The sequence below is a fragment of the Coregonus clupeaformis genome, chromosome 11, assembly GCF_020615455.1.
Source record: "Coregonus clupeaformis isolate EN_2021a chromosome 11, ASM2061545v1, whole genome shotgun sequence".
Lineage (NCBI taxonomy): Eukaryota > Metazoa > Chordata > Actinopteri > Salmoniformes > Salmonidae > Coregonus > Coregonus clupeaformis.
In genome coordinates this window covers 20,693,116-20,765,204 of record NC_059202.1, presented here as the reverse complement: position 1 = coordinate 20,765,204, position 72,089 = coordinate 20,693,116, and the positions used below count along the sequence as shown (strand labels likewise).

Below are 72,089 nucleotides of genomic sequence, written 5' to 3'. Positions count from 1 at the left end.
ATGGTTCCATTTCTATATTTCTATATACGTATTTATTTTGGTGCTGAAATAGGCCTAATCTTTCATACATACATATTGAAAATGCAATCACACAAAGTCCCATAAAAAGTATTCTATCTGTGATCAAAAGGACAGTACGGAAGCATTCACAAAAATAGACTGGTCATTCAAATCTAGAATAATGCAAAAAAAGCTGATTCTTTCTTGTGGAGATAAAAAATACCTTGTGATGCAACGCCACAGGAGAGGACAAGCTAAGGGCACAAAAAATAACCAGGAATTGAAGTTGACTGAGAGCAGGAATTCATATTTGAACATCACAACTCTAAGTTTCTCTTAGTCTCTATGCAAAGTAATTTCTTGTGACAAGTAGGGTCTTGGGACAGTTGTATAAAGGGACATGCCAGTTTTCCTTCTTGTACTTGCTGGATGTTAATTGCCTTGTCAGCCGATCTTGTAGCCTAAATGTGTGTCTCTAGAAAATGTGAGATCGACAATATCAAGCACCTCCAATTGTTGTTGTCAGAGAGGAAGAGGCTAAGCGAGAGATTTCACTCTCGACAGAATCTGTCCAAAATAACCCCAATGTATTTTTACAGGCTTATTTTGGACATAAGCTTGTCGCCTGCCTTCCTGCCTTTGGGACAACGACTCCCATTGTTTGGGGAGGAGACATGAGCATGTCGTCATTATATACAGATCTCTGTTGTTGTGTAAAATCAAAATGGCATTTTCCTTATGCAACGCAGGCTGGCACACTTGACCATTTATTTTCACAAGAGGCAGTTCAAAGGGGATTCATGTAAGCAGCTGCATCTGGACTGCTCAGACTAGGTCATCATATCTGATTACATTTAAACATCCCATGCATTTGCATATTGTTTTCTTCAGCTTTGCCCTCTGCCACTAAATCTCTTGAGGATAGCTGTTTTGGATTGGACATTTTACATTTTAGTCATTTAGCAGACGCTCTTATCCAGAGCGACTTACAGGAGCAATTAGGGTTTAGTGCCTTGCTCAAGGGCACATCGACAGATTTTTCACCTAGTCGGCTCGGGGATTAGAACCAGCAACGTTTCGGTTACTGACACAACGCTTTTAACCACTAAGCTACCTGCCGACATCAACGTCATTTTGTCACTTACAAGTATATGTCTAATGTGCTGTGCGATCCAAACAGCTATGACATTGGTGCAGACATTTTGGAAGGTAAATGGAACTTGGTAAGCATATATCAATTTACAGAGTTCTGTAGTGACAAATACTCCTTTCTCTTATTGACCTTTTCAAATGCATTGGTCACCCATCAACTCTGATCATATCAAATCAATTACTGCCTTAAAGGCACAATATATAGTGCATTCGGAAAGTATTCAGACCCCTTGATTTGTTCCACATTTTGTTACGTTACAGCCTTATTCTAAAATTTATTTTTTTATTTTTTTATCCTCAGCAATCTACACACAATACCCCATAATGACTAAATCAAAACAGGTTTTTAGATTTTTTTGCAAATGTATTTATAAAAATAACAGAAATACCTTATTTACATAAGTATTCAGACCCTTTGCTATGAGACTTGAAATTGAGCTCAGGTGCATCCTGTTTCCATTGATCATCCTTGAGATGTTTCTACAACTTGATTGGAGTCCACCTGTGGTAAATTCAATTGATTGGACATGATTTGGAAAGGCACACACCTGTCTATATAAGGTCCCACAGCTGAGACAGTGCATGTCAGAGCAAAAAGCAAGCCATGAGGTCGAAGGAGTTGTCCGTAGAGCGCAGAGACAGGATTGAAAAGTCCCGAAGAACACAGTGGCCTCCATCGTTCTTAAATGGAAGAAGTTAGGAACCACCAAGACTCTTCCTAGAGCTGGCCGCCTGGCCAAACTGAGTAATCAGGGAGAAGGGCCTTGGCCAGGGAGGTGACCAAGAACCTGATGGTCACTCTGACAGAGCTCTAGAGTTCCTCTGTGAAGATGGGAGAACCTTCCAGAAGGACAACCATCTCTGCAGCACTCCACCAATCAGGCCGTTATGGTAGAGTGGCCAGACGGAAGCAACTCCTCAGTAAAAGGCACATGACAGCCCGCTTGGAGTTTGCCAAAAGGCACCTAAAGACTCTCAGACCATGAGAAACGAGATTCTCTGGTCTGATGAAACCAAGATTGAACTCTTTAGCCTGAATGTCAAGCGTCAGGTCTGGAGGAAACCTGGCACCATCCCTACGGTGAAGCACGGTGGTGGCAGCATGCTATGGGAATGTTTTTCACCTGCTCCAGAGCGCTCAGGACCTCAGACTGGGGTGAAGGTTCACGTTCCAACAGGACAACAACTCTAAGCACACAGCCAAAACAACGCAGGAGTGGCTTCGGGACAAGTCTCTGAATGGCCCGGACTTGAACCTGATCGAACATCTCTGGAGAGACCTGAAAAAAGCTGTACAGCAACACTCCCCATCCAACCTGACAGAGCTTGAGAGGATCTGCAGAGAAGAATGGGAGAACCTCCCAAAATACAAGTGTACCAAGCTTGTAGCATCATACCCAAGAAGATTTGAGGCTGTAATCGCTGCCAAAGGTGCTTCAACAAAGTACTGAGTAAAGGGTCTGAATACTTATGTAAATGTTATATTTAGTTATATTTATTTGTATAAATTAGCAAATGATTTCGGAAAAAATGTTTTTGCTTTGTCATTATGGGGTATTGTGTGTAGATTGATGAGGGGGGAAAACAATTCAATCAATTTTAGAATAAGGCTTTAACGTAACAAAATGTGGAAAAAGTAAAGGGGTCTGAATACTTTCTGAAGGCACTGTAATTAGACAGACACTTTTTACATCATGCAGGTTTCTCAGATCAAATAGCCTGACCTAAATGGTGCCCAATCAAATAAAAAATGCTCTGTCATGTTAACAAACAACATATCCTAAAAACAGGACAGCTCAAAGTAAAATGGACAATATGGAACGGACAATCACAACTGTTGTCCAGGAGTTTCACCCCGTTGTCATGATCAGTGGTTTCAAGTTTGTATCCATCAATTTTTTGACAAGGTGATCATAGCAAAAAAGAAAATACTTCTGCATTTCCCGCTGTGTAAACACATTGCAAATAGGCTGACGATAAATCCTGATAAAGTTGGGTGGCTGATATTCAGAGCTTAAATAGCTAATTGATTAGTAACAGGAATCAGGACTAATAAAGTCAATGCAACGGCCTGTTTTGCAAATGGTGGGTCTACTACATGGATGGGCATTCATAAAATTCCATTGCGGCTGACATGGTAGGCTACAACCAAGTAAGTACGTTATTTTACCACTACATCACTGAAGACATTGTAAAGGCTTGTACAAGGAGAATCTGTCCGGAGAACCTGTTGGTTAGGATTCTTGTTTCAGTTCCAGCCCAGCTAGCACATTCGGTTCATTGGAAGTTGCGGGAACGTAAATTTTTGGACTCCCATTGGTTCTGGGAACGAAGCCATAAGTTTCCTGACCGGTAAAATGAAATGTTTTTTTTTAACGTTCTGAGAACGGAAGTGAACATTTTGCCTGTTCTGGGAACGTTCATTTCTAGGTTGCAGGGAGGTTCTGAGAATGTTTTACTATGCTTCCCTGAAAGTTTTCCTGGGAGGTTTTATTAACATTCTGAGAACGGAAAAAGGTTATTTGAAGGTAATTAAATAATGTTCTGAGAACATGTTTCAATAAGACTTTTAAAAACACTGTTAACTGTTTTGAACTCCAAGCACAGATAGGACACTGGAAATTAATTTGTTTAGGTAGTAATCATGCAAACACATTTCTTTTTTTATTGTGGCACAGTGTCAGTGAGATTAGAACCTATGATCTTCTGTTCTTTATCCATGGAATTAGTCCAATGCCCTACCTGGATGGAGCTAGACATTTTTTTTTACTCATAAAAAGCTGTTCACTTTAGTCTATTCAAACATACCACATTTCAAAGGAAACAAGCACTCATTAAGATCAGTTGTGGCCAATTTGTGGCCGCAGCCAACACCACTGAACACACTTAACAAGGGAGTATAGAAAGAGTTTTGTTGACGCTGAGAATGGAATATATATGTTTTTTAAAAAACAGTCTTAGTAACTTTGAGTGTTAATAATGCTTTCTTATGGTTTTTATGGAAAGTTTTCTTAATGTTCTGAGAACATTACTTTTAATAGAACCATGAGGAAAACGTTATGCTGAAGCACTGAAATTCCCACAGAAGAACGTTGTTTCTTAACGTTCTCTGAACATTTGAGAACATTACTGTTACGCGGAGTGGAACAGGGGAACCCAAGAGCAGACTCAGACGAGGAGACTGGGATGAAGTAACCAAGGTATTTATTGAAACACAGGGGGAAGATGGAGTGCAGGTCAGAGGAAACTGCTAGAAACCAGGTGCGGAGGCTGAGGCTGGAGCGAGGGGGGTTGAGACAGGGTGAGCAGGTCCGGAGGGGAATCCAAGGGAGTAGTAGAGTGGGGAATCCAGGACAGAGTAGCAGGATGACGAGACGTGGGACTGGAGACAGGGACCAGAGTCGGAGTGGGCAGAACTGTAGCGGAGATGAAAACAGCGTCAGGCGAGGAAAACAGGCACAACAGGATAACAGGATCTGAATAGTAACACACGGCTAGAACCGTAGACTGACTGAGCAGAGATTACGATCTGGCAGTGTGGAAGTGGCAGGACTGAGTATTTGTAGAGGTCTTGATTATGGAACAGGTTGCAACTGGTGGGGATCTGCTCTGACTCCAGCATACCTGTCTCCGCCCACACAATCACACACACACAGTGAGCGAGAGAGAGAGAGAGAGAGAGAGAGAGAGGGAGAGGGAGAGAGTACTGGGGGAGTGGCGGCAGGTCAAGGAGACACAGGATGAGCAGTAGAGGGTGTTGCAGGAGCAGATGTGACAATTACTTTAAATAGAACCTTGAGTAAATCTGTAGGAAACGTTATGTTGAAGTACTGAAATTCTCACCTAAGAAACATATGGTTATGAACGTTATGTGTTAGCTGGGTATCCTGCGCCAATTCCCAGAACATTCTGTGAAGGTTGTGAGCGAAATAACCACAGGACAACCACGCTCTCACCAAGCTCTAAGAAACATAGGGTTCTCAGAACGTTATGTGCTAACTGGGAGGCTGCATGGTTCAGGTACTGCATTCTTATATACACATTTGATTGTTGTATGTATATCAGCGCAACCTCCAAAAGGATCACATGCAAATACATGTTATACCCTTTTAATATAGCATGTCAAAGTTGCGTTATGTAATTTTTTGGCCGACCCGACCAAATTCACATAGAAATGTGAGTTATAGATCTGTCATTCTCATTGAAAGCAATTCTAAGAAGCGGTAAAGCTGTTCTATGTGCACTATTTCTATGCTTCCCGTCTTAAATTTCGTTTTATTTATTTTTATTTATGGTTTTGTACACCAGCTTCAAACAGAAGAAAATACAAAAAAATGTGTTATGGAATTATATTTCACAGCGGTTGAGATGGTACAATGATTCTCTTCACTATACCTGCTTGTTTTGTAACATAAACTGAAATTAGGCGAACTATTAGAATTTTAGCAACCAGGAAATTGTGGAGCAATTTCTGCATAGTGCACATTTAAAGGAGCACCTCAGCTAGCACATTTGGTTCCCTGGGAGTTGTGGGAACTTAAGTTTTTGGTTTACCATTGGTTCTGGGAACGAAGTCATAAGTTTCCTGACCGATAAAACTGAATGTTTTTTTAAGCCTTCTGAGAACGGAAGTGAACATTTCGCCTGTTCTGTGAATGTACATTTTTAGGTTGCAGGGAGGTTCTGAGAACTTTTTAATCTGGTTCCCTAAAAGTTTTCCTGGTAGTTTTCATTTGATGTAAAATGCATCATGCCAGCTGAATTGCAAAACAGGAATACAAAACACATTCATTGAAAACAAACACATTCTTCAATAAAAACTAACTGAAACTAAACTGAATTTCAGATAACAATGGAAGAATGAATAGACAGTACCAGGCGTCTGCCTGTCCCTCCCTCGCCTGGGGCAGCTCCTCTTCCCTGGCCTTGGTCTCTCTCTCCTCTTGCCCGCACTCCTCATCGGACCTTCTTTCCTCCTCTGCCCCTATCTCCCCTCACCTTGTCATGCTCACCTCTCCTGGCAGAGTGAGTACCACGACAGGCAGGCAGGTAGACAGACAGACAGACACCAGCCGCTACCCATACCCAAATGACCCTGTTGTGCTTGGGACTAATTTTCAGTAGCAGCTGGCAATTATTTAGATTGTCTCTACATTTCTAATTCATTTACATTTTAGTCATTTAGCAGACGCTCTTATCCAGAGCGACTTACAGGAGCAATTAGGGTTAAGTGCCTTGCTCAAGGGCACATCGACAGATTTCTCACCTAGTCAGCTCGGGGATTAGAACCAGCGACCTTTCGGTTACTGGCACAACACTCTTAACCACTAAGCTACCTGCTGCCCTGATTCGACAGCTCTGCAAATTCTGCAGTCAATGTTGATAGCTGATTAGGTAGGTTTAAGGGCATATCTTATAGCCTTGCTGAAGGTTTGCGCATAGACAGGTGAGATATGTCTCACTGCTCCTCATGAGATTGTAGGTTAACTGTTGAAAGTTATCAGGCTCGTTCACCTGTAAAATGCAGGTTTCTTAAATAGTCTTTGAATAAGTTTAAATCTAGTTTAGTTTAAATTACTCTTTTGTTCCTTTTTGTTTACAAGAGGTATGCAGTGCTCTGGTAGAACGGGTTGGTGCGGAAATTTGACAGGAACAAAACAAAACAACTTGATAGTGTTGAATATCAGAGACATTTACATTTAAGTCATTTAGCAGACGCTCTTATCCAGAGCGACTTACAAATTGGTGCTTTCAACTTAGGATAGCCAGTGGGACAACCACATCTTGATCACAGTAAGTACACTTCTTTAAACAAGCAGCTGTGAGCAAAGTCAGTGCAATCAGGGACAACTACATCTCGATCACAGGACAAACATAAATGTGCATCACATTGCTTCCTTTTTGCATTTTACAGATCGCTTCTAGCCTAAAGCATTGCAGAGTTATGCATCGCTATACAGTACATAGGTTTATACAATCGCAAATATCTACAAAAAAATCAAGGAAGTTTACGCGACCCCCCCACTGTGCCAATGGTTGGGAATCCTGATCTAAAATAAAAGTTACTAATTTTGACGGAAATGTAACTTGGCCCCATGCACGCACACCCACGCTACTATCTGCCTGCATAATATCCTACTGATGTTCAAAAGGCCTCTCTTTACACATTTACCAGGATATATAGAAAAGTAGTTCTATAGATTCTCCGTTAGATCTACCAATAAGATGGGGAATGTATAGATTTGTTGTTAATTCTATTTGATTTATTGTTTTTACACATTTACAGTAGCACATACATCACAATATATTTATTGTATTTCAGTTCTTGAAGCAAATAAGTGATAATGCCCTTCGACCTCTGAAGATAACAGTGAAACGTGTGACAAAATGTAGCGGCGCCCAGTGTGGAGACCAGCAACAACCCTCCACTAGCCCTGAACCCACCACACTCACCACACTCCGCACCTCCCCTCCAGTCGCCTATCCAGTTTCATAATCATGACTGATTCATCAGACGTCTGTATAGCCTACTTGTTGACTGTTAACTTGTTAATTTTAAGGCAGTGAGGTAACTTAAAATGGAGGTACATAAATATATGTCATACAAGTTTGTACTCTAATTTTAAAGGAATAGCTATGATTTTTAAAAGTGAGTGACATTGGTAACACTTCACATGGAGGTATCCTTTAAGTGAGTTGTAAAGGGTTTATAAATACTTTATAAACAGTTAGTTAGTAGTGAACATGGAGTTCATAAATAATTAATCAACTGTATTAGCTGGAATTAGGTTATGTTCTGGTAAAGTACTTCGCTGTATGACAGGGACTGGTAGATAGTGTACTCAACCAGTTTAAAGCAGAACTGCACCTGCTGATTTGGCCTCGTTTTTTGGCTTGCTCCTCAAGAAATGCTGGCAGCCATGACAGAAGCCAAACATGAGTTGGCTTGGGGGTGTGGTTTGGTGTGGATGTTTCTTGGGTGTGTCCTCGTCACCACCAAGACACACCCATCTGTCAGAACCAGCTGTTTCCCCCCACTCAATCACAACAAACAAACCTCCTGCAGGTTGAGTTCAATAACTACAGGCAGATGTATGGTGAGATGCTGGAGGAAGCTTTGAATAGGTCTGTAGCCTACAGAGCAATATGAGAATAATACTATTGCTGAATTTATGTAGATATTCTAAACTGTGTGGTTTGATACATTTTTACATTTTAGTCATTTAGCAGACGCTCTTATCCAGAGCGACTTACAGTTAGTGAGTGCATACATTTTCATACTGGCCCCCCGTGGGAAACGAACCCACAACCATGGCGTTGCAAGTGCAATGCTCTACCAACTGAGCTACATAACTTTCAAATGTAGAATCCATGTAGAATAAACAACCCTTTACATAATACCACGGAAGCAGTGTTCTTCTAATATAACAATGTACACCTTTCATTTTTCATTCCCAGCCGATACAGATACTGTGTCTATTGGCATTCTGTCTGGTGGTAATGGGGTTACCTTGGTAACATGTCAGAGTGGTCATACCTTCCTGTGTGGTGGTAATGGGGTTACCTTGGTAACATGTCAGAGTGGTCATACCTTCCTGTGTGGTGGTAATGGGGTTACCTTGGAAACATGTCAGAGTGGTCCTACCTTCCTGTGTGGTGTCCCGTATACAACAGGAGTTCCCTGATCCTGGTGCAGAATACACAGGGTTTCACCCTCCCCATATTGACTGATACCATTCAATTCAATAATTTAAAAAGACAATACAAGTAAAAGTTGTGTCTAGTAAAATTGTTATGCAGAGTGCCAGGTCTCTCTCCATTCAGAGACATCAGTATCAAGCCCGTCTGTCAGAGTGCCAGGTCTCTCTCCATTCAGAGACATCAGTATCAAGCCTGTCTGTCAGTCTGGACTTCATCATATCATCTTGCAAGTCTCCATGTGCTGGCTCCATATATGTTTCTGTGAACACATACACACATAGTCACTGTTCTATTACCAATGGCAGTTAGGATAGGTGATATCTGACACACAAACAGGTGCTATGTTCAAGTTTGAAAAGGTCAGATAAAAGCTACCCAATTATGGTCTGCCCATCAAACGACTGAGGCTGCCGTCTGGCAAAAGCATCTCCAGTCCATCTGTAGAAAGAGGCAGAGTTGATCAGTGACACATGGAATGAAAAGGGTGTTGCTATTACTGGACATCTGTTCTGTACCGTATTAATAGTTATCATCTCATTGTGGATGTGTTGAGTGGATGTGTTGAGTGGATGTGTTGAGTGGATGTGTTGAGTGGATGTGTTGAGTGGATGTGTTGAGTGGATGTGTTGAGTGGATGTGTTGAGTGGACGTGTTGAGTAGACGTGTTGAGTGGATGTGTTGAGTGGATGTGTTGAGTGGATGTGTTGAGTGGATGTGTTGAGTGGATGTGTTGAGTGGCTGTGTTGAGTGGATGTGTTGAGTGGATGTGTTGAGTGGATGTGTTGAGTGGATGTGTTGAGTGGATGTGTTGAGTGGATGTGTTGAGTGGATGTGTTGAGTGGATGTGTTGAGTGGACGTGTTGAGTGGACGTGTTGAGTAGATGTGTTGAGTGGATGTGTTGAGTGGATGTGTTGAGTGGATGTGTTGAGTGGATGTGTTGAGTGGATGTGTTGAGTGGCTGTGTTGAGTGGATGTGTTGAGTGGATGTGTTGAGTGGATGTGTTGAGTGGATGTGTTGAGTGGATGTGTTGAGAGGATGTGTTGAGTGGATGTGTTGAGTGGATGTGTTGAGTGGATGTGTTGAGTGGATGTGTTGAGTGGATGTGTTGAGTGGATGTGTTGAGTGGCTGTGTTGAGTGGATGTGTTGAGTGGATGTGTTGAGTGGATGTGTTGAGAGGATGTGTTGAGTGGATGTGTTGAGTGGATGTGTTGAGTGGATGTGTTGAGTGGATGTGTTGAGAGGATGTGTTGAGTGGATGTGTTGAGTGGATGTGTTGAGTGGATGTGTTGAGTGGATGTGTTGAGTGGATGTGTTGAGTGGATGTGTTGAGTGGATGTGTTGAGTGGATGTGTTGAGTGGATGTGTTGAGTGGCTGTGTTGAGTGGATGTGTTGAGAGGATGTGTTGAGTGGATGTGTTGAGTGGATGTGTTGAGTGGATGTGTTGAGAGGATGTGTTGAGTGGATGTGTTGAGTGGATGTGTTGAGTGGATGTGTTGAGTGGATGTGTTGAGTGGATGTGTTGAGAGGATGTGTTGAGTGGATGTGTTGAGTGGATGTGTTGAGTAGATGTGTTGAGTGGATGTGTTGAGAGGATGTGTTGAGTGGATGTGTTGAGTGGATGTGTTGAGTAGATGTGTTGAGTGGATGTGTTGAGTGGATGTGTTGAGTGGATGTGTTGAGTAGATGTGTTGAGTGGATGTGTTGAGTGGATGTGTTGAGTGGATGTGTTGAGTGGCTGTGTTGAGTGGATGTGTTGAGTGGCTGTGTTGAGTGGATGTGTTGAGAGGATGTGTTGAGCGGATGTGTTGAGTGGATGTGTTGAGTGGATGTGTTGAGTAGATGTGTTGAGTGGATGTGTTGAGTGGATGTGTTGAGAGGATGTGTTGAGTGGATGTGTTGAGTGGATGTGTTGAGTAGATGTGTTGAGTGGATGTGTTGAGTGGATGTGTTGAGTAGATGTGTTGAGTGGATGTGTTGAGTGGATGTGTTGAGTGGATGTGTTGAGTGGATGTGTTGAGTGGATGTGTTGAGTGGATGTGTTGAGTGGATGTGTTGAGTGGATGTGTTGAGTGGATGTGTTGAGTGGACGTGTTGAGTGGACGTGTTGAGTGGATGTGTTGAGTGGATGTGTTGAGTGGATGTGTTGAGTGGATGTGTTGAGTGGATGTGTTGAGTGGATGTGTTGAGTGGATGTGTTGAGTGGATGTGTTGAGTGGATGTGTTGAGTGGATGTGTTGAGTGGATGTGTTGAGTGGACGTGTTGAGTGGACGTGTTGAGTAGATGTGTTGAGTGGATGTGTTGAGTGGATGTGTTGAGTGGATGTGTTGAGTGGATGTGTTGAGTGGATGTGTTGAGTGGATGTGTTGAGTGGATGTGTTGAGTGGATGTGTTGAGTGGATGTGTTGAGTGGATGTGTTGAGTGGATGTGTTGAGTGGATGTGTTGAGTGGACGTGTTGAGTGGATGTGTTGAGTGGATGTGTTGAGTGGATGTGTTGAGTAGATGTGTTGAGTGGATGTGTTGAGTGGATGTGTTGAGTGGATGTGTTGAGTGGCTGTGTTGAGTGGATGTGTTGAGTGGATGTGTTGAGTGGATGTGTTGAGAGGATGTGTTGAGTGGATGTGTTGAGTGGATGTGTTGAGTGGATGTGTTGAGTGGATGTGTTGAGTGGATGTGTTGAGTGGATGTGTTGAGTGGATGTGTTGAGTGGATGTGTTGAGTGGATGTGTTGAGTGGCTGTGTTGAGTGCCAGGTCTCGCTGCATCTCATGTATCTGTGAACACACACACACAGTCACTGTTCTATTACCAATGGCAGCTAGTGATATGTGATATCTGACACACAAACATATATTATGTTGAAGGTCAGACTAAACCTACCTGATTCTGTTCTCCCCATCGACAACCGTTGGTGAGCAGGCAAGAGGTGAGGCTGGAGGTGAGGTCTTTACCAGAGCCCCATTGATGGTTATAGCAGAGCAGGCAATAGGTGAGGCTGGAGGTGGGGTCTTTGCCAGAGCCCCAATGATGGGCATAGCAGAGCAGGCAAGAGGTGAGGCTGGAGGTGAGGTCTTTGCGTGGTCCTCTGTAGCTCAGCTGGTAGAGCACGGCGCTTGTAACGCCAAGGTAGTGGGTTCGATCCCCGGGACCACCCATACACAAAAAAATAAAAAATTTATGCACGCATGACTGTAAGTCGCTTTGGATAAAAGCGTCTGCTAAATGGCATATTATTATTATTTGCCAGAGCCCCATTGATGGGCATAGCAGAGCAGGCAAGAGGTGAGGTTGGAGGTGAGGTCTTTGCCAGAGCCCCATTGATGGGCATAGCAGCGTAGATCAGCTTCTGGCCCTTAATCAAAGATATTGGTCGGTCACACACCAACACACACATACACACAGAGCACTGGCTACATTATAAATGGTGGTTATGATTAGCCTGATGGAACCAGCCTGATCACTGCATTCACCTTTCTATTTCACTTCAGATATAAAAATGATTTGATTTGATTTGATTTGAAATGTGAAATGAAATAGCATGGTGAACACAGCAATCAGGCTGGTTCTACCAGGCTAGGTTATGCTCTGGACATTATATGGGAACACAGTGATCAGGCTGGTTCCACCAGGCTAGGTTATGCTCTGGACATTATATGGGAACACAGTGATCAGGCTGGTTCCACCAGGCTAGGTTATGCTCTGGACATTATATGGTAACACAGTGATCAGGCTGGTTCCACCAGGCTAGGTTATACCCTGGACATTATATAGGAACACAGTGATCAGGCTGGTTCCACCAGGCTAGGTTATGCTCTGGACATTATATGGTAACACAGTGATCAGGCTGGTTCCACCAGGCTAGGTTATACCCTGGACATTATATAGGAACACAGTGATCAGGCTGGTTCCACCAGGCTAGGTTATGCCCTGGACATTATATGGTAACACAGTGATCAGGCTGGTTCAACCAGGCTAGGTTATACCCTGGACATTATATAGGAACACAGTGATCAGGCTGGTTCCACCAGGCTAGGTTATACCCTGGACATTATATGGGAACACAGTGATCAGGCTGGTTCTACCAGGCTAGGTTATGCTCTGGACATTATATGGGAACACATTGATCAGTCTGGTTCCACCAGGCTAGGTTATGCCCTGGACATTATATGGTAACACAGTGATCAGGCTGGTTCTACCAGGCTAGGTTATACCCTGGACATTATATAGGAACACAGTGATCAGGCTGGTTCTACCAGGTTATACCCTGGACATTATATAGGAACACAGTGATCAGGCTGGTTCCACCAGGCTAGGTTATGCCCTGGACATTATATTTATCTAAGAAGTAGAAAATAAGCAACAGATAATTTTACATAAATTATGTTTCACAATTGGGTTATCACATGTATCAAAGTAATGAAGTGGATTACCTCAATATAATAGCCATATCTTGAAAAAATAAAGTTCCAAAGACTAGACATAAAATTGTGTAAAAGTGATCATACAAGAGGTTTTGCAATGATTCCTATGTCGAAGATGTGAAAAATATTTGTTGGTCTGATGTGTGTAATATGGAACAACCTGACGCCTCACTTGAAGCATTTCTTAAACTGGCTACTCCGGTTACTGATAGGCATGCGCCCATCAAGAAACTGACTGCCAAATCCCCATGGGTAGATGATGAACTGAAACACTGTGTGGCTGAGAGGGATGAGGCAAAGGGAATAGCAAATAAGTCTGACAACACAGAAGACTGGAAAACATACAGTAAATATAGAAATCGCATAACTAAACTGAATAAAAAGAAGAAGAAACAATACTATGGAACAAAGAATGATAGTAAAAAGGCTCTGTAGTACTTTAAATGAAATTCTAGGCAAAAAAGCGAACTTGGCTCCATCCTTCAGATGGCTTGTTCACAACAAAACCCTTTGATATTGCCAACCACTTTACAGTTTTTCCCAATCGTGTACACACTAAAACTGGCCCATGAGGCACAATGACCCAAATCTGTAACTCATTTAGCAGAACCAGACACCAAATCTGCAATACTACTGGCCCACGTTTTGCTTTACACTCAGATTGCAATTCTATAACAAACATTTGGCAAAACACAACACACCGTTCTCTACCTTTGGCAGAACCTTCACAACTAAAATATCTTGTGTGTGAATTAAAAGCAACACTGTTCAACAAGCTAAGCTCAATTACCAATTGATCATTTTCACTCGTCACATGTGCAAACACTAATTGCATAAATGTTCACTTTGCAATCAGACCTTTGATATGGATAAAAAAGGCCACAGGTGAGTACTCCTGTGTTTGGAGAACAATGGAAGCAAATTTGGCAGAGAGAGGTAGGGTAGAGGTAAAGGTGGAGGTGGGGATTGAGGTTGAGGTAGGGGGTAGAGGTGGGGGGTGGGGGGTGGGGGGGTGGAGGTGGGGGTGGGGTGGGAGTGGAGGTGGAGGTGGGGGGTGGAGGGGGAGGTGGGGGGTGGAGGGGAGGTGGGGGGTGGAGGGGGAGGTGGGGGGTGGGGGTGGGGGGGTGGAGGGGGAGGTGGGGGGGTGGAGGGGGGAGGTAGAGATGGGGGTGGAGGGGGAGGTGGAGGTGGGGGGTAGAGGTGGAGGTGAGGTAGAGGTTGAGGAAGGGGTTGAGGTGGAGGTGGAGGTGGGGGTGGAGGTGGAGGTGGAGGTGGAGGTGGAGGTGGAGGTGGAGGTGGAGGTGGGGGTGGAGGTGGGGGTGGGGGTGGGGTGGAGGTGGAGGAGAACCAAGAACAAGGAGAGTAATCTTTTTTTTTTATGTAGACGTTCCAAAGGCAAGCATCAGCGGCTTGTATGCGGCTTGTATGTGTGGAGGCCTGGAGATGCTAAATATGTTTATGTTCATTAACGGTCAATTACCGTCAGACCGGCATTCTTTTGCATGACAATAACCAGCTGACAAAATTTCACAACCGCCACAGCCCTAGGCATGGGCCCTCGGATCCTCAAAAAGTTCTACAGCTGCACCATCGAGGGCATCTTGACTGGCTGGATCACCGCTTGGTATGGCAAATGCACCGCCTTTAACCACTAAGCGCTACAGAGGGTGATGCGGACAGCCCAGTACATCACTGGGGCCGAGCTCCCTGCCATCCAGGACCTCTATACCAGGCGATGTCAGAGGAAGGCCCGAAAAATTGCCAAAGACTTCAGCCACCCAAGCCATAGACTGACTGTTCACTCTACTACTGTCCGGCAAACGGTACCGGAGCATCGACTCTCGGACCAACAGGCTCCGAGACAGGTTCTACCCCTAGGCCATAAGACTGTTACATAGCCAGACTGCTAAATACTAAATCAATGGTACCCAAACTATCTGCTCTGACTCTATCTGGCACGGATCCTACGCACGCTCACTAGATTATATGCAGTGCCTTCAGTCAGTATTCACACCTATTGACTTTTTCCACATTTTCTAGTGTTACAAAGTGGGATTAAAATGGATTTAATTGTCATTTTTTGTCAAACGATCTACACAAAATACTCTGTAATGTCAAAGTGGATGGAAAATAAAACACTAATATATTTTGATTAGATAAGTATTCAACCCCCTGAGTCAATACATGTTAGAATCACCTTAGGTAGCGATTACAGTTGTTAGTCTCTCTGGGTAAGTCTCTAAGAGCTTTGCAAACCTGGATTGTACAATATTTGCCCATTATTCTTTAAAAATTCTTCAAGCTCGGTCAAGTTGGTTGTTGATCATATAGACAGCCATTTTCAAGTTTTAACATTGATTTTCAAGCCGATATAAGTCAAAACTGTAATTAGTCCACTCAGGAACATTCAATGTCTTCTTGGTAAGTAACTGAAGTGTATAATTGGTCTTGAATTTTATGTTATTGTCCTGCTGAAAGGTGGATTTTTTTGTTGTTGTTGGAAAGCAGACTAAACCATGTTTTCCTCTAGGACTTTGCCTGTGCTTAGCTATATTCCTTTTCTTTTTATCCTAAAAAACTCCCTTGCCGATGACAATCATACCCATAACATGATGCAGCCACCACCATGCTTGAAAATATGAAGAGTGGTACTCAGTGATGTGTTGTGTTGGAATTGCTCCGTACTTAATGCTTGGTATTCCGGACAAAAAGTTAATTTCTTTGCCACATTTTTTTGCAGTATTACTTTAGTGCCTTATTGCAAACAGGACACATGTTTTGGAAAATGTGTATTCTGTACAGGCTTCCTTCTTTTCACTGTAATTTAGTATTGTGGAGTAACTACAATGTTGTTGATCCATCCTCAGTTTCTCCCCACAGCTATTTAACTCTGTAACAACTGGCCTCATGGTTAAATACCTGTGTGGTTTCCTTCCTCTCCAGCAACTGAGTTAGGAAGATGCCTGTACCTTTTTAGTGACTGGGTGTATTGATACACCATCCAAAGTTTAATTAATAACTTTCCCATGCTCAAAAGGATATTCAATGTCTGCTTTTTATCAATAGGTGCCCTTCTTTGCGATGCATTGGAAAACCTCCCTGGTCTTTTTCGTTTAATCTGTGCTCGACTGGGGGACCTTACATGTAATTGTATGTGTGGGGAACAGAGATTGGGTGGGTAGTCATTCAAAAATCATGTTAAACTTCATTATTGCACACAGAGTTTGTCCATGCAATTTCATATCTGACATCTTTAGCACATTTTTACTCCTGAGGTTATTTAGGCTTGCCCTAACAAAGGGGTTGAATACTTCTTGATTCAAGACATTTCAGCTTTTCACTTTTTATTAATTTGTAAAAATGTCTTAACATAATTCCACTTTGACATCATGGGGTATTGTTTGTAGATCAGTGACACAAAATCGAAATGCAATCCATTTTAAATTCAGGCTGTAACACAACAAAAATTGGGAAATTCCTACACAAAATACACACACATTCACATACCCATGTCATCCAAAAAGTTATACTTTTAAATAATCTGTTAATAGGTGCTTTTTAGAAAATTTGAGTCAACTTTTCGGACGACATGGGTCCCATTATGCCTGGCGAAAACCAAACACTGCATTCCACAGTAAGACCCTTGTACCAACGGCCAAGCATGGTGGTGGTGGTGTGATGGTTTGGGGATGCTTTGCTCCCTCAGGACCTGGATGACTTGCCTCAATAGAAGGAACCATGAATTCTGCTCTGTATCAGAGAATTCTACAGGAGAATGTCAGACCATCCGTCTGTGAGCTGAAGCTGAAGCGTAGCTGGGTCATACAGCAAGACAATGATCCAAAACACACAATCAAGTCTTCAGGAAAATGGCTAAAAAGCAACAAATTTAAGTTTTGGAATGGCCTAGTCAAAGTCCAGACCTAATCCCAATTGAGATGTTGTAGCAGTTCATGCTTGAAAACCCATAAATGTTAAAGCAGTTCTGCATGCAAGAGTAGGCCAAAAGTCCTCCACAGCGACGTGAGAGACTAATCAACAACTACAGGAAGCATTTGGTTGCAGTCATTGCAGCTAAAGGTGGCACAACCAGTTATTGAGCGTAAGTGGGCAATTACTTTTTCACATAGGGGAATTGGGTGTTGCATAACTTTGTTGATTAAATAAATATAAATAAAAAATAATAATTGTATTCGTAAACTCAGGTTCCCTTTATCTAATATTTGGTTTTGGTTGAAGATCTGATAACATTCAGTATAAAAAATATGCAAAAAGCGAGAAAATCTGAAAGGGGGCAAATACTTTTTCACGTCACTGTATATCAGCATATATAGCCAGTAGTTTATTTTTATTTGAATTTATTGTCTCTATGCTCACTCACGGGACTGTACACACTCACAGGACTGTACACACTCACAGGACTGTACACACTCACTCACACACACACACACACACACAAACACTCACTTCATTTGCTCACACACACATAACATGCACACACATTCATACTGACTCTACACACACGCACACACACTCATTTACAATCATAGTTTACACTGCTGCATACATCCTGATGCCTAGTCACCTTACCCCTACACATATCTACCTCTACCACTTCAGTATCCCTGCACATGTAAATATGGTATTGGAACCGACCCTGGAACTGACCCTGTATATAGCTTCTTACTTTCTCGGGTTCTTCTTATTTCTAATTTCTATTTCTTGTGTGTTTTTGTTCTACCTTGTGTTATTTTTAGTGCTACGTTGTTATTGATTACAGCATTGTTGGGTTTAGAGCTTGCAAGAAAGGCATTTCACTGTACTAGTGCACGTGACATTAAAACTTGAAACATAATTTTCAAAACGTGGCTTGGCCTTTTGGGATATTCACTAACACTGGTATGACAGAAGCACACTGTTGAGAACAGCCATAATGATGACACTACTCTGTCATTGTAATAATGCATCTATTAAGGTACAGTGGGGGAAAAAAAGTATTTAGTCAGCCACCAATTGTGCAAGTTCTCTCACTTAAAAAGATGAGAGAGGCCTGTAATTTTCATCATAGGTACACGTCAACTATGACAGACAAATTGAGATTTTTTTTCTCCAGAAAATCACATTGTAGGATTTTTTATGAATTTATTTGCAAATTATGGTGGAAAATAAGTATTTGGTCACCTACAAACAAGCAAGATTTCTGGCTCTCACAGACCTGTAACTTCTTCTTTAAGAGGCTCCTCTGTCCTCCACTCGTTACCTGTATTAATGGCACCTGTTTGAACTTGTTATCAGTATAAAAGACACCTGTCCACAACCTCAAACAGTCACACTCCAAACTCCACTATGGCCAAGACCAAAGAGCTGTCAAAGGACACCAGAAACAAAATTGTAGACCTGCACCAGGCTGGGAAGACTGAATCTGCAATAGGTAAGCAGCTTGGTTTGAAGAAATCAACTGTGGGAGCAATTATTAGGAAATGGAAGACATACAAGACCACTGATAATCTCCCTCGATCTGGGGCTCCACGCAAGATCTCACCCCGTGGGGTCAAAATGATCACAAGAACGGTGAGCAAAAATCCCAGAACCACACGGGGGGGACCTAGTGAATGACCTGCAGAGAGCTGGGACCAAAGTAACAAAGCCTACCATCAGTAACACACTACGCCGCCAGGGACTCAAATCCTGCAGTGCCAGACGTGTCCCCCTGCTTAAGCCAGTACATGTCCAGGCCCGTCTGAAGTTTGCTAGAGTGCATTTGGATGATCCAGAAGAGGATTGGGAGAATGTCATATGGTCAGATGAAACCAAAATCGAACTTTTTGGTAAAAACTCAACTCGTCGTGTTTGGAGGACAAAGAATGCTGAGTTGCATCCAAAGAACACCATACCTACTGTGAAGCATGGGGGTGGAAACATCATGCTTTGGGGCTGTTTTTTCTGCAAAGGGACCAGGACGACTGATCCGTGTAAAGGAAAGAATGAATGGGGCCATGTATCGTGAGATTTTGAGTGAAAACCTCCTTCCATCAGCAAGGGCATTGAAGATGAAACGTGGCTGGGTCTTTCAGCATGACAATGATCCCAAACACACCGCCCGGGCAACGAAGGAGTGGCTTCGTAAGAAGCATTTCAAGGTCCTGGAGTGGCCTAGCCAGTCTCCAGATCTCAACCCCATAGAAAATCTTTGGAGGGAGTTGAAAGTCCGTGTTGCCCAGCGACAGCCCCAAAACATCACTGCTCTAGAGGAGATCTGCATGGAGGAATGGGCCAAAATAGCAGCAACAGTGTGTGAAAACCTTGTGAAGACTTACAGAAAACGTTTGACCTGTGTCATTGCCAACAAAGGGTATATAACAAAGTATTGAGAAACTTTTGTTATTGACCAAATACTTATTTTCCACCATAATTTGCAAATAAATTCATTAAAAATCCTACAATGTGACTTTCTGGAGAAAAAAAATCTCATTTTGTCTGTCATAGTTGATGTGTACCTATGATGAAAATTACAGAACTCTCTCATCTTTTTAAGTGGGAGAACTTGCACAATTGGTGGCTGACTAAATACTTTTTTTCCCTTACTGTACCTAAATATGAGCTCTTGCATAGCATGACATGAATGCGCCATAGATATGCTATGGACATATTTAATTAACCTTCAATAATGTGGTTGGGACCTGTTATAACACGTTCATGAAAGGCTTTTAGATGTGTCATAAATGCTATGTAGTGAAAGTAAATCGTTACCAAGTATTTTGCAGATAATGTGGCCATGAAATGCTGAAAATGTTAGGTGGGAGATTGAGACCCTTTTTAAAAGAAAGAAAAGAGAAGCTAAATATTAAAAACTGACTGTCTCCTTGGTTACTGGAGCTAGAGATATCCTTGTTTTATTTTACATATAGGGCGTACACATTTGATTATTGTATGTGTATCAACGCAACCTCCAAAAGGATCACATTTTAATACGTTTTATACCCTTTTGACATGTTAAAGGAGCATAGACCTTACAATCCCAACTCAGTACAAACCCTTGGTACACACACACACACACACTCACACACACACACACACACTCACACACTCACACACACACACTCACACACTCACACACACACACACACACACACACACACACACACACACACACACACACACACACACACACACACACACACACACACACACACTCACACACTCACACACACACACTCACACACACACACACACACACACACACACACACACACACACACACACACACACACACACACACACACACACACACACACACACACACACACACACACACACACACACACACACACACACTCACACACTCACACACACACACTCTCACACTAACACACACACACACACAAATGTAAATTGCCTCTGATAATGCTATTGTGTTTGCTTCTGCTGCCAGAAAAGTCCTCTGATCTATACAAGGAAGAAGGAAGAAGTTTAAATGTACCCGGAGAACCTGTCCAGAGAACCTGTCTGTTAACATTCTGGTTTCAGTTCCAGTAATTCACCTTGCCCTTAGAAAAAATATCGGGTGAACTGTTTAGAAATTACAGCACTTTCTGTACATAGTCCCCCCCCCCCATTTTAGGGGACCAAAGGAATTGGGACAAATTGTCACGGATCCCCCCGATACTGCTGCTCATTCCGTTCACCAGCTCCGGAGGTCTACGTCACCGGCCTTCTGCAGCTGGCCCAAAACAGAGCGGCACGTCTTGCTCTTCATTGTAATCAGAGGGCTGATATAAATACTGTACACGCCAGTCTCTCTTGGCTAAGAGTTGAGGAGAGACTGACTGCATCACTTCTTCTTTTTATAAGAAACATGAATTTGTTGAAAATCCCAAATTGTTTCCACAGTCAAGTTACACAGCTCTGACACAGACACTTACCCTACCAGACATGCCACCAGGGGTCTTTTCACAGTCCCCAAATCCAGAACAAATTGAAGAAAGCGTACAGTATTATATAGAGCCATTATTGCATGGAACTCCGTTCGATCTCATATTGCTAAAAAAAACAGCAAACTTGGTTTAAAAAAACAGATAAAGCAACACCTCATGGCACAACGCCTCTCCCCAATTTGACCTAGATAGTTTGTGTGTATGTATTGATATGTAGGCTACTTGTGCCTTGTTTTTTTATTGATGTAGTTCTGTCCTTGAGCTGTTCTTGTCTATTAGTGTTTGTCACGCCCTGACTCAGGGGACTCTTATATGTTGAGTCAGGGTGTGAATATTCTATGTGGTGTATATCTATATGTATGATCTAGTATGTGTAGATCTATGTTGGCCGGTGTGGTTCCCAATCAGAGGAAGCTGTCGCTCGTTGTCTCTGATTGGGGATCATACTTAGGCAGCCTATTGGCACTCGTTAGTTGTGGGATCTTGTTCTGTGTGTAGGTTTGTTGTGTGTTCAACATTAGGACTTCACGTTTCGTTTGTTTGTTGTTTTGTCGTGTGTTTATCATTTAATAAACATGTATGCATTTCACGCTGCGCCTTGGTCTGACCCGTCCTTAAACGAACGTGACAGTGTTCTGTATTATGTCATGTTTCATGTTTTGTGTGGACCCCAGGAAGAGTAGCTGCTGCTTTTGCAACAGCTAATGGGGATACTAATAAAATACACAAAAAAAAGATGTTTGAGAGGTTGGAGTCTGTTTGATTGAGTGTGCAGGTGTCTTTTATACAGTTAACGAGTTCAAACAGGTACAGTTAATACAGGTAATGAGTGGAGAACAGGAGGGCTTTTTAAAGAAAACTAACAGGTCTGTGAGAGCCGGAATTCTTACTGGTTGGTAGGTGATCAAATACTTATGTCATGCAATAAAATGCAAATGAATTACTTAAAAATCATACAATGTGATTTTCTGGATTTTTGTTTTAGATTCCGTCTCTCACAGTTGAAGTGTACCTATGATAAAAATTACAGACCTCTACATGCTTTGCAAGTAGGAAAACTTGCAAAATCGGCAGTGTATCAAATACTTGTTCTCCCCACTGTAACTGTTTGGCCATAATGACCATCGTTATGTTTGGAGGAAAAAGGGTGAGGCTTGCAAGCCAAAGAACACAGGGGTGGCAGCATCATGCTCTGGGGGTGCTTTGCTGCAGGAGGGACAAAATTATGTGGATATATTGAAGCAACATCACAAGACATCCGTCAGGAAGTTAAAGCTTGGTCGCAAATGGGTCTTCCAAATGGAAAATGACCCCAAGCATACTTCCAAAGTTGTGGCAAAATGGCTTAAGGACAACAAAGTCAAGGTATTGGAGTGGCCATCACAAAGCCTTGACTTCAATCCTATAGAAAATGTGTGGGCAGAACTGAAAAAGCGTGTGCGAGCAAGGAAGCCTACAAACCTGACTCAGTTACACCAGCTCTGTCAGGAGGAATGGGCCAAAATTCACCCAATTTATTGTGAGAAGCTTGTGGAAGGTTTCCCGAAACATTTGACCCAAGTTAAACGTTTTAAAGGCAATGCTACCAAATACTAATTGAGTGTATGTAAACTTCTGACCCACTGGGAATGTGATGAAATAAAAAAAGCTGAAATAAATCATTCTCTCTACTATTATTCTGACATTTCACATTCTTAAAATAAAGTGGTGATCCTAACTGACCTAAGACAGGGAATTTTTACTAGGATTAAATGTCAGGAATTGTGAAAAACTGAGTTTAAATGTATTTGGCTAAGGTGTATGTAAACTTCCGACTTCAACTGTATATGTATTATATATTTAGTATTTTGTTATGGCAACCGCCAAACACAGGAGGATTCCCAAACTAACATACCACAATGGGGTTGAAAACAGGTTTGTTGACTTAGAGAAAGGATAACAAGATATACAAGATATATTTTGTGTGGCCCCAGGAAGAGTAGCTGCTGCTTTTGCAACAGCTAATGGGGATCCTAATAAAATACCTTATACCAAATACCCTAAGACATGCCCCTGTTATTGTAATGGTGAGAGGTATTTATGCCACCGTAACTTTCTCACTCATCATTATTCACGATTCATTCAGGATTATTGTATCATTTCAAATCCAGTGCTGGAGTACAAAAAAATGTGTCACTATCCCAATACTTTTGGAGCTCACTGTATATTCTACTGTATGTAGAACCTTTGTTTTGAGTGTGTGACAATAGAAATGGAATTCCACATGCCCGTGCAATCTTAATGTCTCTCCTAATTTTTTCATCAAAGGTGAAAAGAGAGAAGGAGGTATCAGATTTCTTGATGACAAGACCACTCCCACTTTCAACCAGTATAATACTAGACAGACACCTGCTTGACAGACAGTGAAAGAAGAAAGTTTGTTTGTGTTGCTAACAAACCAATCTCTACTTCCCACATTCACAATGCTTTATATGATTATCTTTGTTGGAACGTTCGGCCTGTCCTCAGGGCAAAGCACAACGTGTAAGTAGCACTTCTGAATCCTATTTTTGTGTAGTCAATATATGTCTATGTACACTACCGTTCAAAAGTTTGGGGTCACTTAGAAATGTCCTTGTTTTCGAAAGAAAATCATTGTTTTTGTCCATTAAAATAACATCAAATTAATCAGAAATACAGTGTAGACATTGTTAATGTTGTAAATGGCTATTGTAGCTGGAAACGGCAGATTTTTTATGGAATATCGACATAGGCGTACAGAGGCCCATTATCAGCAACCATCAGTCCTGTGTTCAAATGGCACGTTGTGTTTGCTAATCCAAGTTTATCATTTTAAAAGGCTAATTGATCATTAGAAAACCCTTTTGCAATTATGTTAGCACAGCTGAAAACTGTTGTGCTGATTAAAGAAGCAATAAAACTGGCCTTCTTGAGACTAGTTGAGTATCTGGAGCATCAGCAATTGTGGGTTCGATTGCAGGCTCAAAATGTCCAGAAACAAATAACTTTCTTCTGAAACTCGTCAGTCTATTGTTTTTCTGAGAAATGAAGGCTATTCCATGTGAGAAATTGCCAAGAAACTGAAGATCTCGTACAATGCTGTGTACTACTCCTTTCACAGAACAGCGCAAACTGGCTCTAACCAGAATAGAAAGAGGAGTGAGAGGCCCCGGTGCACAACTGAGCAAGAGAACAAATACATTAGTGTCTAGTTAGAGAAACAAACGCCTCACAGGTCCTCAACTGGCAGCTTCATTAAAAAGTACCCGCAAAACACCAGTCTCAACGTCAACAGTGAAGAGGCGACTCCGGGATGCTGACCTAGGCAGAGTTGCAAAGTAAAAGCCATATCTCAGACTGGCCAATAAAAAGAAAAGATTAAGATGGGCAAAATAACACAGACACCTGAGAACACATACATCTGATACCAGCCACCCAGACAGCTGATTAAACTGTGGATTTGCACAACTGAAGAATTTCTGCACAAACTGCCAGAAACCGTCTCAGGGAAGCTCATCTGCATGCTCGTCATCCTCACCGGGGTCTTGACCTGACTGCAGTTCGGCTTCGTAACAGACTTCAGCAGGCAAATGGTTAACTTCGATGGCCACTGGCACGCTGGAGAAGTGTGTTCTTCACGGATGAAACCCGGTTTCAACTATACACTCTTAGATAAAAGGGTTCTAAAATGGTTATTTGGCTGTCCCCATAGGATAACCCTTTTTGGTTCCAGGGACAACCCTTTTGGGTTCCACATAGAACCCTTTTGGGTTCCATGTAGAACCCTCTATGGAAAGAGTCCTACATGAAACCCAAAAGGGATCTACCTGGAACCAAAAGGTTTCTACCTGGAACCAAAAAGGGTTCTTCAAAGGGTTCTCCTATGGGGACAACCGAAGAACCCTTTTAGGTTCTAGATAGTGTTACGACCTGGCTCATAGTTCGTAACAACAAAGGGAGACCACGCATGACTTAAATGTAAAAAGGAACACATTTATTAAACTGAACAATAATAAATACTAGATAGTGTTCTAGATAGTGTTACGACCTGGCTCATAGTTCTAGATAGTGTTACGACCTGGCTCATAGTTCGTAACAACAAAGGGAGACCACGCATGACTTAAATGTAAAAAGGAACACATTTATTAAACTGAATAATAATAAATACAAAAACCGACCGAGTGTGAGGGACGTCACAATAGCAGCTTTTTTTCTAATAGATGGCGTCGTGTGGTCGAGCGGTTTGCCGATGTCAACCTTGTGAACAGAGTGCCCCATGGTGGCCGGTGGGGTTATGGTATGGGCACGCATAAGCTATGGACAACTAACAAAATTGCATTTTATCGACGGCTATTTGAATACTGTGACGAGATCCTGAGGCCCATTGTCGTGCCATTCATCCACCGCCATCACCTCATGGATCAGCGTGATAATGCATGGATCCATGTCGCAAGGATCTGTACAAAATTCCCGGAAGCTGAAAATGTTCTAGTTCTTCCATGGCCTGCGTACTCACCAGACATGTCACCCATTGAGCATGTTTGGGATGCTCTGGATCGATGTGTACGACAGCGTGTTCCAGTTCCCGCCAATATCCAGCAACTTCGCACAGCCATTGAGGAGGGGTGGGACAACATTCCACAGGCCACAATCAACAGCCTGATCAACTCTATGCAAAGGAGATTTGTCGCGCTGCGTGAGGCAAATGGTGGTCTCACCAGTTACTGACTGGTTTTCTGATCCACACCCCTAACTTTAAAAAAAAAGGTATCTGTGACCAACAGATGCATATCTGTATTCCCAGTCATCTGAAATCCACAGATTAGGGCCTAATGAACTTATTTCAATTGACTGATTTCCTTAAATGAACTGTCACTCAGTAAAATATTTGAAATTGTTGCATTTATATTTTTGTTCAGTGTAGTTCTACCATATAGCCAGAGATGCTGAAAAAAGAACGTTGCCTCCCAATAGCCAATGTTTGCCGGTCTGTCTTGCTTTTGGAGGTATGACTTGTTGGTATGCTTTGTAGGCTATAGCTTGCCTAAATAGCTGAATGTAGGCTAACTCCCCTCCTGAAAAAAGAACATGAAATCTCCCTGTTGTGTTGTGCTTATGTTAGCTTTGATTACCGTTATGACATAACAAATAACTAAGTTTGTACGAACAAACGGCAGCGGATTCACGGAGTGAGTGAGCACTGAGCAGCAGCTGAAAGGACTCAGAGGGGGGAGAATGCAGCGGATCCTGCACATGCGCAGAAATCTATGTATCTTTAGTCCAAAACTTCCGGGTTCCAGAAAATCCGGAACCGCAGCCACTCCTCATTTCTAAATAGGATCGTGGCAGAAGCATGACATCATACATTGCATCTCTCCTCTTATCCATAGGCTTAAGGCAATGTGTGCACACGTAGGTCTAAGGGCTCTTCGGCAGGAGGCATGGATGTTTGTCCTATCCATTGAATACAGTAACCGTACAATAGGCCTAGTTATAACAAACATGTAACTAGGTTTTTTTTATTGGCTTCAACATGGAAATATTTGTCTACACACATTTCATTCGCATTTCGAAAATGCTCTGCATGTTCGAGCCATGGACAGTTGGACGTTTCCCAAACGTTATAATAATATTAGCCTACCATCGCTGTTGATATGGCCTGTTGGTGACTTTGTGAAAGGGAAACAAACTAACAGGCCAATAGCCATGGCAACAAGCGGATTCAGCACCAAGGAATTACTGCGATTTGACAGTTAGGCCCTAAAGATTGAAAATTGAAGATTACATTTTTAAACAAAATAATCAAGGAAAAACAATAAGCAGTTCCTAAACAGACTTCCTAAAGTCACTGACACATTTACATTTTAGTCATTTAGCAGACGCTCTTATCCAGAGCGACTTACAGTTAGCGAGCGCATACATTTTCATACTGGCCCCCCCGTGTGATAACGAACCCACAACCCTGGCGTTGCAAGCGCCATGCTCTACCAACTGAGCTACAGGGGACCTTTCATTCAATGGGCATCAAATCAAATCAAATTTTACAGTGAAACGCTTACTTACAAGCCCTTGCTACAGACGTGAGTGCTATGGGTCGGTAGTCATTTAGGCAGGTTATCGCATACAGGCCAAATGAGTCCAAACTTTTCACAGAAGCTGCATGGACAAAAATAATGTCCAATATAGAGAAAAAACGGGAATGCCTGTTGACTGTTTTGCTGCTCGTGATATTTTAATAAAACATTTGTTTATAGGCTACTGATTAGGCTAATGTGAGCCTCCGCTGGCAAAATCGATGCCATAACCAATTGTTTTACTGCTAAGACCAGCTTTTTGTGAGTCTTAAATATCAACAGCTGCTTGAAATTGGCACAATTGGCCCACGTTTTTTAAGGACACACCTCAAATATGTCCACCCCTCCCACCTCAGCGCAAGCGAGCTGATATAAGACAGGTAAATTACCAATCCTGGCGCCAGGGTTGGAAAAATAGCAGAGCGCTTTGATACCAGCGCCCCCTGCCTTTAATGCCAGCCGAAAATAGAGCCCTACATGTTCTTCAAAACCTAAATTAAATGTCAACCTTTCCCAGTCAACTGGTGGTAGTAAAAGAGAAGAGAAGCTTGTTTGCATTCAGTCTAACAGCATACCACTGTTGCAATGACATGACTGTAACAATTCTCTGTTTTTGTTATGACAGCATTAACTTATTATTGGACGTTTAGGCTATATTTTCTGTGGCAACACATCCTCCACTGTATTCAAATTCCACAGCATTTCAAACATTTGGGATTGAGTGGTAAACACCAAGTATTTTGCAAAATTGTGCGACAGGCTTTACATTTGTTTAATCAGCATTGATGATAATCTGTTTTTGCTGCAACAATTCTTTTTTCCACAACCACAACTCCTACAACCACAACTGCTGTCCCAGTGCCTACATCAACCTCCACAACTCCTATAACCTCAACTGCTGTTCCAGTGTCTGCACTCATAACCACAAGTTCTACAACCTCAACTGCTTTCCCGGTTCTTACTACTACATTAAACCCCATAACTCCTACAACCTCAACTGCTTTCCTGGTTCCTACTACTACATCAACAACCACAACTCCTCCAACCACAACTGATGTCATGGTGACTACATCCACAACCACAACCACAACCACAACATCACAGTTTGATTCGTTTTCTACATCAACACCCGCAACTCCTATAACCTCATCGATTCCTACAGCAAGTAAGTGGGCTTTTAAAAAAAAAATGTTTTATGTACATTGTGGGCCAAATGTGACTGACAAAGTTTGCTTGCCATCAATTTAGTTAGTTCTTAATAGATTATTGATCTAAAAGGGATTTACAGTACTAACATACAGCCTACATTATATTGTATTCAACTTCATCTACTTCCTGAGCATGGCATGTACTGTTTCTATCTGTCATCGTAAAGATCCTAATGCATCATCCCAATTTTGAAACATTCCCAATCATCGTCATGTTATTCATATACATTTATAGTGTGTTGTACAATGTGCAGAACAAGCTCTAAAAGATCAAAGGAAAGCATTCCTTTAGGTATTAACTTCATTATTAGGCCTATAATCCTCATATTAACCTGAGGGTTACTAAGGGTCAGCATTGCTAAGACTGTTCATTCTGACTGGTGCCTCTTGATTTGTCATAACAGATTCATATTTAATCAATTGTTATTAGTGTACAATAATTATCATTTCGACCCCATCCACCACCAAATATGGAGAGTGGTAGGTACTCAGTAATGTGTTGTACTGGATTTACCACAAACATAACACTTTGTATTCAGGACATAAAGTGAATTTAGTGCCTTGTTGCAAACTGAATGCATGTTTTGGAATATTTTTATTCTGTACAGGATTCCTTCTTTTCACTCTGTCATTTAGGTTAGTTTTGTGGAGTAACTACACTGTTGTTGATCCATCATCAGTTTTCTCCTATCACAGCCATTAAACTCTGTAACTGTTTTAAAGTCACCATTGGCCTCTTGGTGAAATCCCTTAGCTGTTTCCTTCTTCTCCGGCAACTGAGTTAGGAAGGACGCCTGTATCTTTGTAGTGACTGGGTTTATTGATACACCATCCAAAGTGTAATTAATAACTTCACCATGCTCAAAGGGATATTCAATGTCTGCTTTTTTTTTTACCCATCTACCAATAGGTGCCCTTCTTTGCGAGGCACTGGAAAACCTTGCTAGTCTTTGTGGTTGAATCTGTGTTTGAAATTCACTGCTCGACTGAGGGACCTTACAGATAATTGTATGTGTGGGGTACATAGATGAGATAGTCATTCAAATATCATGTTAAACACTATTATTGCACAAAGAGTGAGTCCATGCAACTTATTATGTGACTTGTTAAGCACATTTTTACACCTGAACTTATTTAGGCTTACCATAACAAAGGGGTTGAATACTTATTGACTCAAGACATTTCAGCTTTTCATTTTTTATTAATTTGTAAAAATGTATAATTCCACTTCGACATTATGGTGTATTGTGTGTAAACCAGTGACACAAAATCTCAATTTAATCAATTTTAAATTCAGGCTGTAACACAACAAAATGTGGAAAAAGTCAAGGGGTGTGAATACTTTCTGAAGGCACTGTACAAGGGAAGGGATCCAAAAATCACAGTGTTGCAGAAATGTGGAAATATATAGTACGACATGTTTGTAGTTCTAGTTTGTATTGAGTTTGATCCACTCCCTGAACATTGATGTTAACTATTTATGTGTCTCATCACTTCCATCTTCCTCAGACCTGACCACGTTTGCACATGCAGTGGTGAAGTTATCCAGCTATGAAAATCTTGATAACGATGGAATCGTTTCAAACATTGAGGAGGTATGTTGACAATCTATCTGATTTGACCTTTGTCTGTCTTCTCCCTGTCTGTAAGTCAGGGTTGATGTCAATTCAGAATTGAATTGCGAATGCTTGATAAATTCCAATTCCTTTTCTAATTTTGAATTGAAATGGTAAACAGGATGCAGAATTTGAATGAATTAAAATTAAATTGATTGATTGAAATTCCCAACGTTACGGTAAATGGTTAGAAACTGTAAATCTATAGATTCCCAGTCATGCTGGTGAATCTTTAGACTTGGCCAAGAGAATCTGCTAAATGTGTAAAGAGAAGCCTTTTGAACAGTGGTGGGCTACTGCAGGCAGATACTGTCATGGGTGTGCGTGCAAGCGATGGGTTAGAAAGCGATAGGTTAGATCCACCCAGGACAAGGACCTGCTTTTGTGTTTGAAATCAGTTTTCTGCTTGCATGTGTTAGATTAATTACTTTTTTGTTCCGTTTTGCTTCAGAAGAGTTAGCTATGAGGCATGAAGAGCAGTATGCTGGAGGTTCGGTGAGAAAACTTGACAGGAGAGCAAAATCAACATGATTGATAGTGTTGGTTTGACCTAGATAGATCTCACCAAGAGCTTTCTGTTGCTCTAAAATACCCAAGTTACTTATTTGGCCCGAAATGTAACTTTGCCCCATACACGCAGAACCATGCTACTATCTGCCTGCATAATATCCTACTGATGTTCAAAAAGGCCTCTCTTTACACATTTACCAGGATATATAGAAAAGTATTTATCTATCTGGTAAATCTATAGATTCCCCTGTAAATGTATAGATTTACCAATAAGATGAGGAAGCTGTACATGTACAGATAATTGTATTTGATTTATTGTTTTTACACATTTACAGTAGCACATACATCACAATATATGTATTGTATTTCAGTTCTTGAAGCAAATCGGCAGTAATGCCCTTGGACCTCTGAAGATAACAGTGAAACGTGTGACAAAATGTAGCGGCGCCCAGTGTGGAGACCAGCAACAACCCTCCACTAGCCCTGAACCCACCACACTCACCACACTCCGCACCTCCCCTCCAGTCACCGATCCAGTTTCATAATCATGACTGATTCATCAGACGTCTGTATAGCCTACTTGTTGACTGTTAACTTGTTAATTTTAAGGCAGTGAGGTAACTTAAAATGGAGGTACATAAATATATGTCATACAAGTTTGTACTCTAATTTTAAAGGAATATCTATGATTTTTAAAAGTGAGTGACATTGGTAACACTTCACATTGAGGTATCCTTTAAGTGGGTTGTAAAGGGTTTATAAATACATTAACATCAACCATATTGACTGGGATTAGGTTATGTTCTGGTAATGTATTTTACTGTATGACAGGGACTGGTATATAGTATAATCAACAAGTTTAAATTAATATGTGGAAATATCTCAGTTGACTCTGAACTTGGATGCAGTAAATGAAAGGCTCTGAATTAAACCACTTTTTCTCTAAAGTATGGCAGACTATTTAGAATTAGATTTTTTTGTAGCTGTTTTATTTCTTTTTAAGATGTATTCTTTTTGTCTTGTTATCCTTTCTCTAAGTCAACAAACCTGTTTTTCAACCCCATTGTGGTATGTTAGTTTGGGCCCCTCTCAATCAAACCTGTTTCAAGGCGTTTTTAGGTACAGACAAAACAACTTTCTTTTTGTGCTCATTTGGAATCATTGATTTAAAATAACATGCCCAAATCATCTCTTATGTTGATTATGTTGCTAACTGACTTGATTTAAAATTACTTTCAGATGATGTGGACATGACATTTAAAACATGCTGTGTGGTAGATTGACTTAGATGGGGTTTTGGTTCAAAAATGCTAATATTAGCATTTGTAGGCAGTGGCTAGTTTAAAGGAGGGCTGAACATACTGATTTCGCCTCGGTTTTCCTCCTTCTCATTAAGAAAAATGCATACTTTAAGCATATGTTTTCATTTCAGTCGCCTCCATCTCCTCTAAATGAAGCTAATTGTAGAGATTTTGTTTCTATTGATAATGTAAAATTAACAGCCATACAGAAATACTAATGTGAAGGTGAAATTACAGAGGAGGAACTTCTGGATGCAATTAAAGACTTTAAGTCCAGGAAAACTCCAGGGTTGGATGGCATACCAGTCGAGGTATACCAAACCTTTTTTGATATACTCAGAGGACCGGTATTAGCATGTTTTAACCACTCTTATGTAAATGGTAGATTATCAGACACTCAAGAAGAAGGTCTGATTTCATTATTACTGAAACAGGATACAAGTGGAAAATATAAAGATCCAGTCCATTAAAAAAATTGGAGGCCCCTTACACTTCAGTGTTGTGATGCAAAAATTATAGCAAAATGTATAGCGCATAGAATTAAAAAGGTATTGTCGGACATTATTCATTCTAATCAGACAGGTTTTTTACATGGAAGATACATTGGAGATAATATAAGGCAAGTACTGGAAACAATAGAACACTATGACAAATCTGGGAAACCAGGCCTGCTATTCATAGCAGACTTCGAAAAGGCATTTGATAAAGTATGACTGGGGTTTATACAGTGGGGAGAACAAGTATTTGATACACTGCCGATTTTGCAGGTTTCCCTACTTACAAAGCATGTAGAGGTCTGTAATTTTTATCATAGGTACACTTCACTTGTGAGAGATGGAATCTAAAACAAAAATCCAGAAAATCACATTGTATGATTTTTAAGTAATTAATTTGCATTTTATTGCATGACATAAGTATTTGATACATCAGAAAAGCAGAACTTAATATTTGGTACAGAAACCTTTGTTTGCAATTACAGAGATCATATGTTTCCTGTAGGTCTTGACCAGGTTTGCACACACTGCAGCAGGGATTTTGGCCCACTCCTGCATACAGACCTTCTCCAGATCCTTCAGGTTTTGGGGCTGTCGCTGGGAAATACGGACTTTCAGCTCCCTCCAAAGATTTTCTATTGGGTTCAGGTCTGGAGACTGGTTAGGCCACTCCAGGACCTTGAGATGCTTCTTACGGAGCCACTCCTTAGTTGCCCTGGCTGTGTGTTTCGGGTCGTTGTCATGCTGGAAGACCAAGCCACGACCCATCTTCAATGCTCTTACTGAGGGAAGGAGGTTGTTGGCCAAGATCTCGCGATACATGGCCCCCATCCATCCTCCCCCTCAATACGGTGCAGTCGTCCTGTCCCCTTTGCAGAAAAGCATCCCCAAAGAATGATGTTTCCACCTCCATACTTCACGGTTGGGATGGTGTTCTTGGGGTTGTACTCATCCTTCTTCTTCCTCCAAACACGGCGAGTGGAGTTTAGACCAAAAAGCTCTATTTATGTCTCATCAGACCACATGACCTTCTCCCATTCCTCCTCTGGATCATCCAGATGGTCATTGGCAAACTTCAGACGGGCCTGGACATGCGCTGGCTTGAGCAGGGGGACCTTCCGTGCGCTGCAGGATTTTAATCCATGACGGCGTAGTGTGTTACTAATGGTATTCTTTGAGACTGTGGTCCCAGCTCTCTTCAGGTCATTGACCAGGTCCTGCCATGTAGTTCTGGGCTGATCCCTCACCTTCCTCATGATCATTGATGCCCCACGAGATGAGATCTTGCATGGAGCCCCAGACCGAGGCTGATTGACCGTCATCTTGAACTTCTTCCATTTTCTAATAATTGCGCCAACAGTTGTTGCCTTCTCACCAAGCTGCTTGCCTATTGTCCTGTAGCCCATCCCAGCCTTGTGCAGGTCTACAATTTTATCCCTGATGTCCTTACACAGCTCTCTGGTCTTGGCCATTGTGGAGAGGTTGGAGTCTGTTTGATTGAGTGTGTGGACATGTGTCTTTTATACAGGTAACGAGTTCAAACAGGTGCAGTTAATACAGGTAATGAGTGGAGAACAGTAGGGCTTCTTAAAGAAAAACTAACAGGTCGGTTAGAGCCGGAATTCTTACTGGTTGGTAGGTGATCAAATACTTATGTCATGCAATAAAATGCAAATTAATTACTTAAAAATCATACAATGTGATTTTCTGGATTTTTGTTTTAGATTCCGTCTCTCACAAGTGAAGTGTACCTATGATAAAAATTACAGACCTCTACATGCTTTGTAAGTAGGAAAACCTGCAAAATCGGCAGTGTATCAAATACTTGTTCTCCCCACTGTATATAAATGCCTGGAGCATTTCAATTTTGGAGAATCTCTTATAAAATTGGGTAAAAATCATGTATAGTAACCCTAGGTGTAAAATAGTAAATAATGGCTATAACTGTCAAGAGGAGTGAAACAAGGTTGTCCACTATCGGCATATCTATTTATTATGGCCATCGAGATGTTAGCTATTAAAATCAGATCCAACAATAATATCAAGGGATTAGAAATCCAGGGCTTAAAAACAAAGGTGTCATTGTATGCTGATGATTCATGTTTTCTTTTAAATCCACAACTACAATCCCTCCACAGCCTCATAGAGGATCTAGATACATTTTATAACCTCTCTGGATTACAACCAAATTATGACAAATGTACTATATTACGTATTGGATCACTAAAAAATACAATTTTTACATTACCATGTAGTTTACCAATAAAATGGTCTGATGGTGATGTGGATATACTCGGAATACATATATGGTCAAATAGTCAAAGCTATTTGCTGCTCTGGCACCCCAATGGTGGAACAAGCTCCCCCACGACGCCAGGACAGCGGAGTCACTGACCACCTTCCGGAGACACTTGAAACCCTACCTCTTTAAGGAATACCTGGAATAGTATGAAGTAATCCTTCTCCCCCACCCCACCCATAAAAAAAAAAAAAAGTGGTTGTCCCACTGGCTATCATAAATTGAATGCACGAATTTGTAAGTCGCTCTGGATAAGAGCGTCTGCTAAATGATGTAAATGTAAATGTAAATGTACATATCCCAAAGGAAATAAATGATCTCACTCCACTACATTTTAATAGAAAATTAGCAAAAATAGATAAGATCTTGCTACCATGGAAAGGTAAATACCTGTCAATTTGTGATTAACTCGTTAGTATTATCCCAGTTTACCTATTTGCTTATGGTCTTGCCTACGCCTAGCGAACAGTTTTTTAAATTATATGAGAAAAAAATATTCAATTTAATTTGGAACGGCAAGCCAGACAAAATTAAAAGGGCCTATTTATATAATGAATATGAATTCGGAGGACAGAAATTATTAAATATTAAAGCATTAGACCTATCACTAAAAGCTTCAGTCATACAAAAGTTATACTTAAATCCGAACTGGTTCTCTAGCAAATTAGTAAGATTGTCTCACCCAATGTTCAAGAATGGCCTTTTTCCCTTTATTCAGATTACAACCACTCACTTTCAGTTATTTGAAAAGGAAATAATCTCCCAAATATCACTATTTCTAAAACAAGCCATAGAAAGTTGGTTGCAATTTCAATTTAATCCTCCAGAAACGACAGAACAAATAATGCAACAAATATTGTGGTTAAACTCAAATATACTAATTGACAAAAAAACTTATTTTTTTGACAAAATGTTTAAAAAAGGTATAATCTTCGTAAATGATATCATCGGTAGGACTGGTGGAGTTATGTCGCACATGCAGCTAACAAAAACATATGGAAATGTCTGCTCTACCCAAAATTACAACCAAATAATTGCAGCCTTACCGCAAAAATGGAAGAGGAAAGTGGAAGGGGGAGAAAGTAAGGAACTTGTCTGTCATTAAAGAACATAATTGGTTCAAGAAAACTGTGATAAATAAAAAAGTATACCAGTTTCATTTAAGGACCAAAGGATTGACAGCCGTCCCATATAGATTGCAAAATAGTTGGGAAGAGATTTTTGACATACCGATCCCATGGCATAGTGTTTATGAACTGATACGCAAAACGACAACAGATTCAAAACTTAGAATCTTTCAATTTAAATTATTATATAAAATTCTTGCTACCAATAGAATGTTATTTATATGTGGGATACAATCTTCCCAACTCTGCAGATTTTGCTGCGAAGAGACAGAATCATTAGATCATTTGTTTCGGTACTGTCCATTTGTAGCTTGTTTTTGGACACAGGTCCAGGAATGGCTAAAGAATTGCAATATTTACCTGGAGCTAACCTTGCAGATAGCATTACTGGGTGATCTGAAAAGTAATAGTCAATCGATCATTAATATAATAATACTTTTAGCAATAATGTTTATTTTCAATTTACAATCTGTAGAAACAATGAGAAAAAAAAAAGAACTTTTGTAAAACATCAAAGTACAGTTGAAAAATATATGGCAAATAGAAATCTTATATGGATGGTGTTAAGAGATAAATGGGAGGTGTTTACATTTTAGTCATTTGGCAGACGCTCTATCCAGAGCGACTTACAGTTAGTACATACATTTTTTTTTTTTCTTCATACCCCCCGTGGGAATCAAACCCACAACCCTGGCATTGCAAACGCCACGCTCTACAAACTGAGCTACATCCCCTGCCGGCCATTCCCTCCCCTACCCTAGACCAATTGTGCGCCACCCCATGGGTCTCCCGGTCACGGCCGGCTACGACAGAACCTGGATACGAACCAGGATCTCTAGTGGCACAGCTAGCACTGTGATGCAGTGCCTTAGACCACTGCGCCACTCGGGAGTTGAAGGATGGGACTAATAACAACTAACAACAACTAATAACAAGATAACTAATAATGTAAGCATACTGTGTCCATAATAAATATATCGGTTGTAGGTTGGGAACTTTTGTGAAAGAGCACAGTTAGAAAGATATGGCATATAGAAGCAAACCGGATGGACATCATGAAAATGATCGGAGAGGTTGAGAGTAGAAGAAGTTCAGGAGAAGAAACAAACAAAATATAATTATTGTAATATTGACTGTGTCCATAAAATGTATATAGTAAGTATAAGCTGGAAGTAGAGGCCTAAGTATTGTTGTTCACTAGTTTACTCCAATTAGGGAAAGGGTGGTTGGGTTGGAAAGTAATTAAGGGGAATATATTTTTAAAAAAGGATATGTATGTGTATGTATGTATGTCCCAATGACAGACCAACATGCACTCTAGCTCACATACACAAGTCCTAGAGCCAGAGTGTCACAGTACCCCCCCTAAAGGTGCGAACTCCGGGCGCACCCAGCCCACAGTCTAGGGGAGGGTCTGGGTGGGCGTCTGTCTATGGTGGCGGCTCAGGCACTGGTCGTGGTCCCCACCCCCACCATAGTCACTACCCGCTTTGTGTAACCTCCTCCACATGACCACCCCCCAACTAAACCCCACAGGATTAAGGGGCAGCCCTGGACTAAGAGGCATCACCGGACTCAGGGGCAGCACCGGACTAAGGGGCAGCACCGGGCTAAGGGGCAGCACCGGGCTAAGGGACAGCACCGGGCTAAGGGGCAGCACCGGGCTAAGGGCAGCACCGGACTAAGGGCAGCACCGACTAAGGGGGCAGCACCGGACTAAGGGGCAGCACCGGGCTAAGGGGCAGCACCGGGCTAAGGAGCAGCACCGGGCTAAGGGGCAGTACCGACTAAGGGGCAGCTCCGGACTGAATGGCGGATCCTGGCTGGCTGGCTCTGGCGGATCCTGGCTGGCTGGCGGATCCGGGCTGGACGGCTCTGGCGGATCCGGGCTGGCTGGCTCTGGCGGATCCTGGCTGGCTGGCGGATCCGGGCTGGACGGCTCTGGCGGATCCGGCCTGGACGGCTCTGGCGGATCCTGGCTGAACGGCTCTGGCGGATCCTGGCTGGACGGCTCTGGCGGATCCTGGCTGGACGGCTCTGGCGGATCCTGGCTGGCGGCTCTGGCGGATCCTGGCTGGACGGCTCTGGCGGATCCTGGCTGGACGGCTCTGGCAGATCCTGGCTGAACGGCTCTGGCGGATCCTGGCTGAACGGCTCTGGCGGATCCTGGCTGGACGGCTCTGGCGGATCCGGCTGCTCGCGGCTGGCTGACGGATCTGGCTGCTCGCGGCTGGCTGACGGATCTCGGCTGCTCATGGCTGGCTGACGGATCTGGCTGCTCGTGGCTGGCTGACGGATCTGGCTGCTCATGGCTGGCTGACGGATCTGGCTGCTCATGGCTGGCTGACGGTGCAGGCTGAGCGGCTGGCGGTGGAGGCGGACCCCAGCCTCGGAGAGTGGTCATCACCTCCCGCAGGACGGTTCCCATCTGCAGGAGCTGCTCTTGCTGGACCCCGAACCTGGGCTTCCAGTCTTGTACGGGCTGCGTCGGCTCCTGCTGATTCCATCGCTGGTGTATGATTCTGTCTGGCGGAAGGCTCTAGCGGCTCCTGTCTGGCGGAAGGCTCTAGCGGCTCCGGTCTGGCGTAGCACACCGTGGACCTGGTGCTTGGAGTAGGAACAGGCCGGTCCGTACCGGGAACACACACCACTGGCCTCAACCGAGGATCAGGAACGGGCCGACCGGACTGGCAACACACATCAGTCCTTCACGCCGTGCCACAAACACTTCCCTCCCTCTACTCGCCAATGGCTCCGTATCCGCTAGCCTTTTCTCCTTTTCTCCCTGTGGCAGCCTCCTGCTGCCCAGCCGCCTAAACCATGTGCCCCCCAAAAAAATTTCTTGGGGTTGCCTCTCGTCCTTCCGACGAAAAACCTGCTGCCGCCGATGCTCCTCTCTCGCCAGGGCCTTGATCTCCTCCCCCAAACAAAAAACAAACAATAATCCCAAGCCCCCAACATAACAAAAACCCTCTATCCCCCCACCCCACCATAGACCCAGAGTTCACAGTATGATGTATGTATGTATGTAGACCTACAGTGGGGGAAAAACGTATTTAGTCAGCCACCAATTGTGCAAGTTCTCCCACTTAAAAAGATGAGAGAAGCCTGTAATTTTCATCATAGGTACATGTCAACTATGACAGACATAATGAGGAAAAAAAATCCAGAAAATCACATTGTAGGATTTGTTATGAATTTATTAGTAAATTATGGTGGAAAATAAGTATTTGGTCAATAACAAAAGTTTCTCAATACTTTGTTATATACCCTTTGTTGGCAATGACACAGGTCAAACGTTTTCTGTAAGTCTTCACAAGGTTTTCACACACTGTTGCTGGTATTTTGGCCCATTCCTCCATGCAGATCTCCTCTAGAGCAGTGATCTTTTGGGACTGTCGCTGGGCAACACAGACTTTCAACTCCCTCCAAAGATTTTCTATGGGGTTGAGATCTGGAGACTGGCTAGGCCACTCCAGGACCTTGAAATGCTTCTTACGAAGCCACTCCTTCGTTGCCCGGGCGGTGTGTTTGGGATCATTGTCATGCTGAAAGACCCAGCCACGTTTCATCTTCAATGCCCTTGCTGATGGAAGGAGGTTTTCACTCAAAATCTCACGATACATGGCCCCATTCATTCTTTCCTTTACACGGATCAGTCGTCCTGGTCCCTTTGCAGAAAAACTGCCCCAAAGCATGATGTTTCCACCCCCATGCTTCACAGTAGGTATGGTGTTCTTTGGATGCAACTCAGCATTCTTTGTCCTCCAAACACGACGAGTTGAGTTTTTACCAAAAAGTTCTATTTTGGTTTCATCTGACCATATGACATTCTCCCAATCCTCTTCTGGATCATCCAAATGCACTCTAGCAAACTTCAGATGGGCCTGGACATGTACTGGCTTAAGCAGGGGGACACGTCTGGCACTGCAGGATTTGAGTCCCTGGCGGCGTAGTGTGTTACTGATGGTAGGCTTTGTTACTTTGGTCCCAGCTCTCTGCAGGTCATTCACTAGGTCCCCCCGTGTGGTTCTGGGATTTTTGCTCACCGTTCTTGTGATCATTTTGACCCCACGGGGTGAGATCTTGCGTGGAGCCCCAGATCGAGGGAGATTATCAGTGGTCTTGTATGTCTTCCATTTCCTAATAATTGCTCCCACAGTTGATTTCTTCAAACCAAGCTGCTTACCTATTGCAGATTCAGTCTTCCCAGCCTGGTGCAGGTCTACAATTTTGTTTCTGGTGTCCTTTGACAGCTCTTTGGTCTTGGCAATAGTGGAGTTTGGAGTGTAACTGTTTGAGGTTGTGGACAGGTGTCTTTTATACTGATAACAAGTTCAAACAGGTGCCATTAATACAGGTAACAAGTGGAGGACAGAGGAGCCTCTTAAAGAATAAGTTACAGGTCTGTGAGAGCCAGAAATCTTGCTTGTTTGTAGGTGACCAAATACTTATTTTCCACCATAATTTGCAAATAAATTCATTAAAAATCCTACAATGTGATTTTCTGGATTTTTTTTCCTCAATTTGTCTGTCATAGTTGACATGTACCTATGATGAAAATGACAGGCCTCTCTCATCTTTTTAAGTGGGAGAACTTGCACAATTGGTGGCTGACTAAATACTTTTTTTCCCCACTGTATATGTCATGCCTATAAAAAAAAATCTTTTTTGTATTTTATTAGGATCCCCATTAGCTGTTGCAAAAGCAGCAGCTACTTTTCCTGGGGTCCACACAAAACATGAAACATGACATAATACAGAACATTAATAGACAAGAACAGCTCAAGGACAGAACTACATCAATAAAACAATTATTTTAAAAATAAGGCACACGTAGCCTACATATCAATACATACACACAAACTATCTAGGTCAAATTGGGGAGAGGCGTTGTGCCGTGAGGTGTTGCTTTATCTGTTTTTTGAAACCAAGTTTGCTGTTTATTTGAGCAATATGAGATCACTTCAATAAGAAGTTCCATGCAATAATGGCTCTATATAATACTGTACGCTTTCTTCAATTTGTTCTGGATTTGGGGACTGTGAAAAGACCCCTGGTGGCATGTCTGGTGGGGTAAGTGTGTGTGTCAGAGCTGTGTGTAAGTTTACTATGGAAACAATTTGGGATTTTCAACAAATTCATGTTTCTTATAACAAGACGAAGTGATGCAGTCAGTCTCTCCTCAACTCTTAGCCAAGAGAGACTGGCGTGCACAGTATTTATATCAGCACTCTGATTACAATGAAGAGCAAGACGTGCCGCTCTGTTTTTGGGCCAGCTGCAGCTTAACTAGGTCTTTCTTTGCAGCACTGGAACACATGACTGGACAATAATCAAGATTAGACAAAACTAGAACCTGCAGAACTTGCTTTTTGGAATGTGGTGTCAAAAAAGCAGAGCATCTCTTTATTACAGACAGACCTCTCCCCATCTTTACAACCATTGAATCTATATGTTTTGACCATGACAGTTTACAATCTAAGGTAACGCCAAGTAATTTAGTCTCCTCAACTTGTTTGACAGCCACACTGTTCATTACCAGATTCAGCTGAGGTCTAGAACTTAGGGAATTATTTGTTCCAAATACAATGCTCTTAGTTTTAGAGATGTTCAGGACCAGTTTATTAGTGGCCACCCATTCCAAAACACAGTTAAGGGTTTCAGTGACTTAATTAGCTGTGGTTGCTGATGCGTACAGTATATGGTTGAATCATCAGCATACATGGACACGCATTGTCACGTATACGCCCCCTCTGGCCTCTAGGTCACCAGGCTGCTCTTTATTATGCACACCTGTCACCATCGTTACGCGCACCAGCGCCTCATGAGACTCACCTGGACTCCATCACCTTCCTGATTACCTCCCTTATATATATCACTCCCTTTGGCTCCTTCCTTAGACGTTATTGATCCTGTTACTCTGTTCCTGCCTGTACGCTACTCTTGTTTTGTGCCATGTTTTATTTATCATTAAATGCACTCCTTGTACTTGCTTCCTGACTCCCAGGGTACATTGTTACACTGCTTTGTTTAATGCCAGTGGCAGGTCGTTTGTGGTACGTACAACCACAAAGTAAAGTGTTAAAAAATAAGTAAAGCTTATTTTTTCTAAATAGTTTGGATAGACACCAACAATGTGCATCCACAAATATTTGAGATGTTTTATAAGTTACGCAAAGTATCTCCTCCAGTTTCTCTACGGCTGCAATGCCGCTAAACCTGATATCTGAAGGCAAATGTGTTTGATTGACAAGAAGGAAACTACATTTATATGACTTGTTCAGACCCAGGCCAGGATTCACACTGCTCTGCACTGTGTAGATATCACATTGTAGTTGACTTTTAAAAGCAATTTCCATGACGTTCGTGGCGATCACATTCACCGTAAATGCTGTGGATGTCTGCTCAAACGTAAATTACCTTTCAAAGTCAAGTCCAGTGTGCTGTCAGCACAGTGCAGTTTGTTTGACTGCCGGCCCCAGTCAGTCTTTCGATCAGCTTTTTGTGGTGCCGGGAATACAGCCCCATTTGATTAGTTCACAATTGATACCACCACATAAACATGTTTATTATATATATTTTTAATTAAGTGTTCAAATGTTTAAGTAGCAGAAAACTTAAAGGCCCACTGCAGTCCAGAAAGTGATTTTCCTGTGTTTTATATATATTTCCACACTACAAGATTGGAATAATATTGTGAAAATTACAATGCCCTTTTAATGTAAGAGCTGTTTGAAAAGACCACCTGAAATTTCAGCCTGTTTTGGTGGGATGGAGTTTTGGCCATCCACGGTGACATCACCGTACGGTAAATTAGTTAATAGACCAATAAGAAAGAGTTCCAAACCTCTCTGCCAATAACAGCACATTTTCAGTTTTCCACTCCCAGACAGTCCTAGCAAAATTCTTGCTCGAGAAATTGTCTCAAGCAAGAAGCTATTGTTTATTTTTCAACATTTATATTGAAAACAATTGCAGTAAGGTACAGTAAGGTAATTGTTACCCAGATATGATTTGACATTGAGATAAAAACGGCTGCATTGGAACTTTAAACACTCTCTCACACACCCAGTGCCACAGACAGGCCCACTGGAAAACGTGTTGCAAGGCGGCATTTGCCACAGTACTTTTCAATCAGGTGTGGCAGCGCCACACCACTTTTGATTTAGTTTAATAAAATATAGATGCAAAGCGTTAAAAAGAGTGCAGTTTTTTTTTTTTTTACCGATTTGCCTCATGATTTGCCAACTCCCACACAATTTCTCTGTCCTTCATATCACAGTGCTGCTGTCATGGTTCCACCTGTCAGCAGAGGGCGGCAGAGACCGTCCTAGAGACATGATCGACATTCAGGTGTGTCCTATTTACTCATGATGATTTCCCTGTTAAGAGAGGTGTGTTTTCTGTTTATCTTTGCAGAAGCTTGAATTGTTTGCCGTGTGAGTTTGCGAGACGTAGCGCCACACCAGTTTTACTGTGATCCTTTGGTTACCGTTTCTCAGTAAAGTATTATGTTTATCCTTAACCACTGATTCCTCGTCTGGTCTCTTCTCAGCACCTGGGTCCAACCTCACCACGTCACAGCAGCTGCTCTTTGCCTGTCTTGACCAAATAGATTCATGAAAATCGCAGGTCGCTTTCCTCACTCCGGACAGACACAAGCGAAAACTTAAATATAGCAGTTTATACACATAAACACTAGCGATCTGACATGCTGAATTGCATGGATACGACAATATTTTTCAGTCTGATCAACTGTAGGCTACTAACAACAGCAGCTACATAGTCTAGCCTACTATGCGTTAATGTTGTGTATTTATAGCTCATTTGTTTGTGAGAAAATGTGAATGGGATAACAGTTGTTGACAGACTGTGAAAACATGTTTAATTAAGCCTACAGGTTACATAGGCCAGGACTACACAAAATAAGCAAACTCAGCCCTGTGAGTTTTATTGTCCAATCATGTTGCTTTCTCTGTGTCTGTGTATAAGAACCCCCCCAGTCCTTCTTTAAAACATTTCAATGTAAAACAATTCATATGAACAAGTACAAGGTTGCTGCAGTTTGACAGGGTTTTCATCCTCCCTAAGGCCAAGAGTTTTTCCAGGAACCATGTGACCTGATTAGAAAAACTCTGCTCCCATCATAGCCCATATTAAACCTTTTTACAACAGATTAATCACATCATACCATATAAGGTCCGGAGTTTTACCTGGTTAGGTTACCAGATCAGGAAATAGGTTATATGCTTGCTTCATATATGGCACTCCTTAAGGTTCTACAGTATATAGAACCCTATATGGGTTCTATATACCCAAGGGTTCTATATGGAACTAATGTTGGTTCAGTGAAGAAGAAGCCCTGGGGTTCTGATCAAAGAACACTACAAAAGGGTTCTATATACTGTAGAACCTTTAGGGGTTGCCATATATGAAGCAAGCAATAACCCTTTTCGGTTTTATCCAGAACCTTTTTTTCTAAGAGTGTACATACATTTTAGCTATACAAGTGTGTTTTCAGACAGTACAGTGCACTTATATGGTACTACTACACCCTCAAAAAATTTACTTGGAACAATAGTTTATTCTAAGTTCAACCACATATCACAAGTACTTAAATGTTCTGTAAATCATAATACTAAAAACCTATACTTGTGTCTACTAGTTTGCAAGTAAACTTTGTTAGATTTTTTATAAGATTGAATTGTATAATACAAAAGATAATTGAAGTAAACTAACTAACAACATAATTGAAGTAAACTAACTAACATGTTTGAACACATACAGGTGACTGGGCCAGCCACTAACAGGTTTTGACTGACCATGAGAAGGAGTTTTCACTAAAAGACACCCAGGCTACAGAGGACAGCTTCTTTCAATTCTTCTTTTATTTATTTTTTTGCTACCCGCTTCACCACCCTTGACCTTGGTCCACTGATCACTAATTGGTATTTAAATGTTTTTAAATAAGGCTAGTAGAGCAAGACCAATAGGCTAGAGGACTGTTCTTCCTCAAGAGGGAACAGAGACTTGTTGTTATATACTGTACAGTGCCTTCAGAAAGTTTTCACACCCCTTGACTTTTTCCACATTTTGTTGTGTTACAAAGTGGGATCAAAGTGGATTTAATTGTCTTTCTTCTTGCCAGGTTTTCCTCTAGGATTTTGCCTGTGCTTACCTCCATTATGTTTCTTTTTTATCCAGAAAAACTCCCCAGTCCTTCACAGTTACAAGCATACCCATAACACGATGCAGCCACCACTATGCTTGAAAATATGGAGAGTGGTACTCAGTAATGTGTTGTATCTGTGACTATTAAAACCCACTGTGACTATTAAAATCTACCCTAACCAGAAACCATGGATAGACGGCAGCAATCGCCAAAACTGAAAGCGCGAACCACCACATTCAACCATGGCAAGGTGACTGGGAATATGGCAGAATACAAACAGTGTAGCTACTCACTCCGCAAGGCAATTAAACAGGCAAAACATCAGTATAGAGACAAAGTGGAGTCGCAATTCAACGGCTCAGACAGATAATCACGGACTACAAAAGGAAAACCAGCCACGTCGCCGACACCAACGTCTTGCTTCCAGACAAGCTAAACACCTTCGCCCGCTTTGAGGATAACACAGTGCCACCGACGCGGCCCCTACCAAGGACTGTGAGCTGTCCTTCTCAGTGGCCGACGTGAGTAAGACATTTAAGCATGTTAACCCCCGCAAGGCTGCCGGCCCAGATGGCATCCCTAGCCGCGTCCACTGGCTGGTGTGTTCATGGACAATTCAATCTCTCCCTTTCCCAGTCTGCTGTTCCCACACGCTTCAAGATGGCAACCATTGTTCCTGTACCCAAGAAAGCAAAGGTAACTGAACTAAATGACTATCGCCCACTCACCTCTGTCATCATGAAGTGCTTTGAGAGACTAGTCAAGGATCATATCACCTCTACCTTACCTGTCACCCTAGACCCACTTCAATTTGCTTAACCGCCCAAATAGTTCCACAGATGATGCAATCGCCATTGCACTGCACACTGCCCTATCCCATCAGGACAAGAGGAATACCTATGTAAGAATGCTGTTCATTGACTATAGCTCAGCATTCAAAGCCACAGTACCCTCCAAGCTCATCATGAAGCTCGAGGCCCTGGGTCTGAACCCCGCCCTGTGCAACTAGGTCCTGGACTTCCTGACGGGCCGCCCCCAGGAGGTGAAGGTAGGAAACAACATCTCCACTTCGCTGATCCTCAACACTGGGGCCCCTCAAGGGTGCGTGCTCAGCCCCCTCCTGTACTCCCTGTTCACCCATGACTGCATGGCCAAGCACACCTCCAACTCAAGACGACACAACAGTAGTAGGCTTGATTACCAACAATGACGAGACAGCCTACAGGGAGGAGGTGAGGGCTCTGGGAGTGTGGTGCCAGGAAAATAACCTCTCACTCAACGTCAACAAAACAAAGGAGATGATCGTGGACTTCAGGAAACAACAGAGGGTGCACCCCCCTATCCACATCAACGGGACCGCAGTGGAGAAGGTGGAAAGCTTCAAGATCCTTGGCGTACACATCACTGACAAACTGAAATGGTCCACCCATGCAGACAATGTGGTGAAGAAGGTGCAACAGAGCCTCTTCAACCTCAGGAGCCTGAAGAAATTTGGCTTGGCACCTAAATCCCTCACAAACTTTTACAGATGCACAATTGAGACATTGAGACATCCTGTCGGGCTGTATCACCGACTGGTACGGCATCTGCACCGCCCGCAACCGCAGGGCTCTCCAGAGGGTGGTGCGGTCTGCCGAACGCATTACCGGGGGCAAACTACCCGCCCTCCATGACACCTACAGCACCGATGTCACAGGAAGGCCAAAAAGATAATCAAGGACATCAACCACCCGAGCCACTGCCTGTTCACCCCGCTATCATCCAGAAGGCGAGGTCAGTACAGGTGTATGAAAGCTGGGACCGAGAGAATGAAAAACAGCTTCTATCTCAAGGCCTTCAGACTGTTAAATAGCCATCACTAGCACATTAGAGGCTGCTGCTGCCTATAGAAATCACAGGACACTTTAAGAAATGGAACACTAGTCACTTTAATAATGTTTACATATCTTGCATTACTCATCTCATATGTATATACTGTATTCTATAATATTCTACTGTATCTTAGTCCATGCTGCTCTGTCATTGCTCATCCACATATGTATATATTCTTAATTCCATTCCTTACTTAGGTTTGTGTGTATTGGGTATATGTTGTGAAATTGTTAGATATTACTTGTTAGATATTACTGCACTGTCGGAGCTAAAAGCACAAGCATTTCGCTACACCCGCAATAACATCTGCTAAACATGTGTATGTGACAAATACAATTTTATTTTATTTTATTTTTATCGGATTTGCCCCAAACATAACACTTTGTATTCAGGACAAAAAGTTCATTGCTTTGCCAATTTGTTTGCAGTATTACTTTATTACCTTGTTGCAAACAGGATACATATTTTGCAATATTTTTATTCTGTACAGGCTTCCTTCTTTTCACTCGGTCAATTAGGTTTGTATTGTGGAGTAACTACAATGTTGTTGATCCATCCTATCACAGCCATTAAACTCATGGTGAAATCTCTGAGTGGATTCCTTTCTCTCCGGCAACTGAGTTAGGAAGAACGCCTGTATCTTTTTAGTGACTGGGTGTATTGATACACCCTCCGAAGTGTAAGTATTAACTTCACTATGCTCAAAGGGATATTCAATGTCTGCCATTTTTATAGGTAGCCTTCTTTGCGAGGCATTGGAAAACCTCCCTGGTCTTTGTGGTTGAGTCTGTGAAATTCACTGCTCAACTGAAGGACCTTACAGATAATTGAGGTACTGTACAGAGATGAGGTAGTCATTAAAAATCATGTTAAACACTATTATTGCACACAGTGAGTCCATGCAACTTATTATGTGACTTTTTAAGTAAACGTTTACTCCTGAACTTATTTAGGCTTGCCATAACAAAGGGGTTGAATACTTATTGACTCAAGACATTTCAGCTTTTCATTTTTAATTAATTTGTACATTGTGTGTAGGCCAGTGAAAACAAATCTCAATTTAATCCATTTTAAATTAAAAAACACAACAAAATGTGGAAAAAAGTAAAAGGATGATTCTAAAATAGGATTCTAAAACATTCTAAAGGCACCAAACAGGAAGAAATTCTCGTAATTCCAGGCGGTAATTTACTGCACCACAAATGAGGTGGTGCTTCAAATCAAGTGTTAACATTTAATCTCTAACAAAAAGGACATTCCCTTGCTCAGATTACAATACATGACGGAACAGAAAGTTGCATGCACATTTTGAAGGATTGGTTTCTTTTCTGGCTTATAATTTGGACAGAACTTTGAACCTCTTTAGAACTGCATGCTCTTCGTATGTCACAGCTATACGGGCGGCAGGTAGCTTAGTGGTTAAGAGCGTTGTGCCAGTAACCGAAAGGTCACTGATTCTAATCCCCGAGCCCACTAGGTGAAAAATCTGTCGATGTGCCCTTGAGCAAGGCACTTAACCCTAATTGCTCTGGATAAGAGCGCCTGCGAAAATGTAAAAAATGTGTTTTGTACCTTGTTGGACTGATTAGTTGTCTGGTATATATATTTTACTTTTTTCTTCATGGCCTCTACCAGGACATACCTTCTTGCGATATGCATTCTGAGCTCCTTTATTTGGAAGACCAGCCGGGCGCTTTATGTGTGCCTTTCCATCAGGCGGAATGCGAGGTGCCAACCAATTGCTTGTTAGGCGGCGTGGCCCTCGATATCTGCAAATGCTGTGACATCTGCGCCTGGCAGTTAAACGACAGCTGCAGTGGCACCTTCAATCTGTATTGGACTTGCGACCAGGGGCTTCAGTGTGTCAACAAACCCCCTCAAAAATTAAACGATAGCTCCTTCACCATTCTGTGAAGTCTGTGAAGGTTTGTATTTACACTGAACAAAAATATAAACGCAACATGTATAGTGTTGGGCCCATGTTTCATGAGTTGAAATATAACATTTCCAAACACACAAAAAGTTTATTTATCTCAAATTTTGTGCACAAAATTGTTTACATCCCTGTTAGTGAGCATTTCTCCTTTGCCAAGATAAGATAACTTTAAAATGTGCAGTTTTGTCACACAACACAATGCCACAGATGTCTCAAGTTTTGAGGGAGCGTGCAGTTGGCATGCTGACTGCAGGAATGTCCACCAGAGCTGTTGCCAGATAATTTCATGTTCATTTCTCTACCAGAAGAGTAGAGAATTTGGCATTTTAGAGAATTTGGTAGTAAGTCCAACCGGCCTCACAACCACAGACCACCTGTGGGATCATCTGAGGGGGGGCAAGGGGGGTTGCTAAGGGCTTTTTCTGTCTGTAATAAAGCCCTTTTGTTGGGGAAAAACGTATTCAGATTGCCTAGGCCTGGCTCGCCAGTGGGTGGGCCTGGCTCCCCAGTGGGTGGGCCTATGCCCTCCCAGGCCCACACATGGCTGCACCAGTCGTGTGATATCCATAGATTAGGGTCTAATTTATTTATTTACATTTACTGATTTCCTTATATGAACTGTAACTCAGTAAAATCTTTGAAATTGTTGCATGTTGCGTTTATATCTCTGTCCAGTATATTTACACTCTTCCACAGTAATGCTTAGCATTTGGTTAAACATTTACAAAGAAACGTGGACTAGAAGAAGTGGATTTAGCAACAGAGTTTAGTTTACCTGGTTGAAACGTTTTGGGAAGAAGATCGAGGAGGGTAATTAGCATGGAAGAAGGGATAAGCGCAGCAGCAACCGCCAGCAGCAGAAAGAGGAAGAGGCCAGCAGCAGGAAGAGGCCAGCAGCAGGAAGAGGCCAGCAGCAGGAAGAGGCCAGCAGCAGGAAGAGGCCAGCAGCAGGAAGAAGCCAGCAGCAGGAAGAGGCCAGCAGCAGGAAGAGGCCAGCAGCAGGAAGAGGCCAGCAGCAGGAAGAGGCCAGCAGCAGGAAGAGGCCAGTAGCAGGAAGAGGCCAGCCGACCGTGCAAGGTGCAGCAGGAGAGGCACGGATATTCACGCATGCAGGCCCAAGTGGGCTCCCGAGTGGCGCAGTGGTCTAAGGCACTGCATCTCAGTGCTAGAGGCGTCACTACAGACCCTGGTTCAATTCTAGGCTGTATCACAATCCGGCCGTGATTGAGAGTCCCATGGGGCGGCGCACAATTGGCCCGGGGAAGGCCGTCATTGTAAATAAGAATTTGTTCTCAACTGACTAGTTAAATAAAAAAGTTATACATTTAGCATACAGCCACCAGAGCCGGTAGATTTTTCTAAACTGCAAATGGATTAGGATGTTCGAGCGCTTTCATCAGGCGAGTTATCTGAGTTATCTCCACACATCTACTGAGGAGAACCAGGTAAACACTCTCATGTACATTGACACAGTGACACATTGACACAGTGACACAGTGACACATTGACACAGTGACACATTGACACAGTGACACATTGACACAGTGACACATTGACAGTGACACATTGACACATTGACACAGTGACACATTGACACATTGACACAGTGACACATTGACACATTGACATATTGACACAGTGACACATTGACACATTGACACAGTAACACATTGACACAGTGACACAGTGACACATTGACAGTGACACATTGACACAGTGACACAGTGACACAGTGACACATTGACACATTGACACAGTGACACATTGACACAGTGACACATTGACACATTGACACAGTGACACATTGACACATTGACACATTGACACAGTGACACAGTGACACATTGACAAATTGACACATTGACACATTGACACAGTGACACATTGACACATTGACACAGTGACACAGTGACACAGTGACACATTGACACAGTGACACATTGACACATTGACACAGTGACACATTGACACATTGACACAGTGACACATTGACACAGTGACACATTGACACATTGACACATTGACACAGTGACACATTGACACATTGACACAGTGACACATTGACACAGTGACACAGTGACACAGTGACACATTGACACATTGACAACAACAGAGGCTCAGTGGAGTAATGTAGAATGGCAGCCAGTATCAGTGGAAACAGAAATTCCAGCGTGAGAAAGCTAGCCGTGGAAATGCTAATGACAAAAATCTGTCGAAGTGTCAAAACTGGGGCAAAAGCCCTGCACATCCAAGAGCACAGTGTGCATCTAATGAAATAGTGTGTCACTCCTGTGGGGGGAAAGGGGCACTACCAATGTGTGTGTATGTCATCAAGAACCGTGAACAAGGTTCAAGAAGAGGATGATAGCATTTTCCTAGGAACAATAACAGCAGGAGGTGACCTATATAGTAGAGTGATTGACATTCAAGTGATGGACAGAAATGTGAAATTCAAAATAGACGCTGGTGCCGATGTGACTGTTTCCCAGAGAATGTGTTCAATCACATTTTTGCAGGAACCAGCAAGCAAGCTCTGCAAAAAGCAACAAAAACTCTGCTAGGACAAAGAAGAGAGCCGCAGGACGTGAGTGTGGTTCTAACCAAAGGGAGAAAAGGAAACACTGGAGGACGTGGATGATGTCATCAGAGATCTACACACAGCTTTACTAGGCAGACCAGCTATCACAAAGCTTGAGCTAGTTGCTCGACTCGACAGCATTGATCTACAGACACTGAAAGAAAGCTATCCAAAGCTGTGCAACAGTCTTGGCACAGTACAACAACCATATACCATCAAGCTGAAACCCTGCGCAGAGCCCTACTCCACACTCAACAACGGATTCCTTTGAAATGTCTGCCAAAAGTCAAGAAAGAGCTAGAGCGCATGCAAGGGTTCAAGGTTGTCACCAGAGTGGAGGAGCCCACGGTCTGGTGCGCCGGCATGGTGGTTGTGCCAAAGAAGAATGGGGACGTGCAGATACAGTGTGTGTCGATTTCACCAGTCTCAACGAGTCAGTGTGTAGAGAAAAATACATACTTCCCTCTGTTGAACAGACCCTTGGCTCACTAGCCGGGGCGAAGATCTTCAGCAAGCTCGACGTGAACATGGGCTTCTGACAGGTCCCACTAGAGTCAGTTGAGCTAACAACCTTCATCACACCTTTCGGACGTTACTACTTCAACCGTCTGCCTTTCGGCATCGCTTCAGCACCTGAACACTTCCAGAACAGAATGGTGACAGAGGTCACTGAAGGCCTGGAGGCAGTGGTCTATCACATGGATGATGTGTTAGTCTGGGGCCAAACACAAGAGGAGCATGATGCAAGACTTCATGCCGCGTTGCAGAAGATGGAAAAGGACGGTTTAACTCTGAACATGGACAAATGGGACCTGTCAAAGCAGGAAATGAAGTTCCTGGGCCACATTATCTCTGAAAAAGGAAGTACAGCCCAACCCGACAAAGACAGAGGCTGTCAAGGAGATGACAGTTCCATTTAATTGATCTCAATGACTCTTGGATAGCGCATCACACTTTGTCATGAATTCGTTTTTTTTTATATAAATAAATCGCCAGACATGCGATTTAGACAGACAGACACCAGCCACTACCCTTATGCAAATTATTTGCTTGGGACAAATGTTCCAGTAGCAGCTGTCAATTCTTTTGATCTCTGCGTTTCTGATTCGACAGGTCTACATATTCTGCATTCAATGTTCATAACTCATTAAGAGCATATTTTATAGCCTTGCTGGAGGTTTTCGCATAAACAAACCTTTAAAAAAGATATTTTGTATTATTGTTTGAGATATAAAATAAACCACCAAAAGCTAGATTTTGTTTAATTTGAGGCAAAATGATGTTGTTTTGAAGCTCATTCCCTGCAATGAATGCTACGTAGTATAACAAGACTCTTGACATCTTTTAGGGTTAAGGAAAATAAAGTCTAGACCCGATTTCCCCCATTTTTATTAGGGTACTAAATATGTTTTATTATTATAATTTAGATGAGCCTTCTATTTAATTATACATATTCTCTTTTATAGAAAGTGAATAGATCAATTGATAGCGACAGAGTCACACAGTGGGAACTACGTTTTTGGCTAAAATGTCCTAGTAGCCTACTGGGTACAGTTCATAATGCCTTTGACCAAAGCAAAATAGCTCCATATTATCAAAGATCCACCTCCATATTTTACAGTAGGTATGGGGTTATTTTTTGCATATGCATCATCTTTCTTTCGACGCAAAACCCACCAATGGTGTGCGTGGCCAAATAGCTATATTTTCATGTCGTACATGTAAATGCCTGGAGTTCGCTAAACGCCATTGGCACTTGGATTGGAACTTGTGCTATGGTCAGATGAAAATAGAGCTCTTTGGCCACACACATTAGTGGTGGGTTCTGCTTCAAAAGAGAGACGCATAACCAAAGATGCATAACCACATTGAAAATCTGTGGTTTGAATTGAAGAGGTCAGTTCATGGCGCAAACTAAAGATGTCAAGGATCTGGAAAGATTCTGTAAGGTGGAATAGTCTAAAATCTCTCCCAATTTGTTCTCCAATGTCATAAAACATTTTAGAAAAAGGTTCAGTGTCTGGTGTATTGAAAATGGGTGATCCAATCATTTTGACACCTTGATTTTTTAGATTATTTAGATTCTTGTTGTAAAGATCTCTTCCTCTAAGCAATTGTATAGTATAAAATAATACAAATAATCATCACTGATTTATTAGAAAACTGTATAGCTTACTTGTTGACTGTTAACTTATCAAGAATTTGAAACATAAATTAACATTTTACGGCAGTTGGGTAACTTGAAATGTAGGTACATTAATATATGTCATACAAATTCATACTCTAACTTTAAAGGAATAGCTATGATATTTAAAGTGAGTGTTATTGGTAACAATTCACATTGATGTATCCTAGTAGTTAACGTGCAGTTCATAAATAATTAATTAACATATTGGCTAGGAGTCGGTTATGTTCTGGTAATGTACTTCACTGTATGACAGGGACTGGTAGATATTGTAATCAACAAGTTTAAATCAATATGTGGAAATATATCCATTAACCCTGAACTTGGATGTAGTAAATACAAGTATCTGCTTTGTAATGATTTAAACCACTATTTTGAATTAGATATTTTTTTGCTAAATATTTCTAGCTTTTATTATTTTTATTTCATTACTTTTTAAGATGTATTCTTTGTATTTTGTTTCTTTAAATCAAGTAGTAGTAGTAGTAAGTACTGCACATAAAACTAAAATGAGACACCCTGTGTACATGGTAAACACTGCCATCTGGTGGCAACATAAAGATTATGGATGACAACAAACCTGTTACGCCACCCTATTGTGTTACGTTACATTGGGCTCCTCTCGATAAAAACCTGTTTCAAGACGTTTCTGATCTAATCGAATTAGAATAGCAGTTTACTCCGTGAAACAAAAGAAACTGGTTGGTCAACTAAAACAAGTATTTTGTAGAGAAAAGGAGGAATGGCATTTTTCCACCAAAACTTTTGGTTGAGTAGACTGTAGACTGCACACTTAGAAATTAGGTTTCTTCAAGGGTTCTTTGGTTAGGGTGATGGTTCTTTCTGTAGCCATAATTAATGACTCAACTATTGGAGCCCTTCAATGATTCTTTGCAGTTCAGAAAAGGGTTCTTTACTCTTTTAGCGATAATTAAAATGTAGGGGTGCCAGCTCATTAGCATATTTCGGGGCGTGGTTTGGGCACAGCTATTTTTGCGCAACCATGAGTGAGAGTGCCATTCCAGTTTATGTAAGCTGTTGTGTTATATTACTGGAATCATTTAGGAGTTTTGCAATGTTTGCGGTTGTCCCGCCAAATTGTGCGACTTTGAAAACGTGTTGCAGGAATTTGGGATTTTCTAAATTGCACCACAGCTGCTATTGCATTTCTCTGTGGAAAAAATTAAGAGACCACTGTAAATGTTCTTTAAACAGCATCTCTACATGTATGACAGCCATTCCATTCGAGTGTCTGTTGAGTTCCAACACAGGCACACCTCATTCTACTGAATTAGGTACTGATTAGGTGATCACATGAACCAAATCTTATTCAACGAGGAAAAGTATAAAAACCACTGCTGTGGTCATCACTATCCTCTTGCAATAAGACCCAGCTGGATGGCAACAGTGCTAATAGTACCTCAAAAGTAATATTACTAAAAAAATAACTATTGACCATGCCAAAAGAGTTGAAAAGGAAAGTTTTGAGTGAGGAAAAGAAGGGTTAAATTCTGGCTTTACTGGCAGAGGGATACAGTGAGCGTCAGGTTGCTTCTATCCTTTAAATTTCAAAGACGGCGGTTCATAAGAACAAGGTCAAGCAGCAGACATTGGGGACAACAAAGCTACAGACCGGCAGAGGGCGAAAACGACTCTCTACTGACCGGGATGACCGCCAACTCATTCGAATGTCACTCAACAACCATAGGATGACATCAAGTGACCTACAAAAAGAATGGCAAACGGCAGTTTGGGGTGAAGTGCACGGCGAGGACGGTTTGAAACAGGCTCCTAGGGGCAGGGCTGAAGTCATGCAAAGCTAGAAAAAAGCCCTTCATCAATGAGAAGAAGAGCCAGGCTGAGGTTTGCAAAAGACCATAAGGATTGGACCGTAGAGGACTGGAGTAAGGTCATCTTCTCTGATGAGTCCAATTTTCAGCTTTGCCCAACACCTAGTCGTCTAATGGTTAGACGGAGACCTGGAGAGGCCTACAAGCCACAGTGTCTCACACCCACTGTGGAATTTGGTGGACGATCGGTGATGATCTGGGGGTAATTCAGCAAGGCTGGAATCAGGCAGATTTGTCTTTGTGAAGGACGCATGAATCAAGCCACGTACAAGGTTGTCCTGGAAGAAAACTTGCTTCCTTTTGCTCTGACATTGTTCACCAACTCTGAGGATTGGTTTTTCCAGCAGGACAATGCGCCATGCCACACAGCCAGGTCAATCAAGGTGTGGATGGAGGACCACCAGATCAAGACCCTGTCATGGCCAGCCCAATCTCCAGACCTGAACCCCATTGAAACTTCTGGAATGTGATCAAGAGGAAGATGGATGGTCACAAGCCATCAAACAAAGCCGAGCTGCTTGAATTTTTGCGCCAGGAGTGGCATAAAGTCACCCAACATCAATGTGAAAGACTGGTGGAGTGCGGTCGTGTTCTTTGTTGTGTGTCCGTGTAAATAGCCAGTTTTTTGTATTTCTTTTGTATTTTTCGTACATATTTCCCTATCACACTTTTCATGTGTCTCTCCTCAGGCCGGCGGTTCCTGGTCCTCTGGCTGATGCCGTCCCCCGGGGTACGCCTCCTCCACCCCTGGACATTGACGGGAGTCCAGCGTATTCGGTGAGGGACCTGCGGTACTCCAGGTTCCGTGGGGGACGGCTCCATTACCTGGTGGACTGGGAGTGGTATGGTCCTGAGGAGAGGAGCTGGGTTCCGGCTGGGGACGTTCTGGACCCCAACCTAATTCGGGACTTCCACCGTCGCCGCCCTGACCGGCCCGCTCCTCGTCCTCGGGGTCATCCTCCTGGCCGGTGACGTCCAGCGGCTGGAGCCGCGCGTCCGGGGGGTACTGTCACGTTTCCTCCCGTTGCTCCTCTCCGGCGCTCTGATTCGCCGGTCTACTGAGCCACCGGTCTGAGCGCACCACCTCAGCAACACCGGAATGGAAACCCAACGCACCCTAATCACCTCCAGCGCACCTGCACCTCCTCCCCACCCCTATTCAGCCCTGGACTGTTCTGTGATAGTTGTGTGTGATTGTTTAGCTTCGTGTCGTTTACTCTGTCTTTGTTATTCCTCTTTGTCATTGTTAAGTAAACCTTGACCTTGTTAATTCCTGCGTCTGCGTCCTGCCTCTTCGTATACTCAGTACTCGTCACAAAATTGGCCATATACCCCCTTGTGCCTTATTATTTAATCATAGCAGTCAAACAAGTTAAATCGACATCCATTGATGGAAAATTATCTGGCGAGTTTAATAAGGGCAAATTATATTTTCTATTGCCACATATTCAAATTCCTTTATTATGTCATAGCTTGAAATAATTATTATTTTGAGGAAACCCACATTTTTCTTCTAACGTCGTTACCAGTTACTATGATATTCCTTCTTAATTGGCTCGATAACGTTATGGAATTTTTTTTATTGTTTAGATATGGCAACTCCTCTATTGCTGTGAAAAAATAAATTTGGGCTAGTCATTGGACTGGACATTTTCGCTTCACCTGGCAACCCTACCAGTTACAGTGTCTTGTGAAAGACTTATGTAGGGCCTTGTGTCAACAGTTGACAAATTCAGTGGTTCTTAAATCTCTCCTCAGGGACCCCCAGCTGTTCCAGAGGTAGCACACCTGATTCAACTTGTCAATTAACACAATAATAATGCCAAAGGAATTTTAACAATATATTATGGCTAACCAGAATAAGAAACTCTGTATGGTTGTTCAAAAGGGTATTTGTAGAACCTTTGAGATTGAGAAAGGTTCTATATAGAACCATTTTCTATAAAGGTTTTTATAACCCTTTTTCTGTGTTATATAGAACCTTTTATTAATGGTTCTTTATAGAACCTTAGGAAAGCACCAAAAAGGGATCCACTATGGTTACAAGCCAAAGAACCCTTATTTTGAGAAATTAGCCAGTGTTACCTAGTGTTGATTTTTCAGTGTAACATTTATATTTTTGATTCAGGAGTTAAATTAACTATGTAAGTGTGAATGCAGGTTGCAGGTGAATAACATTTCAAAATGTTGGATATCCCCACTCTGTCTGAATTCCAATAGGTATTACACATCACTTTGCAAGCCAGCATAATGTGACTTGCAGGCTTGATGTGGCCTGTAAACCATTAGTTTCAGGCCACTGTATTAGGGTTAAACTAGGCCCTCAAAATAAGGCCTTATGAAATACTTATTGTATTGTCTTAAAGAATGTCATTTTAATGATAACATATTCACTTAGGGTCTTACTTGGTGAAGGCAGGGTTGCCAGGTCAAGCAAAAATGTCAAGTCAATGACCTCTGAAAACCCGCCCACAAGGCCTGAAAACTTGGCAACATTTTGTTTTTGCCACATTTATCCATGAAACCCTTTTTCCATAACGTTATCGAGCGAATTAAGAAGGAATATCGACGTCATTTTTAACGACATAGGTTAAGAAGCAAAATTCGGTTTTCCATCAAGATAATAATTTTTGCAAGTTTAAGAAAAGATAAATTGCCCTTATTAAACCTTCCAGATATTTTCCATCAATGGATGTCAATGTAACTTGTTTTGACTGCTTTGATTAAGCAATAAGGCCCGAGGAGGTGTGGTATATGGCCAATATACCACGGCTATGGGCTGTTCTTATGACATAGGTGCCTTATTAAATCCCTGAGGTGCCTTATTGCTATTATAAACTGGTTAACAACGTAATTAGAGCAGTAAAAAGTACTTTTTTGTCATTCCTGTGGTACACAGTCTGATATACCATGGCTTTCAACCAATCAGCATTCAGGGCTCAAACCACCCAGTTTATAATTGTAAATAAATCCAGTTTGTGCATAACTATAGATAAATCCGACAGGAGTGTGAGTGATGAAAGATGGACAGAGGATCTCGAAATCTCTGTGCAAGAATCACTTGGAAGAACTTCAAAAAACGAATGTTTCTGGCAATTGTTCCGTTATGTGCCAGATGTTAAGACTATATTATGTGCCAGACGTTAAGACCACAAACCGTTATAAATGGCCTATTTGCGAGATTGACTTGTTATTTCAATAGGCATAGGCTACTGACTCAAATCTGGGTTTTAATTAACGCCCTAAAGTCCTTCTAGCGCTTTAATGTTTTATGAAAAAAGGGTGTCTCCATAATGACCAATCAAAATAGCCTACCTACAACTGGTAAAAAGTTGTCACGACATGCGCGGGTGCTGCTCTGTCTCCGTGACTCAGCCTCTGTTGCAGTGCTCTCTCAACCAGCGCTCTCTCAACCAGTGCTCTCTCAACCAGTGCTCTCTCAACCAGCGCTCTCTCAACCAGCGCTCTCTCAACGCACACACACCCCTCTGGTCCTTCTTCCCAGCATTCAATTCAATACAATTTCTATTTCAATTTAAGGGGCTTTATTGGCATGGGAAACGTATGTTAACATTGCCAAAGCAAGTGAAATAGATAATAAACAAAAGTGAAATAAACAATAAAAGATTAACAGTAAACATTACACTCAGAAGTTCCAAAATAATAAATACATATCAAATGTCATATTATGTCTATATACAGTGTTGTAACAATGTGCAAATAGTTAAAGTACAAAAGGGAAAATAAATAAACATAAATATAGGTTGTATTTACAATGGTGTTTGTTCTTCACCGATTGTCCCTAACATTCAGGAGAAGATATCCATTTTGAAACATAATGTATCAAACAGGTATAATACACGTACGTGTACTGACTGCCATATTAATCAAATGTGTGAAGTTAGATTTTGTTTTAGTTTAAACATATCCTAAAGAGTTTTTAAATATATGTGAATATGCAAATGTTTTGTTGCTCTGTCTCTGCATTTAAAGGTAGATTCAGCTCGATGACGTAGACGCACAAAGTAAACAGCAGAAGTGGGTCAACTTCCGTAACAACTAAGAGCATCGAAGCGCAAGGCTTAACTTCTCCGCTGTTTTGGTCCCGTAACTAACACATTGTATCCGTGTGAAGCGAACTGCTGCACATGCTCAGATACTTTGTGTGACTGTGTGAAGTCTTGCATCGCGATCATTGCAGATCATATCTGCAGTGCTGGTCATAGCAACTTTATAACACTAATTGTACATTTTAATAATTCAATGTAAGGATATCAGCAAGTTATATACTGTATATTTTTTTGTTAAGTAGGAGGGAGAATGGCGGAGCGGTTACTATGTGGGCCAAAAAGAGGACATATCAGAAGAAAACGACAGGAATATGAAATGTACACATGTTCTGATTCTCTACCCTTCATCCAGAAGTGTGCACTTGTTCACGCCCCCTCGTGCATTTGAAAGTGTTGGATTGAGGCAAGAAGGTCTCAAGGAAATGTCCACCATTTTCCTTACACCACTCCATTCCTTTTAAATCCATAAGGTGGAGTGAGTGTACAAATCATTAAGAACACCTGCTCTTTCCATGACATAAACTGACCAGGTGAATCCAGGTGAAAGCGATGATCCCTTATTGATGTCACTTGTTAAATGCATTTCAATCATATGTTGTATGTGTGCCATTCAGAGGGTGAATGTTGAGTTGCACCCCCTTTTGCCCTCAGAACAGCCTAAATTAGTTGTGCATGGACTCTACAAGGAGTCGAAAGCATTCCACAGAGATGCTGGCGCATGTTGACTCCAATGCTTCCCACAGTTGTGTGAAGTTGTTTGGATGTCCTTTGGGTGGTGGACCATTCTTGATACACACGGGAAACTGTTGAGCGTGAAAAACCCAGCAGCGTTGCAGTTCTTGACACAAACCGGTGCGCCTGGCACCTACTACCATACCCCGTTCAAAGGCACTTACAGTAAATCTTTTGTCTTGCCCATTCACCCTCTGAATGGCACACATACACAATCCATGTCTCAATTATCTCAAGGCTTTAAAATCCATCTTTAACAGTTAGTCTATGTCATGGAAATTGATTTCATGAAGTCCGCATACAAACACACAAACACAACATACTATAATTCATGCAGTATGAAAAACAGGAAAGTACACAAGTCAGACATATTATGCAGCCTACTGTCTGGCCATACTGTCTGGCCTACTGTCTGGCCTACTGTCTGACCTACTGTCTGACCCTACTGTCTGACCCTACTGTCTGGTCTACTGTCTGGCCTACTGTCTGGTCTACTGTCTGGCCTACTGTCTGGTCTACTGTCTGGCCATACTGTCTGGCCTACTGTCTGGCCTAATGTCTAACCTACTGTCTGACCCTACTGTCTGGTCTACTGTCTGGCCTACTGTCTGGTCTACTGTCTGGCCTACTGTCTGGTCTACGGTCTGGCCATACTGTCTGACCTTACTGTCTGGCCAACTGTCTGGCCTAATGTCTAACCTACTGTCTGACCCTACTGTCTGGCCTACTGTCTAGTCTAATATCTGGCCTACTGTCTAACCTACTGTCTGACCCTACTGTCTGGCCTACTGTCTGGTCTACTGTCTGACCCTACTGTCTGGCCTACTGTCTGGCCTACTGTCTGACCCTACTGTCTGACCTTACTGTCTGGTTTACTGTCTGGCCTACTGTCTGGCCTACTGTCTGACCCTACTGTCTGACCAACTGTCTGGCCTACTGTCCTACCCTACTGTCTGACCTTACTGTCTGACCCTACTGTCTGGCCTACTAGCTTGGCTACTGTCTGGTCTACAGTCTGGCCTACTGTCTGACCCTACTGTCTGACCTACTGTCTGGCCTACTGTCTGACCCTACTGTCTTACCTACTGTCTGGCCTTCTGTCTGACCCTACTGTCTTGTCTACTGTCTGTTATACTGTCTGATCTACTGTCTGGCCTACTGTCAGGCCTACTGTCTGACCCTACTGTCTGGCCTACTGTCTGGCCTACTGTCTGACCCTACTGTCTGACCCTACTGTCTGGTTTACTGTCTGGCCTACTGTCTGGCCTACTGTCTGACCCTACTGTCTGGCCTACTGTCCTACCCTACTGTCTGACCTTACTGTCTGACCCTACTGTCTGACCCTACTGTCTGGCCTACTGGCTTGGCTACTGTCTGGTCTACTGTCTGGCCTACTGTCTGACCCTACTGTCTGGCCTACTGTCTGGCCTAATGTCTGACCTACTGTCTGACCCTACTGTCTGGCCTACTGTCTGACCCTGTCTGACCCTACTGTCTTGTCTACTGTCTGTTCTACTGTCTGGCCTACTGTCAATACTACTGTCTGACCTACTGTCTGGCCTACTGTCTGACCTACTGTCTGGTCTGTCTGACCCTACTGTCTGACCTACTGTCTGGTCTACTGTCTGACCCTCTGTCTGGCCTACTGTCTGACCCTACTGTCTGGCCTACTGTCTGGCCTACTGTCTGGCCTACTGTCTGGCCTACTGTCCTACCCTACTGTCTGACCCTACTGTCTGGCCTACTGTCTGGTCTACTGTCTGGCCTTACTGTCTGACCTTACTGTCTGGCCTACTGTCTGGTCTACTGTCTGGCCTACTGTCTGGTCTACTGTCTGGCCTACTGTCTGGTCTACTGTCTGACCTACTGTCTGACCTACTGTCTGGCATACTGTCTGACCTACTGTCTGACCCTACTGTCTGGCCTACAGTCTGGCCTACCTTCTGACCCTACTGTCTGGTCTACAGTCTGGCCTACCTTCTGACCCTACTGTCTGGCCTACTGTCTGGCCTACTGTCTGACCCTACTGTCTGGCCTACTGTCTGACCCTACTGTCTGCCCTACTGTCTGGCCTACTGTCTGGCCTACTGTCTGACCCTAATGTCTGGCCTACTGTCTGACCCTACTGTCTGGCCTACTGTCTGGCCTACTGTCTGGCCTACCTTCTGACCCTACTGTCTGGCCTACTGTCTGACCTACTGTCTGGTCTACAGTCTGGCCTACCTTCTGACCCTACTGTCTGGCCTACTGTCTGACCCTAATGTCTGGCCTACTGTCTGACCCTTACTGTCTGGCCTACTGTCTGGCCTACTGGCTTGGCTACTGTCTGGCCTACTGTCTGGCCTACTGTCTGGTCTACAGTCTGGCCTACCTTCTGACCCTACTGTCTGGCCTACTGTCTGACCCTACTGTCTGGCCTACTGTCTGGCCTACTGTCTGGCCCTAATGTCTGGCCTACCTTCTGACCCTTACTGTCTGGCCTACTGTCTGGCCATGTATTTGTATAAGGCTGTACTTTTAAAGAAGTTCAAAGGAGTAAATGGAGCTACACCACAACAATAAAACTAAATGTCCTTAAATTGTCCCTGGCAAGGATTATTCTCATGAACTTCATATGGACAGTATTTAGGCAGTGATGTCAAAGTTGCAGGGCCATAAATAAGTTAGTTGTAGACTCAATTAACTTAAATTATGATTTGGCCAAATGCTGATGATCAATAATACACATTTTCCATTATATTTCTTACCCTCTATGAAAGGGCTTCCAAGAGGTACTGGTACTTTGGATCCCATGCCCAGCGTGTGAAGCTAACCTTCTCAGGAAATGAGGACATTTCTGAATATGTCACATCCAATAACCTTTGCCCAGTTTCATAGTTTTTCTTAGAATTCCGAGTTGGATGAACATTCAAAACAATTTTCCCAGTCAAAGCTTTTTTTTTTTGTTAGCTGATACGTAAAATACATATCCAGACGTTGTAAGATCTGGCAGGCGTCAGCAACGCCTGGGGCAGAGGACTGGCCCAGTGTCTCTCCACCATCTGATGCAGATTAAACAAGTTAGTTGAAAAATAACTTTGCCTACCTTCCGAAATCACTCACATTTCATCATTGAAAGTACTGACACAGGATTATTGAATAATTGATTATTCAGACCTCAAAATTACCCATAATCGCATATTGGAACAAAAATATACTTAGTTAATCATTACATGACTTTCTAAACTATGCTGGTATTTATTGTTTTGTCCATTATTAAATATGGTTATATTATATTCTTAGCTAGAAATTGTATTTTTATTAGTAGCAATCATTTATAAATGGCACCCTACAGGGTTATATATGGAACACATTTTGGTTCAGTTAAGAAGAACCCCTGGGGTTCTATATTTGTTTCAGTGAAAGAGTATAGGCCTACGAATGGAATCATTCTGTCCCCCCGCCCAAAACAAACTTTGCAATGCAAACAAATCACTTTGGTTTAACATGCGTTGTTGTTGGTTCTTTTGATACTTTTCCCATTTCATATCCATTACATTGATAATACTTTTAACTCCGGTACATCCAAAGTGAAAGACATAAGCAACTGTACACCTTTATTGTTGACACATGCATTTGATAAATGTTTATTCACAATTACAGTATAAAGACCTTGAAATCCCCAAAACGTTCCAGTACAAAAGACAGGAGACGAGAGGAAAGTCTGATCATTTAAATAAACATTACAGAGCAACGTGGAAAGGTCAAGCTTTCTCATAGCAAAAACAAAAAAGTGTATCTGTTTGCGGTTAAACAGAAACTCCCTCCACATTGGCTCCAGACACCACCCTCCAGATCGATTGCCACTTCGAAAGCCAGCAGTTGAGGGAGATTAGAGAAGGGTAGGCCTCTTCAGGCCGTACAGCTCTATTGATGCCCTGAATGTGTTATAACGTTTCAAGATTTGCCTTGACAAACTTGTTGCCATTGCTTGACCCACTGAAATGAAAGAAAAAACAAAACAGTGTTACAGTTAGTTAGTCTTACAGTTAGTATTACAGTTTAGATAATGATATCCTAACGTGCATATAGAACTTCAACAATGGTACAAAGATTTTCATTACTCTCACCTGCATATTTCCTCATTAAGCCGCACATTAATTTACGTTCCAGAGCAGAGTGGTAGATGGTATTCGACACAGCTTTTGCCCAACGCAGCTTTGAGTATTCTGTTGGACTCAAAGCTGGCAAGTGACCACCGCTGTACCACATTATGTTTTTTCTCCATTGCCTACATCTTTTTGTCTGCCCTGATAATACACAGACGGCAAACAAATATGCAATAAATAGTAGAAAAAGTAACGTGGCATATTTTCAAAACAGTATTCAACACAATATGGCAAATGTAAAAATCTAATGTAGAAATTACTTTTCTGTCATTGAAACCAGGTCCATCACTTTGGTTCCTCCTCCTGATGTTTCAAGTTGTGTTCTAGAGGTAAAGAACAAACAAATACCGATCCTACAGTGACAGCTTAAAGTCAGTTGATTTCTTCAAAGCGTTGGTTAGTTATGGGTTTTTTCTTCTTCTGGTGAGATTATTGAAAGCATGATGGGAAATAAAAGCATGCAATGTAAAAAAAAAAAAACGACTTTTCTGGATCTTTCCTCCTGACAGCTTAAGGTCCCGAAGCTTCTGCGCATGTGCGGGACCCTCCACTCCACTCACGGTCTCCGCTCCACTCATAGAGAACAGGCTAGCCTACTCTGGCGAATGGTGTTCATATTTAATAAAGTTAGATCAAAGCTGAGAAATAGGTGGCCGTGGTGGAAAAAGTTTGGTAAACCCTGGTGTAGTTGATGGCATTGCATCCTGCAAATAAATATGGAAAGGGACATTGCATACATGTATCTGGGAAACTGCATGGGCCGTCTTCCTTAAGTCTCCGCTGGACCATCTTTGAGGAAGGACTGGGACTACAGTCAGATAATTAACAAAAAAAACATTCCCGCTAGGTCTGAAAAACTATTTCTGCAGATGTGAAATAAATGTTTAGATCAGAAAGACCTCTCAAAGCACTTTACATACACCTTATCCCCCACCAATGTGTAGCACCCACTTGGTGATGCATAGCAACCATACTGTGCCAGAACGTTCACCACACATCAGCTATCAGGGTGGAGAGGTGAGGAGTATTATGTTGTGTGCTCTTTCTGAATGTACTCCTCAATCGGAGTTTGTCTTAGCATAACGTTCTGCTATCTATGCCTGGCCATACTGTGATACCCTGGCATTAGATTTGGTCCTACAGCTCCTTATTACACCCACCACTGTTCACTCTACGAGGAATTTAGTCTACACACTCTGACAACACACCCCAAATAAACTGTATACACACTCATTTATGACACTTTCAATTGTAAAGCCCCAATCTTCCACTCTAAACTCCTCAAGTCAGTCTATAGTACTAATGTCACTATGTTTTGGTTTTCAAAAGCATTCAGGGGCGCAACTTTCACTGGGGACGGGGGGCACATTCTGAAATTGCATTTTTGTCCCCCTTAGTTTTATCATTGGAATGTGATACAAAATGAGGCAACGGGTGTGTTTTAGAACCATGCGGATTCCTCCGAGCGGTCGGGTAGGCTGTTTGGAGTGTTTATCCGACTGGATCAAAATTAAATAATAATGAGTTATGTGACCCCCACTTCTAAAAACCAAAGTTGCGCCCCTGAAAGCATTTATACACTCTGCTGCTACAGACCGGATCATACGTCAACATGACTTGAGCCTCCATCAGTTTGTCTCTTTACCCCATTTTATCAACAGTGTGAATGAACCCATGCCACCGATTGGATGCTGGAAGACATCGGACACAAGCTTGACCCAAGACGGTTTGGATGCAAAAAGGGCAGGTCGACGACAGACGCCTTGGTCAGCCTCCTAGACATGAAGTCCACTGATGCAAGTAAGACCATCTGCACCATAACAACAACAGATTGCCAACGCCTTCAACAAAGTTGACCATACAGTGGTAACAAAGTGCCTGATTCAGCTATGAGTCAGAGAGTCCATTATCCCCTGGGTCTGTAGCTTCATCTCCAACAGGAAGCAGAGGGTGAGGTATTAAGGCACCCTCTCATCGTGGCAAGTTGCAACAGCTGACCTGTGGAGAGGCTTCTTAAGCCGTTTTCACATTGGCAGTTTGAAGTGACTCAAATCCAATTTTTTGGCAGATCCAATTCGAATCTGTTCTTTCCACATGGAATCTGATATTTCAAGCCACATTTCAAACCACCTTCGTAGGTGGTTTTAAATTATACAAATCTGATTCCTGGCCATGTGACTTGTGTCTGAATGTTCAAATCTGATTGATTTGCCCTCAAGTGGTTTTTAGACTGTTGTTTGGCATATCTTGTTGCTTGCTAGCTACTCTGTTGACAGAGTACCACCACCAATCAGCCTACACCACTGCGCACACACCCATCATTACTATGACAACTAGCGTAGCCATGTCAGCAAATTACTGCTGTCTGAACACACACAAATCCGATTTGGTCACTTGTAACTTGCTGTTTGGACAGTTAGTATTCAAAAACAGATAATAATAAATAATAATGATTTCAGCATTATGGCCTGCAGTGTGAACAAGGCTTTAGACCCTTCTTGGACCTTCTTCCTGGCCCTCATTGACAGCACACTTCAGAAGTTCGATCACAGGTGGATATACACGGATGACATTTCAGAATGCATAAGGGTGGGGCAGCTCTTCAGCCTTCAACATGTTCTAGAACAGATGCGCTGCTAGGTCAATGTGCACTCCATGCAGTTCAACCCAAACAAGTGCAAAGTCCAAACAAGTGCCAAGTTTGCTTTACAAACAACCCACCCCCTTTGGAACCCATGTATCTTAATGGGCACACAGCAAACAACATCTGATATTTAACTGCTTGGACCTTGGAGCAAGGATGTCCAGGTGGACCAGCAGGTGGAGTCCTTGGTGAAAAAGGGGAACAAGAAGCTCTTTGTGGTTCTCGGTGGCTCAGTTGGTAGAGCAATGGCGCATTCAACGCCAGTATGGTGGGTTCGATTCCCACTGGGGCCACCCATTCAGAAAATGTACGCACAGATGCTTCGGATAAAAGCGTTAGCTAAATGGCATATACATATTATTTTATATATATTTGTGCTGCGCCGTCTCGAGTGTTTCAGCATCAACAGACCCGGCCTGGTGACCGTCTGTAGGCCTGTACTACAGCACGGCGCCCCTGGCATTGGCACTCCTATCTCACCTCAACCATGACTGCACAATTGGAGTGAATACAGAAGCGAGCATGCTGGAATACGCCTGGACCACGATACAGCGGCTACACATAAGCACACTCAACCCTCAACCTCTGCCCACCATCTCCCCTAGTCTGACAACAGGAACCTCTCCACCAATCACAACATCTGGATGAAAATGGCACCTGTCAAAGGTCATCCGTCCCCTACACCAGGGGTAGGCAACCCTGTTCCTGGAGTACTGCAGAATTTTGTTCCAACTACAAACCACACCTGATCAACTGAGCTAATTGATCAATTCAGTGATTGCCTAAACACACCTGGTCTTCCAGGTCGGTTAAATCAAAAACAGGGCCAGGGTTTCATACCCTTGCCCTACATGAACGCCAACTCCAAACAAATTCCACAACAATAGTTCCCTAAATGTATGTTGCATGTATGTTTTTATTTTTTATTATGCAATTCAGAGTTCAATTGTATTCTGCCATGTGAATGAATTAAATTCATTTGAAAAAATTAGGACAAAAAACTAGTCCTGTCTAATAGATATGTCACTGTAATTTTAGCCATGAATTTGCCACAAGCCACAGCATACCGATACATTTTCTAGATTGCTTGTCATCAGGACGCCGTATGAGGCAGTCAAGGCTCCCTTGCTCACAGTATGAGGGTCAACAACGTTACGATAATGGTCTTTAACTTCTCCCAATATCTTTTTAGCTATCGTACACACAGAATTTAGTTAGAGAAGGAAGGCAGGGGCTCGAGTGTAAACAATCGGCTTGTGAAATCGCCCAGTGTGAAGGCTACTATCAGGCCTTGTTGTGCTTTGAATTTGAAGCAGAGATCCTATTGCATAGTGTGAGATGCTCCCACCATTTCAGATTGGTGAAATTGTACTTAACATATTTAGCTTAACATACTGTACATCTTTCCTCTTCCAAGCCTCTTCTTTACGTGCCTCCTCTTGACGAGCCTCCTCTCTACTTGGCTCCTGCACTGCTTCATAGAGAGGGAAATATTATTAGATACAAATGTAATTGATCAGATATATCATGCAACATATATACAATTTGACATTTGAGATTTTAATAGGTATTAATGCTATCACACACACTGAGGAATCAGTCTTACCTTACGATGACATTGCAAGTGCAGATATTGCCCTTCCCTTAAAGCCAAGGTAACTTGTGACCTGTGGTCAGCATCCAACCCAGCCTATAATAAGTAGCCTTATACCTGTAGCTATGTTGCATATTCATTATATAGCATGCCTACCTGCAACAGCTCTCAGCATATATGTAGGACGATACACACTATTCAACCATGGTCCTGTAGAGCCGTGAGGGAAGCAGGCTTGAGGTCAAGCTCTCCAGTGTGTTAGTCCTCATAGTGTTAGCTGGGACAAAATCCTGCACACCCTGTGGCTTTCCAGGAACAGGGTTGCTGACCAATGCCCTACATGCCTGACAGGTCAGGAATGCCTGATCCCTACTAACCATAGTATAAGCAGTCCTACTATACTTTATAGCAAAGATAGTTTCTTGTTATTGTGGTGTTGGCCTTAAGACTACTCAAACACCCATAAATGCAGTCTAGAGTTTGAGTTAATTTTTACAGGGACAGTGCACATTAATCAACGTTTCAGTAAAAGTGCCGGTTTTAGCCAGCCGGCTAATTTTTCAACTGCAGTCCCTTGATCTTGATCTGGACCTGGGCTCAGAACCCAGTGTCTTGGTCCATTGGCACTAATTCCTGAAAACCAACCCCTAGCCCCTGGGAACTTGTGGCTCTGGAAGAATTGGATAGGTGTAAGCAATATACTGGTAGCTCCACCTTGACCTCTGATAGGCCAGGTGGGATTAAGGAAATGTCCTGGGTGTGATATGTTGCTCATATACTATTACATTGCTGGTACACTGGATTTTTTTTTGTTTAACTAGCTATGTCTCAAAATGCTTGCTGGAGCTCTGACCTTGACTTTGCAAGACACTGCTTCTCTCTGCAATACAGATACAGGCAGGTAGCTAGCTAGCTAAGTATACGTGCAGGTAAATATAATATAAAACCACTACTAACAATTTCCCTGTTAAATGTCTCCGTTCACAAAACGGTCAGCTAACGTTTGCTTGGTTGGCTAACAAATAACGTTAACGTTAGCTAGCTACAAATAGCTAGCTAGTTAGATTGGTACGTTAGCCAAGCAAACGTTAGCTGACCGTTTTGTGAACGGATAAATCGTAAGCATCGCATTCAGCTTTGATTTCTTTACTTCGCAAAACTAGAAATATGATTTGTTGCAAACTAACTAGCTGGCTATCTATACCCATTTCTTGATGTTCCATTCTCATCCATGACGTATTCTTGCGGTCTGTGTCGCGTGCGTCTAGCAAAACGTAAACAAATCGTTAGGACCAATTAGAGTAGAGTTGCTGACTTCGGACGTCAACGTGTTCTTCTTCTTCTTCTTCTTCATCGTCGTCGTCATCTTTGCAAGGTTGCCAGATCCATTACAAATTCACTTGGCTTGAAAGAAGGGATCTACCATTTGTTAAACTAACCATTTTCCTAACCTTAACCTGAGTATCCTAACCTGCTGCGTAAATTCTCCTAACCTGCTGCGAGATGTCAAATCTGACATTAATTTGACAAATCTGGATGCCTTCGAGCGATGACCATTAAAAATGGACATAGAGGACAATAGTAATGGTGTCTTTTTGTAGGCACTAACTCCGCCATGGTTCGTTGGGACAAAGCCTATTTGGGAAAATGAATACGAATTTTTGTAGGGTTTTTGGATAATCTTCATCAGCTAACATCACTTTTTGTCAGTTTTGAAGCATTTATGTAATTTAAAAAACCACATAAAGGCTTCATAATTCATAAAGGTCATGTTAACTGACTGATATTATCCCATGAAACAAAACATATAAGATCTCCTAAGCCTGTGTTAATAACCTCAGATCTTATTTTTGGTGTTTATCCCAAAACCCTATTCTTTCCCCATTAATTTTTGCCATAGGAATGGCTCAAGAACTAGAGGTAACTCACTTCTGGGTTTTAGGACTACAAGCTGGCGAGCTCTATTTTAGGCAGAGTTTTAAAAAACGCGGTGAAAATGCTTCCCACCACATCACTAGACTTGAGCTGGACGTGATCCCAATGCTGCGACCAATGTAGCGGAAGAAAGTGAAAGCTGCAACAGGGACTCTAACGGCCGTTGCTATGAAAGCCTAGTAGGCCTCTGGATAGAAGCATTAGGCCTACCATGCTGGCAGATGCCGTGTTACAATAGCCTCAGTATATAACATGATTGACACGACCGTAATAATTATCATGAAACGGCCTTGGAAGTGACATAAGTGTAAGCCAACATAATTCATTATTTTACATTAACCTGTTTAACTGCATTAATATGGCTTAATTGATCATAGTCCATACTCGTTATAGTTGCAAATACACCCATCTGAGCATTAAATACCATGCAGTTGCACCAGGGATTTTTAAACCAAACAGATTTTTTTTTGCAGGTCTTCTGTTTCCCCAAATGTATTGATGAAATAATTTCCTGTCATAAAAATGTATCCCCTTTCCCCAATCAAATACCTTTATCGTTACCACAAAAAACTGAGAAATCTGTATATTTCTCCAATCTGGCAACCCTCATAAAATTAGCCATACAGTGGCTTGCAAAAGTATTCATCCCCTTGGCGTTTTTACTATTTTTTTGCATTCCAACCTGTAATTTAAATGGATTTTTATTTGGATTTCATGTAATGGACATACACAAAATAGTCCAAATTGGTGAAGTGGAATGAAAAAAATACGGGAAAATGGTACTTGCATATGTATTCACTCCCTTTGCTATGAAGCTCCTAAATAAAATCTGGTGCAACCAATTACCTTCAGAAGTCACATAATTAGTTAAATAAAGTCCATCTAAGTGTCACATGATCTGTCACATGATCTCAGTATATATACACCTGTTCTGAAAGGCCCCAGTCTGCAACACCACTAAGCAAGGGGCACCACCAAGCAAGCGCCACCATGAAGACCAAGGAGCTCTCCAAACAGGTCAGGGACAAAGTTGTGGAGAAGTACAGATCAGGGTTGGGTTATAAAAGAATATCAGAAACTTTGAACATCCCACGCAGCACCATTAAATCCATTATTAAAAAATGGAAAGAATATGGCACCACAACAAACCTGCCAAGAGAGGGCCGCCCACCAAAACTCACAGACCAGGCAAGGAGGGCATTAATCAGAGAGGCAACAAAGACACCAAAGATAACACTGAAGGAGCTGCAAAGCTCCACAGCGGAGATTGGAGTATCTGTCCATAGGACCACTTTAAGAAAAAAGGGATTGCTTGAAGAACAAAATAAGCAAACAGGTTTGGTGTTCGCCTAAAGGCATGTGGGAGACTCCCCAAACATATGGAAGAAGGTACTAAAATTGAGCTTTTTGGCCATCAAGGAAAACGCTATGTCTGGCGCAAACCCAACACTTCTCATCACCCCGAGAACACCATCCCCACAGTGAAGCATGGTGGTGGCAGCATCATGCTGTGGAGATGTTTTTCATCGG

General features: G+C 42.3%; 1 protein-coding gene and 1 long non-coding RNA gene across 7 annotated transcripts; one reads left to right on the top strand and one right to left on the bottom strand.

Moving 5' to 3' along the window:
* The first annotated feature begins 23,607 nt into the window (after positions 1-23,607).
* LOC121576517 (cell wall protein DAN4) lies at positions 23,608-31,569 on the top strand. Of its 2 annotated transcripts, none has more exons than XM_045223474.1 (4): positions 23,608-23,734; positions 28,145-28,450; positions 30,003-30,072; positions 30,990-31,569. In XM_045223474.1, exons 1-4 carry the CDS (start codon positions 23,674-23,676, stop codon positions 31,162-31,164), a joined length of 612 nt encoding a protein of 203 aa, XP_045079409.1. In that variant the 5' UTR covers positions 23,608-23,673; the 3' UTR covers positions 31,165-31,569. The 2 variants fall into 2 exon arrangements, with proteins under 2 accessions (XP_045079409.1, XP_041745650.2); XM_041889716.2 differs by having other exon boundaries at positions 30,003-30,088; positions 30,991-31,569.
* Positions 31,570-63,498: 31,929 nt separating this feature from the next.
* LOC121576516 lies at positions 63,499-69,938 on the bottom strand. 5 transcript variants are annotated; one of them, XR_006002493.2, is made up of 5 exons: positions 68,637-69,938; positions 68,426-68,501; positions 64,647-64,709; positions 64,348-64,527; positions 63,499-64,216 (listed from the first exon to the last, which is right to left on the bottom strand). It is a non-coding gene; the product is annotated as an uncharacterized LOC121576516 (long non-coding RNA). The 5 variants fall into 5 exon arrangements; XR_006002494.2 differs by having other exon boundaries at positions 68,426-68,504; positions 68,781-69,938; XR_006002495.2 differs by having other exon boundaries at positions 68,781-69,938.
* Between the last annotated feature and the right edge of the window lie 2,151 nt (positions 69,939-72,089).

What these genes read in the sequence shown, in the direction of transcription:
- LOC121576517 (XM_041889716.2), top strand. Translation starts at nt 23,674, where the DNA reads ATGCTTTATATGATTATCTTTGTTGGAACGTTCGGCCTGTCCTCAGGG. An exon ending in CTCAGGGCAAAGCACAACGT is followed by an intron (nt 23,735 to 28,144) that starts GTAAGTAGCACT and finishes CTGCTGTCCCAG; the next exon opens with TGCCTACATCAACCTCCACA. An exon ending in CTCATCGATTCCTACAGCAA is followed by an intron (nt 28,451 to 30,002) that starts GTAAGTGGGCTT and finishes CATCTTCCTCAG; the next exon opens with ACCTGACCACGTTTGCACAT.